General features: G+C 43.2%; 1 long non-coding RNA gene across 1 annotated transcript; it reads right to left on the bottom strand.

The window, feature by feature from the left end:
* Positions 1-12,195: 12,195 nt before the first annotated feature.
* Positions 12,196-57,739, bottom strand: LOC138741737 (uncharacterized). Its single transcript, XR_011343726.1, has 3 exons — positions 57,616-57,739; positions 54,070-54,115; positions 12,196-12,245 (listed from the first exon to the last, which is right to left on the bottom strand). It is a non-coding gene; the product is annotated as an uncharacterized lncRNA (long non-coding RNA).
* Positions 57,740-72,089: the final 14,350 nt, after the last annotated feature.

Below are 72,089 nucleotides of genomic sequence, written 5' to 3'. Positions count from 1 at the left end.
TCAAGTGTAAAATTGGGCCACCTGACAGAAGTATAAAGGCACAGAAGGAGGCGATGGCTCTGGCTGCATCAGAGGACCACTGTTATAATGGCTAAAAATTCCTGTTAAAAGCAGAGATTAACAGCACAGAGATTCCCATTGTTTTCCTTTCTGTCGGGGTTACAACTAATGGCTCCAGGTTAGAAGAAAAGCAACAATCTGGACAAGTGACCCCATCAAAATGTTCACAGTGGTCCAGATATCACAAGTTATGAAATGGGCTGCAAAATTATACAGTGTAGATTAAATGGGGAAATCATTAAAACAATTATAAAACAGCTGTCTGCTGGAGAGGGGCTTGCAAATGTGGCAGTGTCGAAAAATACAAAGAGGCACTTAAAAACTCCTGACAGTAACATTTAGCAGCATGACCCAAAGCTCAGCCTGCTGAATGACTGGGACACTGCCTCTCTTCTGCAGAGCCCTCCTGATTGGACAACCTTGGAGAAACCTCATTTGTGGACATTAAACATCTCAATTCTGAATGTGGCTGAAATGTAAAGGAACATCATGGACTTTGATAGAGTCCCTTCGGCCCAACTCATCCATGCTGACCAAACTGGCATTCTCCATTTGGACCATACTCCTTCCAGGCCCCTCCTATCCATATATCTGTCCAAATACCTTTCGCATGTATCGATTGTACCCACTTGTTTAGTTTGTTCCAGTAACTTGTTCCTGATGTGGACCACCCTTCAAGTAAAACATTTGTTCAATCTGTCCTCTCTCACCTTAAGCCGATGCTGACCAGTTCTAGAAGTATCTACCCTGGAAAAAAAAGACTGAGCATTCACTTTATCTTTGCCCTCATGATTGGAGTAGCCCAGGTCCTCTGTCCAATACCCTGAAGAAGGTCTCAAGTCCGAAACGTCGGTTATACAGTCTTACCTCCTACAGGCGCTGTAAGACCTGCTGAGTTCCTCTGGCGTTTCTGCTTCCCAAAGAGTACAGTGTCCATGTGTAGAAAGTCTGCAGACTTTCCGGTTTCCTTTCATCCAATACCTCAACACAAGAGGGAGAGATGATGACCAGGAGTGTAGGAGCCAGCTGTGCTCTCCACCCAGATGTATACTGCACATAGAGCCCAGGACAAAGAAAGCTGTCATGCTTGGCCCAGTGTTAGCGACATGACTGAAATGTCTGGTGCTGATAGCTCAGATCCCCTTCAGATCCCCAACTGTACCACACTGAAGGGACTCTCTTCTTCTCTTTCTCTATTACTGTAAGGTGCATCGGGTGACACTAATGGAAACTCCTTGTCTGCCTTACGGCAGGCAGAAGGCAATTTGTGTAATATCACATGTTCTGTCCTATTACCTGACAATAAAGGGACCTTGAAAATTACCTCTTGAATGTTGAAGTAACGTTCATCTTTGAACCAACCCTTCCCCCCACCACCCTCTTTGTGATTCTCTCTGATACCCCGTTCCTCCAATACCCTGTTCGCTAGGCTATCCCCACTCTCATAACTGACTCCCCCAACAATCACTCACCCTCTGAACCACTCAGCTTCCCTCACTGACCTACTGCTGCTCCTATTTTGCATTTTTCAAGCACTGGATGCTCCATGCCCTACCTGGAGACCCCATCTCCTCCCCTCCCCAGCCCCTCCCATTACTACCCAGCCAACCTGAGATCAAGCCTGCTGATTGCTGGCAGCTTTTCTTCTCGCCTGATCTGACAGGCAGGCCGGGAAGCTGTCTGACTCCATTGCACCAACCTCTCTGCCTGCTGGCTAGTCCTGACCCTATGTTTGATGGTGGAGCCTCTCACTCAGGTCACTCACTGGACCCCACGTCTACATTACCAGCTTCCCTATTGTTCTGGCAGGGCAGTGCAGGGGGAAAAGACTATTCAGTGCACATGGTACCCAGACTTGAAAAGTCTCAAATTCCCCCACATGGGGCCTTTTCTTGCAGAGGGTTCACCAATCTCTGAAATCCTCTACACCAGGTACTTAAGATAGGTAGTCCAGGACAATCATTAACTCAGGAGGGTAAAAAGCATAATGGCAAGGTCAAGGATTAATAAGATATGTAAAGACACAGATCATGAAGAAAAAAGAGGCAAATATCAGATACAAGCAGACATGTTTGAGAGGGAGACGAGAATGAATGGGAGACAGGTTTGAGAGGGCGACAGGTTCAAGAGAGAGAGACAGGTTGCAGAGGGAGACAGGTTTGAGAGGGAGAAAGGTTGGAAAGGAAGACAGGAGTGAGAGGGAGACAGGTTTGAGAGGGAGAAAGGTTGGAAAGGAAGACAGGAGTGAGAGGGAGACAGGTTTGAGAGGGAGAAAGGTTGGAAAGGAAGACAGGAGTGAGAGGGAGACAGGTTGGAGAGGAAGACAGAAGCAAGAGGGAATCAGATTGGAGTGGGAGATAGCTTTGAGAGGGGGACAGGTTCAAGAGGAAGACAGGAGTGAGAGGGAGACAGGTTCAAGCAAATCCATCGTGGAGTATAAGGATTATGGGAGCAATTTGGAGGGAGATAAAGAGGGCTAAACGAGCTCTTGAGATGGCTTTGGCTGACTATGTAAGGGAGAATCCAAATATATATGATATTAGGAATAAGAGGGTCACAAGGGAAAGAATAGGTCCAATTAAGGATCAGGAGTGGTTGTTTATGTATCGAGGCAGAGGAACTGGGGGAAGAACTTAAATGAATATTTTGTGAATGTGTTTACTGTGGAGCAGGATAAGTAGGAATGGGAGTTATATTATATTTATCCTTCATTTGTTCAAAGGATAATAATTTATTTCCTGAAAAGCAATTTTCTATTCTTTAGTAACTAAAGAGCCCAGAGAATGTCTACATCAGTAGTGAAGAGGTGTTAGCAGTCTCAATTGTATCAAGGTGGCTAAATCTCCAGGACCAGACTAGGTGCATCCCAGAGCATTGTGAGAAGGAAGGAAAGGGCCATGATTACAAACATTTTTAACTCATTCCTGAGGATAGAAGTTCCGGAGAACTGTAGTTTGACAAATGTAGAGCCATTGTTTAAAAAGGGCTGTAAGGATAATCTGGGTAACTACAGACCTGTTAGTCTCATGTCAGTGGTTGGAAAACTGCTGGAGAGGATTCTGAGTGATAGAATTTATCAACATCTGAAAGATCAGGGGAAAATTAAGAACAGCCAAGCATGGATTTGTGTGTGTAAAATTGTGTCACACAAAGTTGATAGAATATTTGTGAAGAAGTGAGAAAGGGGGTAGATGAGGTCAAGGCAGTTGATGTTACTGATATGAGTTCAGTAATGTGTTTGATGATATACCACATATGGAAGGTTAGGGCACACAGGATAGGAGGCCAACTAGCCAATTGGATTAAAAAAATCATGAGGTAATAGGAGTCAGAGAGTGGGTGCAGAGGGCAATTTTTCATGCTGGAGGACTGTGACCAGTGGAGTGGCTCAGGGTTCTCTACTGGAACACTTACTTTTTGTAATGTACATAAATGATTTAGACAAGGGTGTTTGTGACAAGGTGAAGTTTACTGATGATGCAAAAATGGTGGGCAATGAAGAAGGTTACCTGGGTTTGCAATGAGACTGAGACCAGATGGGGAACTGGCTTAAGGAATGGCAAGTTCAGTTCAGCTGAGAGAAGTGTGAGATGCTGCATTTGGGTAGCCAAACCAGAGCTTCCTGGTTATCTCTGTTAATAGCAGTGCCCTAAAATGTGCTATGGAACAGAGGGTCCTAGGGGTGTAAGTACTTAGCTCTTTAAAGATGGCAGAACAGGTGGACAGAATAGTGAAGAGATGCATGCCTTCATCAGCTGGGGCATTGAATCCATGTTATATGAGACATTGGTTGGAATACTGTGTGCAGTCTTGATTGCCTAGTTATAAAATTGGAAAGGGTACAGAAGAAGTTTAGAAGTTGTCACAACAATTAGGGAAGTTATCGTGAGAAACAGGAAAAACTAGGCCTGTTTTCCTTAGAATATATGAGGTTGAGGGGGGGATTTCATTGAGGTCCATAAAGTTATGAGAGTCATAGATAAGGTGAAAAGAGACTGTAAATTTCCTACGGTAGGATAATCTAGGACAAAAGGACATAATTCTTAGCTGAGGGGATGGGATTTGGAAGGGAGCAGAAGGGACACTTCTTCACTCAGAGGGTGGTGGGCATGTGGAATGAACTGCCAAGCTCAGTGGTCAAGGCAGGTATGTTAGCTTCCTTAAAGGAACATTTGGATAAATCCACAGATGGGAGGGGATTGGAGGGGTCTGGGCTGCATGGAGAAGTTCAGCACAGACAAGCTGAATTGTGGGGCTGTTTCTGTGTTGTGGGACTCAAAGTGGAGGTAGCTAACCATTTGAAAGGTCAGGGACTGGTGGAGAACTGGCATAAAGGCGGAGAAGAGGCCAACATAGATCAGTCATCCCCTGATCAACAATTTGTTTGACATAAGAGACTGCAGTTGTTGGAATCCTGAATAAACAACAAATTGTTGAAGGAATTCAGTGGGTCAAACAGCATTAATGGGGAAAGGAATTGCCAGCTTTTTAGGTCAACATCCTGCCTCAGGTTCAGATCAGCCACAATCATATTGAATGGTGGGGGAGGCAAGAAGGTCTCCCTCCTCCTGCACCTACATTCTCATGACCTGTTCCTTTTACCAGTTTAACCAGTTAGGCTTTATTCATTTCCCAGGTACCCATCCACATAAACAGACCTGGTGCCCTGATGTAGCACGAATTTTACCTGGCAATGACTCAACTATTGTCAGAGAACATTCCAGCACAGTACAGGCCATTCTACCCACTATACAAACGTACTCCACAACTACTCTACCCTCTATTTTTACTACATCCACATGCCTGCCATAGGCAGACAGAGAATGAAAATGAGAGATGGATTAACATTATGGTTAGAAACAGGGGAGGCAAAAACTACAATTTGGAGGATCAGAGACTGTGATAGATGGAGAGACACGATCGCCCACGCTGAATGGCAAGGCACCTGATCCATGCATGTCTGCCTAAAACCCTTTTAAGTGTCCCTATTGTACCAGCCACCACTACCTTCAGTGAGTAAAAAATCTGTATCTGACATCTCCCCTAAACTTTCCTCCACTAGGCTTACAACTGCCAAACTTTAAAAATTATTATAGAGCCGCACAATTAAGATACCTATCAGATTTTTATCAAACAAGGGAAAAGCCAGATTGGACTAGATTAGAACTAGATAAAATAGGGGAGAAGATACCTGAACATATATTATATAAATGGGATGAAAAATTGGTACAACGTAGGAATTCTCTAGTATTACATCATCTGCTCAATATTTGGAAGAAGATTCATGTAGAAAGGAATAAAACAAATTACCAACTACCAAAACTAATACTGACGCAAAATCAGCTAATCTATTTTACAATAGATAACCTTTCCTTTAGAGAATGGGAGAAAAAAGGGATCAAAAGAATAGAAAATTGCTTTTCGGGAAATAAATTATTATCCTTTGAACAAATGAAGGATAAATATAATATAACTCACGATACAGTATTGGCATACTAACAACTGAAATCCTACTTGAAGGACAAATTGGGAAGCAGTCTGAGGTTACCAGAGGGAAGTAATTTTGAATATGTGATTACAGACACAATGATAATCAAAAAATTTGTAACAAACATGTATATTAAACTACAAGAAAAGGAGAATGAGGAAACAAATGGTAAAACTAAACAAAAATGGGAACAAGATCTAAACATAAAGATAAAGAAGGAAACATGGGAGAAGTTATGCTCAGGAACTATGAGAAATACAATAAATACGAGGTTACGTATGATACAATATAACTGGATACACAGGCTATATATTACACCTCAAAAGTTAAATAAATGGGACCCAACAGTATCTGACAGATGTTTTCGCTGCAAAAAGGGAATGGGAACAACAATTCATGCAATATGGACATGTGAGAAAGTGAAAAAATTTTGGTAAGATCTAAACCAGATATTAAATAAAATCACAAAAAGTAATATACCAAAAACCCAGAGATCTTCCTCCTAAGTAACATAAAAAACAAAGAATTTGGACTTGATCTGGATGGTGCACAAAAAAGATTTGTTAGGATAGCCCTAGCTGTAGCAAAAAAATGTATTATGTCAGCCTGGAAATTAGAAGATAACTTGAGAATACAACAATGGTATATAGAAATGAATAAATGTATTCCATTAGAAAAAATAACATATAATTTAAGAAATAATATTACAATATTTGAACAAATATGGGAGCCATACATGAAACATAATAGAGAAAACCTACCGTGGACATCTACCACCTAAAATGACAGAAGGAGAAGAGAATGAAAAGAACTGACTCAGTGGAATTTCTTGTTTGTTTTTATTGAGAGACAACATTGTTTGACGGGTTTAATATATCCTATTTTCTGAACTTTAAATGAATGGGAGGGGAGGTAGGGAGGGAGGGAGGGGGGGAGAAAACTACACTGTATATGTTCAAGAGGGAAAATGTATGTATCTTGATCAATGTGGTTTATAGTGTGAAAAATAAAAAATTTTAAAAAAAACCTTTCCTCCACTCAACTTAAACAGGTCATCCTGGGAAAAGGTTGTTGGCTGTCCACCCTACTGATGCCCTACATTATCTTATACACCTCTATCAAGTTGCTTCAACTCCTTCTTCACATCAAAGAGAAACACCCAGCTCTGCTAACCTTGCCTCATAAGACACGCTCAACAATCCATGTTACATCCTAGCAATCCTCCTCTGCACCCTCTCCATAAATTGCACATCCGTCCTATAATGAGGCAACCAGAACCAGAGTTTTACAGAGCTGCAATGCCACCTTATGACACGAATTCAATCCTCTGACTAATTCTTTCACAACCTATCACCTTGTGCGGCAACCTTGAGGGATCTAGGGACTTGAACCCCAAGATTTCCCTGTACCTCCACACTGATAAGAATCTTGCCTTCGTGTACTCAGCCTTCAAGTTCAACCTTTCAAAGTGCATCATTTCACACTTCACAGATTGAGCTCCATTAGCCCAACTCAGTATCCTGTCTATATCCTGTTGTAACCTCTAACAACCTTCTACACTATCCTCAACACCTCCAACCTTTGTATAATTTGCAAACTTTCTGGTAAACTGGGTCGGAAGATTCTTCTGCTGCAGTGTGGAGCACTGCCTCAGTTGACAGCAGTTTGTCGGGTTGATACTATCATTTGGAGTGGTGGTAAGTTTGGGGGAGGAGGGTCAGCATTTGCCTCGCTGCACCAAATTCTCAGTGAGGTCCAGGTGACATCAGGGTTGAGTGGCTGATTGGTTAAAGGGCAGTCATTACTCCCTGGGGATGGGATAGGATGAAATGGAAGGTGAACGTGTCTGTCAAACCTTCAAGGGTGGGAAGTGGTGGGGGAGGGGATTCTGAGACCAGTACATTGATACCCCGAACTAATCCCATTGGGGATCTCTGCAAGAACATCTGGAGCAAAAACCTCTGGGCAAATCCTGCAGTGTGTTTCCAAGCAGATGCTGCCTGCCGGCGGTGCCAGGATTTGGAGGAGACATTAAATGTGTTGATGATGATTTTGAAGAACAGTGCCCAGGCTGGGGTTAACGTTTTTACACCACTACCTCATCCCTGTCACTCCAGGGATCTTGCTCTGCATTCCTTGCATTCTTCAATCAACTGTCCTCTTCAGCAGCAAAGTTCTTTGGCATGGTCTAAGGCAGTGGTTCTCAACCCTTATCTTTCCATTCACATCCCACTTTAAGTAATCCCTGTGGCATCGGTGCTCTGGGATAGTGAGGGATTGCTTAAGGTGGGATGTGAATGGGAAGGGAAGGTTGAGAGTCACTGCTCTCGACCCAATCGTTACTGAAACATTTTGCTGGAGAAAAATTGTCATTGGCCCATTTCCTTTGGAGTTCTGAAACCATGCACATAACGAGTCAATGAGGTACAATTAAAACAGTGGTTTTCAACCTTTTCTTTCCACCCACATACAATCCCTTGCTAATCACAGAGCACCTATGGCATAGGGAAACTTAAAATGGTATGTGAGTGGAAAGAAAAAGGTTGAGAACCACTGCTCTAAGGTATGAGGTGAGATAAGGAGAGTTTACTGTTGTGTACAGAAGGTCAATGTACAGAGGCACTGACATTCTTACTTGCTGTAAGATATACCAACGACAGTAAAATTAATTAAATTTTCACCATATCCCATGAAACAGAAAAAGAAATAATAAATATAAAAGGAAAGGCAAATAAATATTCAGAGGTGCTGTTCATGCAAGAAAAGAGTGATGTTTCAGCAATGCAGAGAGATAATTTGTGGTCCTGGAGTCAGGGTTAAGGTAATATGGGAGGCCTGAGAGATGATGGGGAAAAACTGTACTGGAACCTGGAGCTGCTGGCACAGAAGAAACATTTAGCTTAAACTAAAGTGACAGGGAATGAAGGCAATTAACTATAGAGTCAAATGCTGGTGAGATTGGATATGAAGTGCTTGAAATAAAAAGGTGGAATGATAATAAAAGCAGAAAAGTTCACATGAAATTCTGAAACCCAATCTGGGGTGGGAGAAGTGGGAGGGAGAAGGTGGTAGGAGAAGCGAGTGGGAAAAAGGGGTAGAAGAAAGGGGTGGGAGAAAGGGTGGATGAAGGGGGTGGGAGAGAGGGTGGATGAAGGGGATGGGAGAGAGGGTGGATGAAGGGGGTGGGAGAGAACTCTGTGCCCGTGAGAATGCTCCCATTTCTCTTGTTTTGCAAAATAATGAGATTAGTCATTTCGACTTCTCCTGCTGTCTCCACAGGGTGTGCAGAGAGGATTGTCCATCATCTACACACTAGCCGGTTAAAATTCCATCAGACCTCTCTCGACACTGCAGGGCTCCAATTTGCATGGATTATCCAGAATTCCTGTTCACTGGCTTTACCAGTCTCCTGCTCGCCAGTTGAAGAGTGGGAAAGGTATGCTGTCTGCAATCCCCTGCCCTCACCCTCTCTCCAGGCTCTGGTTCTCACTGCTGGACTCCGAATTCTCTGAAGGGAACCATTGCTGGATCTGTTCATTTTGACTCCACATCCTGCTGATGCCTGGTAATGTTAGGGGCCCAAGGGTTTAAGTGGCACTGCTTCAAATCAGCCTGAGAGGTCTCCAAATGCTCAGGAGCTCTGGGAGTAACACAGTTAGTTACTCTGAGTTCAAATACATATTCACAGCACATTCTGACCTTCAAAACCATGAATGTCACAGACTTTTCAAAATATCTGAGTGGCAGGCACTGTTTTGGGGTGAACTGGGCTGGGATTGGTGCCGAGGTAACACAACTCTCCCTCTTATCTATTCCTCTTTCAAAATGAGCACAGAAACAGAAAACAGGAGCAGGAGAAGGCCATTCAGCCCTTGGAGCCTGTTCCATCATTCAAATCAATCACAACTGATTGTTGTCTCCTTTATTTATGCTTGTATGTTAAAGACGAGATAGCATTTCTCCAGGACCACAGAGCATATTTACATAAATACAAGTTAAAATAGAAGTTAAAATTTAAAATATTAAGATGTATACTGTAAGAGTCCCTGCTACCAAGGTACATGTGTTCTGGGAATTCAGGAGTCTGATGGCCTGGTGGAAAAAAAACCGTTGAAAGATCTGGATGTAAGGGCCTGAGTGTTGCAACACCTCCTATCAAATGGCAGAAGAGTGAACAGTTTACTTAAGGGATATGTGGAGTTCTTCACAATGTTTATTGCCTGCATCAAGTGTAGTAGATGCCCTTCATGCTAGGAAGAGGTTACCTGATGATCTTTTCCGCTGAGTCTTGCGGTCCGAAGTGGAAAACGAAGTGGTGGTGATACAGTTGCACAGGATGTTCTCGATATACCCTCCATAGAATGTGTTGAAGGTGGTGGTGTGGGAGATGAACTTTCCTCTGCAGAAAGTTAAGGCACTGCTGGGCTTTCTTGGCTGTGGAGCGGGTGTTAAGGGATCAGGTAAGATTCTCCGCCAAGTGCACTCCAAGAAACTTGATACTCTTGATTAGCTCAATGGAGGAGCCGTCAGTGGTCCCCCTGGGTCCTCCTGAAGTTGACAACCATCTCTTTTGTTTTTTTTAACATTTAGTTACAGGTTGTTACCTCGGCACCAGTCCATTAGTGACTGCACCTCATCTCTGTATGCTAACTTGCCATTCTTATTAATCAGGCCCACCATGGTCATATCGTCAGTAAACCTGATGATGGGGTTCGAGCTGTGTTTAGCTGCGTAGTCGTGGGTCAGCAGAGTGAACAGCAGTGGACTAAGCACACAGCTCAGTGTGATGGTCTTGGAGGTGCAGTTACTGATCTGACCTGTTTGAGGTCTCCCCGACAGGAAGTCAAGAATCCATCTGCAGAGGGATGTGTTTAGACCCAGCAGGTGCAACCTCTTTATCAAGTACTGAGGTACGATTCTGTTGAAGGCTGAACTGAAGTCAATAAACAGCATTCGAACATTTGAGTAGTCCTTGTTTTCCAGGTGGGTGAGGGCTAGATGGAGGGTGGTGGCATTGGCATTGTCCATAGAGCGATTGGGTCTGTATGTGAACTGCAGGGGGTCTAGTGGCAGGGGCAGTAGGAGTTTGATGTGCCTCATGACGAGCCTCTCGAAGCACTTCATGATGATGGGCAGGACACAGACGACTTCTTCGGCATGGGGACAATGGTGGCAGCTTTGAGGCACATGGGACCATGGCACTTCTCAGGGAGATGATAAAGATCAGTGAGAACATAGCTGAGCTACACATCCCCTTGGCACTCTGATGGTGATGTTATCTGGTCCAGCAGCTCTTGGCGGGTTGACCTTGCCTAGCTCTCTCCTCACGTCACTCCAAGGCACAGCGCCTGAAATTTGGAGGAGAGATGTTTTTTTTTGCTGCATCACTATTCACCTTTCTTTAACTCTTTTAAATCCAGGCTGAAATTGTATTTTTACTCGCAAGTGTTTTGAGGTGATTGTTGATTGTTACCATGTTGTATGTATGATTCTAAACCTTGGGTGCCCATTTTATACTGCACTTTAAATAGCTGCTTAAGTTGAGATATAATTTATGATCTATACAGCTCTTTGGTCAACATTAGTTGTTTTAAATGTGCTATATAAATAAACTAAACTAAATTAAAGCTTGTGAGACAGGGAGTTCCACAATTTCACAACTCTCTGAGTGAAGAAGTTTCTCCTCATCTCAGTTCTAAATGGCTTCCCTCTTATCCTGAGACTGTGACCTCATGTTCTGAACTTCCCCAACATCCGAAGCATTCTTCTTGCATCTAACCTGCCTGGTCCTGACAGAATTTGAAACATATCAATGAGATCCCTTCTCATTCTTTTACATTTGAAACAAGGCTTGAACTGCCGTCCATAAGATCTAACACTGAGCTTTCACTCATCTGTTGAATGCCTCCTGTGTGTTGGGTCTGTATTGTTGCTTTCCAACAACTGGGGATATTGTGCACAGTTGCTGCAGACCTGTGGACAGTCAGGGTGAAGAGACTCCACAGATACTCAGTGAGTGCATTGCCCTTTCACCAGAGAGAGGAGTGGTCACTCTCTGAGAGTGGCCTCCATTTCCATTCTGAGATGGGCACTGGGTAGCATGCCGACTCCCTCTAGTGTCAAAGTCCATGTGTGTTCCGTATGTAACCGCAGACCTGGCTGGTTCACAGTACATCATCACTTTTCCCCATGTGTTTTGTTATCAATTTGTTCCTGAGACATGGGAGTTATTGATGGGTGGCATTTATCAATCATCTCAAATTACTTTGAAAATGGTTCCATGTACGACAATCCAACCGAGCAAATGGACACGTGGACACTCGGGCTCTGAGCAAGTCAAGTCAAGTCACCTTTATTTGTTGTTCATTCCATGCTTGTACAGTAAAGACGAGATAGCGTTTCTCAAGGGCCATGGAGCATATTTACATAAATATAGGTTAGAATAGAATTTCAATACATTTAAAATATTAAGACTTATACATTAACATTCATTGGAGAATTGGAGAACTGCCTGGAGAAAGAAGCAATTTCCCAACCTGACAGTCCTGATTTTGATGCTCCTATACCTCCTTCCTGATGATAATAGGTGAAAGATGCTGCGTGCTGGATGGAAAGGGTCCTCAAATGTTCTGGGAGTTCACAAGTCTGATAGCTCTTGCCCAATCTGGATGCAAGGACCCGAGTGCTGCAGTATCGCCTACCAGATGGCAGAAGGGAGAATAGTTTACATGAGGATTGTGGAGTCCTTCACAATGTTTATTGTCTTTTGCCTGCATCAACCACATGGGTACATGGGAACAACGCACTGGGCACTGAACATATGGCACTGGGTATGTGATATATAGGGACTGGGCATACCAGTCTGATCAAGCATGTTGGCATGTTCAGACTCTACCTCTCGGCTCCTATCAGCGAAGGGCCCAGGGTTCCTTCTTACAGGGCGATTGCCGTAGTGGTGAGCACAGCATTATTACAGTGCCAGTGACCTAGGTTAGAACCCAGTGTCCTGTGTCAGGAGTTTTAGGGTTTCCTCAGTTGCTCCAGTTTCCTTCCACAGTCGAAAGACGTACAGGGTTAGTTGGTCACATCAGTGTATTTGGGCAGTGAGCTGGAGGGGCCCTTTACCATGCTGTATCTCTGAGTTAAAAATGCAATTCAATTCCAATTAAATAGAGCATGTTAATTCCCCTGATGGATTTTATGGCAATTGACCGATCCATTGTCACTTTCACTCAGCTGTTCCCTTGCATTTTACCTAAAAAATGATCTTAAACTCATGAATTACCAACAGGGTGAGACAAATTTACATCCTCCAGCTTCTCAAACATCACATTTTCTGTGCATTTAACCCCTTCCTTCACACATTGGCACTGTGGGGCTTAGCTCACTATTCCCACTCTCTCCAAGACCAGCCATGTTCTGCTGGCTGGAGGCTGGGGAGTTACACAGCTGGTCAACCAATCAAGGCTCCTCTCATGACCTCCATATGGCCACAGTACTGAACAGCCAATGAAGAATAGCCTGCTGTAAAGAATAGCCAATGAAGAGCAGCTCACTGTACTGAATAGCCAATGAAAAGCAGCAACCGTCGTAACGTGGCAAACTCTGTGCAGCTGGCACATTATAACGTTTCAGTTGTGTTAATTCAGGGATGACTGGACTCTGGCAAAAAGTCTCTGCTCTTCCTCAACATCGTCCCAGCCATACGGTTCTAAAGTACACTGGTTGGGTCACAGCTGGAGCAGTGTGTGCATTTTTGTTCCCTGTGTTATTGCAAGGATGGGTTTGGAGAGGCAGTGCATGAGATCCCCAGGATGTCGCCTACAATGGAGTGTTTCAGTTATGAGGGGGGACTGGAGAGGCTGAGCAAAGGAGGCTGAGGGGGACATGAAAGAAGTGTACAAAATTAGGAGGGTCATAGACAGAGTTGGTGAGAATCCTTCCCCAGGTAGAGACCCCTAAACTCTCAATGTGGACTTCAGGAGGATGAAAATTGACCCTTCACTGTACATTAATAGCTCCATCATGGAGAGAGTGGAGAGCACAAAGTTCCTTGGCATGCATACAAAGGATGGCCTTTCCTGGACCCGCACACCTCTTCATTAGTCAGGTTTTGGAGAGCAAAGCTTCTGGACCTCATCTTGATAACATTTTACAGGAGCTCAGTCAAGAGTGTCTTGTCTGGCTGCATCATTGTGTGGGACGGTAGCTGAAAAGCATCAGACTTGAAGTCCATGCAGAGGATCCTCTCTTTCCTCTATTGACCACATTCACTGGGGGTGTTACTTAAATAGGTAAATAGGGCTCAAATAATTGTTGAGGGCACTTTCCATCCAGCACGCAGTGTCTTTCACCTATTATCATCAGGAAGGAGGTATAGGAGCATCAAAATCAGGACTGCCAGGCTGGAAAATTGCTTCTGCCTCCAGGCAGTTCTCCAATTCCTTGCATAGCTGAATCATACGGTCCCAACCTTTGAACTCTATACTCCATCAGCGTGCCAAATGCCTGAGTCGCAACTTTCAGCGAACTGTACACCTACACCCTCAGGTCTCTCTGTTCTAAAACACTCTCCTGGCCCCACCATTCACCATGCTATTCGTATCAAAGTGCAACACCTCACACTTGTTAAATTCCATTTGCCACTCCTTGGTCCAAATTCCCAACTGATCTAGATCCCATTGTAAACTTAGATATTCTTCCTCACTATCCATAACACGACCAATTTTGCTGTCATTTGCAAAATTATTGATCAAATTAACTGCATTGCTATCCAAGTCATTAATAGAGATGACAAACAGCAGCAGACCTAGAACCGACCACTGCAGTACACTACTGGTCCAAAGCCTCAATCAGAAAAATATTCTTTCCACTGCTACCCTCTGCCTCCTTCTACTAAACCAGTTTTGGATTGAGTGAGCCAGCAACCCTTGAATCCTATGTGGTTTAACCTTCCAGACTAACTTGCCATATGGGGACCTTGTCAAAAGTTTTGCTAAAGTCCATGTATACAATGTCCACTACCTTGTATTCATCAATTTTCTGTTTCAGTCTTCTTCAGGGAGAAGTGTCTCAAGCTAGCAATGGGCTGCTGGAAGGACTCAGAGGATTGGTTTCTGCTCCAGATTCCAGCGTCTGCAATCTCCCATGTGTGTCCTGTGGACTGATTTTGCTCCCTTGGGTTCACTGAATGTGATTGTAAAGTCAGTCAACAATTTCACCGACATGTAAGCAGGCACAGAGGGACAAGAGCCTCCCTTGGAAGAACAGGAGTGAAGTTCATCAGGACTGAATTTGGGAAACTGATACCTAGAACATAGAATGTAGAACATGGAACATAAAATGTAGATCAAAGAATGTAGAATATTAAACAGAATGTGGAATAGAATGTAGAACTTGGAATGAAGAACATATAATATAGAATGTTGATTGTAGAACATACAACATACAACATACAACACAGTACATAGATGACTATAATTTTTTTTCCACCCAAGCTATTTGGGGAAAGACACAAAGGCCTGTGATCTCATTGGAAAGCTGGAAGGGTTAAAGAGCAATGTTTTCTTGCTGTGGCCTGACAAATGGAGCATCTGGTCTCCAACTTCACTTGCCATGGAGATTGTTCTCAGGTGCTACTCTCTCCTCAGTCACTCTCCTGACAAACAGATGTCAGCCAGGCCAGACCCCAGGACTCTTGACACCACCATCAAATCCTAATCAAAACAATTCTTCTTAGTTCACTGATAAGATACAATCCTTAAACAAATAGGATTTTCATGAATATGCTAATTACTTTTTCCACAGATAATATGCAATGGTATTATTTCCAGAGAGACTTTGCTTCCTGTCCCTTGCATCTGAGAGAGTATGAAAGAGAGACTCTACTGGGCCTGACATTACACGGACACAAGTGAAAATCTTCTGTTGTTGGACTAATTTTCTGCCAAGTGAAAGCAAGATGCACTTTCCAATGTAGGCACATCTTGTTGAGGACAGTCACTGCACAGAAAGTTTTCACCAATATTGAAGGGGGATTTCTGTGTGTGTTATGGAACATTATGTCTCTACCCCGTTGAGTGTTTGCTGCATTTTTCCAACTTCTGCAATGTATTGATGAGATAAACAGTATTTATTCTCTGTACATTTTCAAAGACATTAAAAAAAATAAGCGCTTCATGTTTTGTCAACTTGTGATGACTGTTCTCTGCAGTTTATCTGCACCCATGGCATCAATTAAATAATTGGATAACATCTTACACAATGAAGGTCGAACACAAAGTCATCATTTGGACCAATTCCTCTGGTCTGTCTGAGTTTCCACTCACCCTCCAACTCACGCTGTAAGTATAACCTTGTTCCATTCTCCCCAAGGCTATACAAACTCCCGTTGACCTGAATCTCTGCTCCCCACCTCAGATACTCCTGTGGGAGCAAGCTCCACCTTCTCCCCCCCCCCCCACCCATCCCCCCCACTTCTTTGGGGAACAAGTTTCTGCTGAATTCATAGTGAATTGATTGGTGACAGACTGGCAGAACTCCAGCCCAATGCCATGTTATTCCAGGAACGCCCAAAACCATGATAATGCTGAAGATTCCCCCACAATGCACCAATAGGCAACAATCTCTGTTCTCTGTTCCTCCACTGCCAACCCTAATTCTGATCCTGAATCCTAGTTGGATTCATGAGTAACTATCTTAAAGCTCCGTCTCATCTTTCCAGCCTATTGCATGAGTATCTTTCCTTCGCTGAACCTTCAGTGCACATTGGAATAGTGAAGAGCTCAGTCTTCCCCTTAATGGGGGAGAATCCCAGTCAGGTCAGTCCTTCCACATGCATCCTGACAGCACTCTGTCAATCTAAATCACAACTCCAGTGTGGCCAGTCAGTGAATGGAATGAGACTCTGATTCCCTGTTTTGTGATTGCAGTAGGTTTGACCTTGCTGCATTTATCCTGTTAAATCATCAGTTCTTGTGAATTTGGAGCAGAGGGAAGCCACATGCCCACCATGCCTGCTGACCCATTCAACAAATCATGGCTGATCTGATTGTGACATTACAGCACATTCCCATCTGTCCGCAGTGAACCTTCACCCTCAAAGCTCTGCAATCTCTCACCATTGAGATACAATTGGGCAGCATGGTTAGTGTGGCAGTAAATTTGATGCTACTACAATGCTGGCAACCTAGGTTCGAATCCGGCATTGTCTGTGTGGGTTTCCACTATTTGCTCTGGTTTCATAGAGCATAGAACACAATACAGACCCTTCTGCCCTCGATGTTGTGCTGACTTTGGAGTATAGATGGATAAGAGGAGACTTTATAGAGGTCTACGAGATTATAAGAGGCATAGATAAGGTGGACAGCCAGCAACTGTTTTCTAGGACAGGATCAGCAAGCACAAGAGGACAAAGTTAAGGGAGGGAAGTTTAGGGGAGACATCAGGGGTAAGTTTTTTACATAGAGAGTTGTGGGTGCCTGGAATGCTTTGCTGGGGATGATGGTGGAAGATGAAACACTGGGGGAATTTAAGTCTGTTAGACAGACAAATGCATGAAAGAAAAATAGAGGGTTATGGGTAGTTTTTTTGAGGAAGAGAATTTATAGGTTGGCACAACATTGAGGGCTGAAGGGCTGTAATTTTCTATGATCTATGTCCTATCTGGACAAAGTGAATGGAGGAAGGTTTAAGGGAGATGTCAAGGAGTAGGTTTTTCCACACAAGAGAATGGTAAGTGCCTGGAATGCATGCCAGGGCTGGTGATGGAAGCTGGAGCAATAAGGGCATTTAAGAGACTCTTAGTCAGGCACATGGATGAAGGGAAAATAGAGGTTTATGAGGTAGGAAGGGTTTGGGTTTTTTTTAGGTATACATGGGTTGGCACAACTTTGTGGGCCGAAGTGCCTGCACTGAGCCATAATGTTCTGTGTTATAATGCCTGGAAGAATAGTGACGGGAATCCATGTGTTTCTCGGAGTGGTTGCTACAGACAACCCTGGGACAGCATCTTCCTTGTAGTTCTCCATCGTGATATCATCTCCCAGGCCAGTGATGTAGATATCATGTTGACTCACACTAGGAAGTGCACGGTTGAATTTCAGGAGATCGTTAATATGTTTCCGTCCAGGGGAAAGCAAGTTTCATTTCTGCAGCAGTTTGAAAACAAGGTTGTGTGATTGAATTTCCAGGAAAGTCCCCACATAACCGACAGCCCCTGTATTGTGCTGTGAATGTTGGAGTTGCCATCTCTCTCTGGGCATATCACGTTTTTAGGAAATCAGCAAAGTGGAAGTGTAAACATGCCTTTAAGGGATTATGTGATATTTTACTGAGAGTTACAAGAGGCAAATCCCTTTTTATTAACCTGTGGGGATTGCTGGTTTGAAGTGATCCTCTGTGGAATGGAGGTACGAATGCTGGTGTGTAACACTGCAGAGTGAGCAAGACCAGGATATTCACTACCTATGAACATGTGGGTCTGCTGCTGTGCACGAGGAGGGTCAATACTCAAGCACAAGCTCTCGCATTATGCCCCTGCTGCTCTCTCTGATGCGCTGATTGCTCAGTGGGAGAATGAGCAGAGTCACATCATGCACCCTGTGAATATTGATGAGACATTGGGCCTAACGGTCAGCTCCTGGGTTACTGCAAATTTAGTGAAATTCCATGGGCTTCCTGCCAGATCTGTGGAGAGCTGGGGTGAGCACCGCTCTGAGAGCATGTTGTTTAGTTTACAGGGTTGACACGCTCTTGCTAACTCAGGGAATCTACAGTACTTCACACCCTGGCGTAAATCATTGGAATGGTTGTCAGTGCTGCCTGCTGTTGTTCGCACACAGCCTCCCCCTTCACACATGGTTCCTTTCACTCTTCGTGATGTCTGCACCTCAACATTTGATCAATTCAGGAGACAAATGGTGTGAAAACAAAAACATCTTCACTGGGATCGTGGAGGGTCCTTGCTCCTTCCCGTCACTCCTGTGTGCGGAGGTTGTGAGCTTGGCCATCAGTGTCCGTCCAATGTCACCCTGCACCCAGGGGCTGGCCAACAGCTTGCAGAAAGTGTTGGGTTTAAGGAGTGAATGGAGGGGCGGGGTTTGATCAGAGGGGGATAGTCATGTGACCCAGAGAGCCAGGACATCAGCGGTGATGGTGGGAAATGTTCTCAAACAAAACACACTGAACAATGGTGAACAGCTTCAGCTTTGATTGGGGAGATAGACTTGTGGCAGCAAATTGGGCAAACACAAGCTGCTGGAGGGACGTCAGGCCAGGCAGCATCTGTGGAGAGAAATGGTCAGCTATTGTTTTGGGCTTGTCCCGGTAAAAAGTGCCAAACCAAAATGTTGACTGACCATCTCTCCCCATGGATGCTGCCTTCCTTGTGTTTCTCTTTGATCACCAAATCGGGCAATGGACTGGAGCTGTGGATCAGACAGGATGGGACTGAATGTGAAAACAGCTGGGTGTCTTCAACTTTTCCATCGATTGTAAATGGAGGGAAGATGGAGCCTATGTTCAAGTGGAGCTGTAGGCTACTCAGTGACATGGATGGAAGCCAGCACATTAAGAGCTCCATTCCCATAGCATCTAAAACCTCAGCCCCTTCCCAAAAGATCTTTAAACCAATGGCAAGGTTTTGGGGGGCAATCCTGCTGTGCAGCAGCGAACTGACCTTGCAGACAACAAATCCCATGGTTTAAAATAGCACAATGATGAGTTTTCCTGGTGTTTGTTGATTAATAATCTAGGCCAGGATGGAGTAGCTGGAGGCTACTCAGTGACATCAGGAGGATGTACAAAGCTTCACAGCATGAGGCCACTCCATCACTCCACACAGGAGTCAGGGAGAGTGTGTCAGAAGGTCATGGGATTCCCACAGGGAATTGCACATTCAGCCCATCCAGTCTGTCCACCATTCAAATCATGGTTGGCTGATAAATTTTTCCTTTCGACTCCATTCTCCTGACTTCTCACTGTAACCTTTGACATCCTTACTAATCAAGAATCCATCAACCAGCACTTTAAATCTACCCACTGACTGCCTCCACAGCAGTTTCTGGCAATGGATTCCAGAGATTCACCACACACTGGCTGAACAAACTTCTTCTCGGGAGTAATTATCTTCTGTGACCTGAACTGGGACAAATTTGTTGATGTGGTGGCCAAGAAAGCACACCAATACTTCTACTACTTGCAAGCTCAGCATCTCCCCCACCCCCCCACCCCCCACACCCACCATCCCTCAACAACTTCTACAGGAGCACCATCAAAAGCAAACTTGCTGGATCCATCACAGCTGGGGCAGGAACTGCCCTGCTCAAGATCAGAAAAAGCTACAGAAAGTGGGGGACACAGCTGCTGCCTAGGAAAGGAAGCCAATGTCCTGAAGAACCCATCACACCCTGGACATGCTCTCTTTACCCTCCTCCCATCAGGGAGAAGGTGCACCAACAGGCTTAAAGATAGTTTCTTCCCTGCAGCCATCAGGCTCTTGAATGAACCCCACAACAGTGGCCTCATGCTGCCCTTGCTTGGTACTAAATTTTCTTCCTTTTCATTGTGATTCAGCTCTCTGTCAATTGTGATCTGTACATGGGTGTATGTAATGGGCTAGAGATAGCCTCTCAGTCTGCTCACAGATGAACCCTGTGTTAACTAAACTTAAACTTAACTGAATAGGGACAGGAGTAGGTCAGAGGCCCTTAAGCCTGCCCTGTAATTCAATGTGATCTGCCTCCAGTCGCATCTCCTTTTCTGTGCCCTTGATTCCTCAATGATCCAGCTCCCAAAACTTCTGGGACAAGAGTTCCAGAGATTCAGCAGCCTACGTCAGAAAGAGAGAATGGTGTCCCAGGTGAAAGTCCAGGTGCCTGTGAACCAGTGATGGTGATCAATGCCGCATATCTTTCTGTTTGTTACTTGTTTGGCCATTCCTGCGACCCTATGCTACTCACACGTAATCTGGACATGACCCCAGTTGGCCCCTCTAGAAGATATCCCTCAAAGTCAAGCCGATGTTCTCCCCCATCCTGGCCTAGATTATTAATCAACAAACACCAGGAAAACTCACCATTGTGCTATTTTAAACTGTGGGATTTGTTGTCTACAAGGTCAGTTTGCTGCTGCACAGCAGGATTGCCCCCCAAAACCTTGCCATTGGCAAACATCTTTTTGGAAGGGGCTGAGGTTTTAGATGCTATGGGAATGGAGCTCTTAATGTGCTGGCCTCCATCCATGACCTGTGACCATCTTGGGTCAGCTCTATTGGATGCATCAGGAAATGCCCCATGACCCCATTCCATTGGATACTATATGAAGTGGCAATGCCCTATGACCCAGGATCTCAGCGCCTCCAGGAGTTTGTCCAGTGCCTGGAACAATGGAACCACTGCCACTGCACATTAGCTCCATTCGACAGGGGGCTGGGGTCCAGATATTGTTCTGTTACCTTTCAGGACACTGGGACTGCAGGGCAAGGGTTCAGATATAGGGAACAAATATCCCTCCAGATGGTGATTCAGGAGAAGGACCATGCTAGATCAGGCATTCAGGCCAGGGAAGAACCTGTCAGGGCACTGGAAGCCCCAGCTGCAGCTGGGGTTTGATCCAGTTGAACCTTGACCACAAGGAGCTGTTGATGTTTAATCTTCTAGAGAGGGGCTAGAAGGTGACTTAGAGAGCTTCTGAAGTCATAAAAGATTTGAGTTGACCCTGTTATACTGCAGGAAACCAAGCAAGAAATCAGTGCACAGCAAGATCCCACCAACTTTGGTGAAAATTTTCCCAGTGATCAGGATTGGTGCCAGGTCAAGTCACCATCCCTTCTTTGCAATGTTGGCTGGCACTGATTGAGTGTAGGTGAGTCATGGTGCATGGCTGCCTGCTGCACTGGCCACTGCCCACTCATCTCTGAACCTGTCAACTCTGGTGGGCTGCCTACTGGTCAGAATTTTGACTGGTACAAACTCCTTACCTGCTCTCTGAGAACCACCTCCACCCCTGTGGCATATTGATCTGGGTTATCTGTGTCATAATGCCTGAATGAACTTCTGTGCTAACCACTGAGTTTTGCAGAGTAGATGTGAACCAATTTTATGAGCATTTTGATGTAGCCTCTTTTAAACTGTATCCATGCAGTTGTTGTATGTGGGAATAGCTAACCTCCTCTGACATTCTTTCCTCCCAGGAGGTCCCTGATGCCCTCCCATCTGCTTGCAATTTACAATTGAGGCAGCTTTGAAGATGTCAGAGTATCAGATGCCATAATGGTTTGGACACATTGACAGTTCCCAGCAGCATCTTCAGGGCAGGGGACAACACTTGTTTGTATTCTAGGAACCAGGCCCACCAATGGATTGCTGCCTACTGGACTGCTGAGAATTCTCGGTAGAAAGCTGTTGGTGATCCCAGTGCTAGGCTAATTTGCAATGAGCTTCTTTATTCATGGAGGGTCCACTGTGGGGGAGCTGTCTGATGGTGGGCTTTCTGGGTTCTCAGCTTCTACTTCTTCAAGAGGAAGACCTTGTGTGGAGGGAAGGGGAATCAAAAGGGGTTGGTGGGATCAGAGATACCAGCATGGAGCAGAAGGGCTGAATGACTTGGTATGTGCTGCACTTTTGATGTGATTCTCTACAACTATCGGAACTATCATCTCTGGAATCTCAGCCCTTGTGTAAAGAGGAAGGTGGTTTCACACCACAGGACCAGATGTCTGTGGCACCTTTTAAGTGATCATTTCTGTGGCTGTGTTTGTTCTCTGGAGGTTGTGAAATGAAGGGGGAGGGAGACACTTAAATCTTCATTAACCTCACATCTGTTGTCTGTTTTAGTTTCAAGAGACTGGATGAACTTCTTAGAGAGCCTCCTGTAATCATGCATTCTATGCCTTTGGAACCCTTTGGTGTTTAGCAGCTTGTTATAAATAGTCCCTTACACAGAGGACCACCAGGGCAAACCTGGGAGCAGACTTCCTGCAACTCAGAATCAGTTGGAAAATGTGAAAATTTCAAACAAATAATATTTGTAACTAAAACACCACACAATGTCCTCTCCAATACAAACATATCCTTCCTCTAGGTGATGACCACAAGTACTCCAGCTGTTGGTAAAGTTGTATCATTAGCTCCCTCACCAGCTAGGAGCCTAGTCACATTGCTGGTCAACAGTGAGCCCCAGAATGTGACTGACGGTCATGCCGTTGAATGACAAAGTAGCTGTTTAGACTCACTTCTTATTGGCCCAGTTATAGTGTAGTGCTGTGAATTTAATTTGCAACATATCAGTCTGTACTTGACACCTACAATTATTGAGCAGTTGTAATTCACAGTGTTACTAGAGTAGGCCCCTCAGCCCTTAAGACCTTACTCTGTAACCTATCCAAAAATCCAACAAGGTTGGTCAAGTGGCACCTTGCTGTTGAAGATCACATATTTCTCATCTTCAAAAATTCTTTGAATTCCTCCCACTCATGTAACATTGATGGGTCCATAATTCTTTGAACATATTCTATCCCTTTTTTCCATCTAGTCTAGGAGCAGAGGCACAGTCTCAGGACAAGGGATTGGCCATTTAAGACTGAAATGAGGAGACATTTTTTCATCAAAGCAATATGGTTATTCAACTGTTGAGTAGATTCAAGATGAGGTCAGTAGATTTCTGAATGGAAAGCAAGGTGAATGAGGTTGAAGATCAGCGAAGTTAGTGAGAATGGAATATTCACAAGATGGATAACATTCCATGGGAGACTTCAATCTCACACACCAATGAGAATGTTTAACAAGATCTCTGTTTAAATATTTCTTATTAAATTATGTAAAGGATTTGTTTGTCTTCACTCATTTCTGGTTCTCTTTAATTGATGTTTTTCTAATTTCCTATTCTAACTTTTACCAGAGTTTGACTTGTTCCATTGGGAGAAGATTGCCTGCTGTGGGAGTCTGATTGATCCAGATGGCTAAACATTATTTAAATATTCCCTGTTGTTTCAGCCTTTGCAACTAATGAAATGCACCAAACACAATTAGAATTAAGGCTCTGCTCACATCCCCTCTCTCCCTTTGCAGTGGTTCTCAAAACTTTTTCTTTCCACTCACATACCACTTTAAGTAATCCCTATGCCATAGGTGCTCTGTGATTAGTAAGGGATTGCTTAAAGTGGTATGGAAAGGAAAAGTCTGAAAACTCTTCGTACCTAATGGATTCGTTATGTGCACAGTTTCATAACTCTAAAGGAAATGGGCCATTCACAATTTTTCTCAAGCAAAATATTTCAGTAACAATTGGGTCTAGAGCAGTGATTCTCAACCTTCCCTTCCCACTCACATCCCACCTTCAGCAATCCCTTACTAATCACAAAGCACTGATGGCATAAGGATTACTTAAAGTGGTATATGAGTGGAAAGTTAAAGGTTGAGAACTACTGCTTTAAAGGATTTCCAGTACCATAGACAGGTTAAAAAGTTTAAAATTTTAAAGCAGCTTTCAAGACCCTAACTTGTGGTTGCAACAGTTCTGGAATGAAGAAAGGCTGAGAAATCAGTAGTCAGGGTAGATGTCATCCATGAATTCCCTGCAAACCCCCATTTTTCATTTTAAACCTGTCTCAAGAAACTGAGCAGCAAAAGGATCAAGAAGGTTCAGTCTTTCAGGCTTCTGCTCTGTCTGTGAGGCCTAAGGAACAAAGCAGAGGGGTCATACTCAGTCTCAACCAGGGTTATGGACCAGTGTCTGTAACCCTGGTTCAGACTGGAGGTGACTCCTTTGCCTTGTTCTTGGGGCTCACAGATAGGGCAGGAACTGTATTGTTCAGCCTTCCAGTGTTGGTGCTGTGCAATTTTTCAGCAAAAGGAGGTGTAAGCTGCTCCTGTCCGATCGCCTATAGGTCACCCTTGGGCAAGGTATAGTACTTGTTTAGCCTCCCATTCAGGGTCACGTGAAGCCATGGATTGCAGATGGTGGATGGTTTTTACAAGCAGATTCTATAAACTGGAATATATGGTTGTATAACTAATAATGCTGGGCAGATGAATCTGCTGATCAATGGCCAGGGTTACCCGTCCAGTATGGACACTGCAACTGAAGAAGGCAACGGGAAACCATTTCAGTATTTTTTCCTTGTATAATCATGAACTCAACAGGACATCAGCTCAAAGGTGGAGCATTCACTGAAGGAGAAAATCAATAACCACAATTTGGAGGATCAGAGATTGTGTTGGATGGAGAGACATGATTGCCTACACTGAATAACAAGGCACCTGAATTGTTCAGTCCATTGCAGAATGCAGGGAATATTACAAGTGAGATTGTGTGGAAGGAGACTGTTCAGCCCCTTCAATTAATCTCTCTGCCTCAGATTTTTTATCCACAGCTTGACAAGTTCTCTCCTTCATGTACTTATTTAATTGTTCCCCTAAAATCTCCTGTTAAATCTGCTTCCTTTGCCCTATCAGGCAGTTAGTTCCCAGTCCCAGAATGTTCTCTTCACCCTGCTGGATCTGGTCTCTGAGTTTTTGCCACTGGAAGTTGTTTCACCATCATCTTCCTGATTTTACACACTACAGTGAGATGATCTCTGAATCTGTTCTGCCCTGTCATATCCAGTCTCATCACTTCCATTCACCAAACTACAGGAAGGGTAACAATAACATTGAAAGAGTGCTGAGAAGATTCATAAGGATGTTGCCGGCACTTGAGGAGCAGAGTTACAGGGAAAGGTTAAACAGGTTAGGACGTTATTCCCTGGAGAATTAGGGAGATTTGATAGAGGTATACAAAATTATGAGCTGTATAGGTAGTGTAAATGCAAACATGCTTTTCCACAATGGTTTGGTGAGGCAAGAACTAGAGGAGTAAAGAACAAAAGTCTGCAGGCACTGTGATGAAACTAAAAAATGCTGGAGAAATACTGCAGGTCAAACAGTCCACTTTCTGTGGCAAAACTTTTGGTTCACGCCCTGACGAAGAGCTCAAACTCAAAATGTTGGTTATGAATATTTACCTTCTCTAAATAAAGTACCCTGCTTGACCTGCTGAGTTTATCCAGCATTGTGTTTTTACAAGAAGTAAAGGAAATGGGTGAAAGGTGAAATATTTATAAGGAACATAAGGCAGAACTTCTTCACACAGAGAGTGGTGGAAGTGTAGAACAAGCTGAAGTGGTGAATGCTGGCTCAATTTTGACATTTGAGAAAAATTTGGAGAGCTGCATTGATGGGAGATGGCTATGGTCCAGATGCAGGTCAATGAGATCAGGTGGAATAATAGTTTGACATGGATCAGATGGACTGAAGGGCCTGTTTCTGTGCTGTAGTGCAGCCATTCTCAATTTTTTTTGGCTATGGCCCTCTTAGGATTCTGCTCAAAGTTTCTGGGCCCCCTTCCCTGTCTAGTTTAGTTGGTTTCTTCTGTATGCCTCTCCTACTGACTACATTTAAAAAAAAATTATGATTTCAGTCCATAAATATACTGTGGTACCCGGGGAAGCTGTATGACCCTGTTGGGAATGACTGCTGAATTCTATGGTTCTACGGACCTGAGCCCTTCTTTCAATGGGATGATTGCACCCAATCTCACCTGCACTGATCATAGGGTCATACAACGAACAGGCCCTTTAGCCCAGTTCAACCATACTGACCATTCTGGGCTAGTCCCATTTGCCTGCATTTGGACCTAAACGCTTCCTATCTATATATCTGCCCAAATGTCTTTTGAACATTGTAATTTTTCCTGGTTCCATAGCATCTTTTGGCAGCTTGTTCTGTAGAACCTTCAAACCTTTTCCACCACTCTATATGATCATGGCTGATCATGTGACTTCAATACCCTTTCTCTGTTCTCTGTGCATACCCCTTGGCCCATAAAGGCCTCATCCAACTGCCTTTTGCATTTATTTAACAAATTAGTCTCAGCATCTTTCTGAGGCACAAGTTCACTGCCCTCAGAGTGAAGAAGCCTCTTATCCTTAAATCAAGACATGGATTCCAGGTACGGATCACTCTCTGGGTGAAAATGTTGCCCTTCATGTCCCTCCTAAATCTCTCCCCTCTCTCCTTAAACCTATGGCCTCTCATCCTAGAATCATCTACCCTGGGAAGCAGGCTGTGAGCATTCACTTTATCCATGTATGATTTACAGTTCTCAGCCTCCTCTGCTCCAGGGGAAAGCCCCAACCTCTCTGAGTACTGGCATCATTTACTCAGTGATGATCCTATTGAATGGTGCTGCAGACTCTAAGGCTGAATGACCTTGTTTTCTCTGATTCTATCTAACCTCTGCCTATAACTCAAGCCCTCCTGTTCCAGCAACATTCTGGCAAATCCCCTTTCCAACCCCTCCAATTTATTGATATTTATCCTCAATGGGGGTTGGGGGGTGGGGTGACCAGAACTCACGCAATACTCCAGATGTGGTCTCACCAATTCCTTGTACAGCTGTATCATGAAGTCCCAACGTTTGAACGCAATATTCCACCCAATGAAGCCCAGCATGTCAAACACTGGCTTAACCACTCTGGCCACCTGAGTTTCAACTTTCAAGGAACCATGCACCTGTTCCCCAAGGTTTCTCTGCTCTACAACACTCTCCTGGGCCCTATCATTCACCATGTAATCTCTGCCGTAGATTAATTTACTAAAATGTCACATGTCACGCTTGTCAGGAATTTGCCACTCCTTTGCTTACCTTCCCAACTGATCTAATCCTGTGATAAACCTAAATGGCCTTTCTTTCTGAACCACCAATATTATTTATAAATGTACTAATCATTCCCATTCAAATTGTTAATAGAGATAACAGACAACAGTGGACCCAGCACCGGCCCGTGTCCCCTACAACACACCACTGGTCACAGACCTATAGTTGGAAAAGCAACCTCCTCTCCTACCTTTTGAGCCAGCTTTGAATCCAGTTGTTCAGCTCCCCTTGGATCCTAAGTAAACCAATCTTCCAGACTAACCTGTCATGTGGGTCCTTGTCAAAAGCCTTGCAAAGTCCACCTCGACCACATCCCTGCAGGGCCCACATCAACTCACTTTGTCACCCCTTTAAAATTTCCATCGTGAAGTAAGGTATGAAGGTATGAGTTGTGAAAACAGGGAACAAAGGTCTGCGATAGGATGACTTGTGACAGGAAGTGCTCAGTCTAATTTCTCAATGAATCGAAATTCAACAGGAAATAGGAGACAGATGGATAAGGAGAGATTTGGGGAAAGTGAAGGTTATTTTTTTCCTCCAGTTCTCCATCCCCTTCCCTTCCCTCTCCATTCACAGAACTAGCTCCTCCATCTATCACCTCACCTTTTTATTCTTATAACCTCCCACCTAAACTCACCTCTTACCTGTTAGCTTGTTGCTCCATCCCCTGCCTCTTCTTCCCTTCTCTCCTCCCCCCCACCCCTGCAGCTTTTTATTTAGGTGCCTGTCTGTTTTTTGCTCTTACCTTGACTAAGGTCTCGGGCCTGAAATGTTGGTTACCCTTTACTTCCTATGGATCAGGGGTTCCCAACCTGGGGTACATGTACCCCCAGTGGTACATTTGCACTTATCAGGGGGTAGATTGGGTCTGAGAGAATAACCACTACGGTACAATACATGGTGTTGTAATCTGCAGTCAGATTGCACAATGTCGTGTTTTATTTTATCCTTAATTTTTAGGGGTACACGGGAACCTATAAAAATGCCCAAGGGGTACAGAGGAACAAAAAAGGTTGGGAACCCCTGCTATAGATGCTGCTTGACCTGTCGACTTTCTCCAGCATTTTTGTCTATTTCTCTGTAAATCACAGTGTCTGCAGACTTTCCCGTTTCATTCAAATATCAAAGAATGTACAAAACACCTTAAAAAATGATTTTCATACAAAACACAATGTTAAATCCCTCCCTCCAAGCTCCGTTATCTATTTGGTCCTGCTCAATAATGATTTTTATTCACATTTCCATTGTACCAGACAACTGATCAAAAATGTGTTATTCAAATTCATATTCAAATCCTCACAAGTGGTCAGTGAGTAAATGGATAAGAGTTGCCTGAAATTATTCAGGAAATGACCAATTAAGATCAATATGGAACAGAAGAATTGAATTCAGTGCATATTGGTTGCACTAGAGAGGACAAGAGAAACTGACGAAACTGATCTGTGGGATGTGAGTTCTCAAATTCAAAGCCATACTAACTATTTATCCCCAGTCGTCCCTGTTCTGAGCCTTACCGTCCTTCCTGCAGCATGGGACAGATTTCATCTTCCTCCTGTCAGGAAAATTCACAATCTCGCACCATCAGATTCTTTAAATTTTTTATTTTTCACACCATAAATCACATTAGCCATGATATACACTTTTTCTTTTTCACACATATATAGTGACTTTTTCTCCCCCCCCCCCCCTCCCTCCTCCCAAGCCACCCCCCCACCCCCCCCCTCATCCATTTTAGGTATACAATCTAGGTTGCATTAAGGCAGTCAGACAATGTTGTCATTCAACAAAAATACACCAGAAATTCTACTGAGTCCATTCTTTTCTTTCCTTCTCCTTCCATCAACTTAGGTAATGTTTGTCCCCGGTAGGTTTTCGCTATTGTATTTAATGTAAGGCTCCCATACTTGTTCGAATATTTCAATATTATTTACTATATGTTATTTTTTCTAATGGAATACATTTATTCATTTCTATATACCATAGTTGTTAGTAGTTTCTTCCTTTTAATTTGGTTATGTATTCCATTAATATTTAAAGTCATATAGTTCAGCGTAGCCATTTTATATTTTGTTTATCTTCTCTTTCCATTTTTCCATCATTACCTTTCCTCCTTTTCCATTTCTGTTTTCTTATTTTCAACTCTTTATAAGACAACATTCCTACAACATCCAACATTTTCCTTATTCTCCTATTTCTATCTTTTTTATCCCCAATCTCCCCTTCCCCTCCTGAGTTGTCCTTTATCCCTTGTCGGACAACCACATCTCCCCTCTCCATTTGCGAATCCACTCGCAAGCGTCAACTGATTTTGCAGTGACCGCTATTTCCCCCCACCCAGCCCCCCCCCAGAAAAGATTTCACTTTTCATATGTCACAAAGGTCACTCTTTTAATTCCCTCCTTATTCTCTCTATTCCATTACCTTCCCTTATTAATTCTTGTCTATACTATCTATATTTTCCTCTAAGTACAGATACATTCACGTATGCACATTGTCTCTATTCACTCTTATACCTCTTTTCCCGCATACATATCAATCGTGATCATTTTTACTCTCATTACCCGTCTTCATCCCTCAGTCTATTTTTGTCTTTACCCACATACATATCAATCGTGATCATTTTTACTCTCATTACCCGTCTTCATCCCTCAGTCTATTTTTGTAATTGTTCTGCAAATTTTCGTGCTTCTTCTGGATCCGAGAATAGTCTGTTTTGTTGTCCTGGAATAAATATTTTCAATACCGCTGGATGCTTTAGTATAAATTTATACCCTTTCTTCCATAAAATCGCCTTTGCTGTATTGAACTCTTTTCTCTTCTTTAGGAGTTCAAAACTTATATCTGGATAAATGAAGATTTTTTGCCCTTTATACTCCAGTGGTTTGTTGCCCTCTCTTACTTTTTCCATTGTCTTCTCCAGTACCTTTTCTCTTGTAGTATATCTTAGGAATTTTACTAAAATAGATCTTGGTTTTTGTTGTGGTTGTGGTTTAGAGGCCAATGCTCTATGTGCCCTTTCTATTTCCATTTCTTGCTGTAGTTCTGGACATCCTAGGGTCTTAGGGATCCACTCTTTTACAAACTCCCTCATATTCTTGCCTTCTTCATCTTCCTTAAGGCCCACTATCTTTATGTTATTTCTTCTGTTATAATTTTCCATTATATCTATTTTTTGAGCTAGTAGTTCTTGTGTCTCTTTAGTTTTTTTATTAGATTCCTCCAATTTCTTTTTTAAGTCTTCTACCTCCATTTCTGCTGCTACTGCCCGCTCTTCCATCTTGTCCATTTTCTTTCCCATTTCTGTTAAGGTCATCTCTATTTTATTCATTTTCTCTTCTGTGTTGTTTATTCTTTTCCTTAAATCATTAAATTCCTGTGTTTGCCATTCTTTAAATGACTCCATGTATCCTCTAACAAGAGAAAGTATATCCTTTACCTTGCCTTTCCCTTCTTCTAATTCACTGTACTCTTCCTCTTCTTCTTCCTCTGGGTTGGCCATCTGTTGTTTCTTTGTTGCCCTTTTCTTCTCTTCTTTCTTGTTTCCATTGTCTTCTGTGGTCTCTTCTTGTTGCAGGTGTTCTGCAGCTGTCGTTGCCGGCTGTGGAGATCGACTCCCCAGCTGGTCCCCCCTCCCGTCGGTGTGTTTTTTTTTCATGCGCATCGCGCATGCGCGACTCCTCGCGCATGCGCGGTTGCGCACTTTTACTCGGCTCTGCGAGCCATTTTTGTAGTCCTATTTCTACCGACCTGAGGAAGCGGGCTTCTCTCTCCACATCGGGCCTCTTCGGACAGGTAAGGCCTTCTCTTTCTTCCTCCGTTGTCTTCTCTTCCTCTCTTCTTACCGTTGATTTTGATTTTTCTTTTTTTGTCGCCATCTTCTTTCCACCTTTATACTCACTTTTCTTTAACTTTTATTTCTGTGCCTTTGTATTTTCTCTTGTTTTTCCCGACTTTTCTGGAGAGGGCTGGAGTTCACCGTCCAGCCACTACTCCATCACGTGACTCCTCTCGCACCATCAGATTCAAGGAATGTTTCTTTCCTGCTGTTATCAGGGCGACGTGGCTGGCGTTGCAGTTAGCAGAACGCCTTTACAGTACCAGAGATTGGGACTTGGATTTGAATCCCACGCTGTCTGTAAGGAGTTTGAACGTTCTCCTCATGTCTACGTGGGTTTTTCCCCAGTTTCCTCCCACTGTTCGAAATGTACCGGGGGCTGTAGGTTGATTGGGTGTGATTGAGCGACAGAGACTTGTGGGCCGAAATGGCCTGTTACCGTCCTCTATGTCTAAATTAAAAATTTTAAATTCCTTAATGAACTCCAACATAGGAAAATGATGCTCCCTTTGCTCCATACCAACAGATCTCTGTAAATGCACCTCTGGATTGTGTTTTACCTGTACTATGTATGAGATGTCCAACTGGTATGCTTGCAAAGCAACCTCTATCACTTCACCTTGGTGCATAATCTGGAAAAATTTCTAGATAAGTATCTTTCCACGTTTTGAAATAGGTGAAAGTCTGTGTGCCAATATCATCCCCACTAACGTGACTGGTACTCACAAGATGATTCAGTGACAGCTGATGATCTCTCCGACATTTCCTGAATAATTTCATTGAGAGTTGGTGGTTTAACATCAGGATAGATGTAGATTGGTGGGAAAGTAGCCCCATATAAACCACATTAGAGGCAAGAGTGCTTATGTCGCTCTGAAACTTAGAACATCTCTCCCACTATAGTCTTGACAAAGGGTCCTTACTCGAAACGCTGACTGCCTGTCTCTCTCCACAGATGTTACCTGACCTGTTGAGTCCCTCCAGCTTCTCTCTCTCACTTTCAGGTGGCCAGAATACCCGACTGTGAAGCTGCCCAATGCGGCTGTCGGGCGGCCACCTGCCCAGGAGGAGCACTTACCTAACCCTCCTCCTGTAGGTATATTCTCCTGCTCGGAGAATCCCCTGTTGCACCTGAAAGCAGCAGTGGGACTATGGCCACAGTCCACAGGAGCCGGCGTTTGCTCAGACACTGCTCTCCTTCAGCTGGCACATTCAGGTGACAGAAAGGGGTCTTCTCCATGACCACCTGAACATCTGGCCCAGCCGTGTCTGCCAGTGCATTGGAGCACGTGAAAGGTCTCTTTGTTCAGTCAGGATTCCAGCATGTACAGTTCTGTTTTCTTTCTGCTTCTTTGAACAGTGAAACAACTTACTGTGGTCCACATCAGACCATATTCAGTTTTATAAAACACAGGCTTTGGATCACCTCTTTCCAGTGACAACTCCCATTCACACAATCTCCCCTTACTCTCAATTAGTAACATTGCTTAAGCACCCACCCCCCCCCCCCCACCGTCCCCCCTTCTCTCCCCCCCCCCCCACATGAGAGTTTATTGTGGATTGGCTGGGCTGCAATACACATCTTTGCAAGTGAAGGTTTTGTTGTGCAGTTTGTCTGAATGGCTGAGTTCACTCTGATGTGGATTACAGTGTTAATCAGAGCATTTTAATAAAGCTGCATTTCCTGCCCGCCTGATTAGACTTAAATTCCTCAGTTCATCGGGACAATAGCATTTTATTGATTTTGTAGCTTTTAAATTGACCATTGAGCGTTTAATAATCATAAAGCTGCAGGTTACAAGACAACTTCCTTGAGCCTTGTATTTTTGCTTCCCCAGTGATTTTATTCCGGAATTTAAGGAGTTTGAATTCCATTCAAAGTTTAACTACATCCTTTCAAAACAAGTGAGATTATTGTCTTAAAATAATTGAAACAGTTGTGGGGAATGCAATAATTTTGTTGGTGCGCTGACTCCTGGGTGAGTGGTACATTCAATGCTACACAGAGCTGTCTCTTCAGTCCCCTGTTGACGCACAGCTCCAGCCCCAGCAAGCGATGTGAACACTGCACAGATTCACATTTTCATTTACAAGGTTCTCCTTTGGTCATTGAGAAAGGGATTCTGCAGATGGAAGTGTTATTTGTAGCTTGATCTTTGCTTCATATACAGCTGGAATGACATGGAACATGGTTCGACAAGGGAGGCCATTCAGCCCAATGTGGTCATGGTAGCCCATGAGTCAGATTCCTCCAAGATCGTATTATATGGCGAGCTCTCCACTGGCCACCGTGACAGAGGTGCACCAAAGAAAAGGTACAAGGACTGCCTAAAGAAATCTCTTGGTGCCTGCCACATTGACCACCGCCAGTGGGCTGATAACGCCTCAAACCGTGCATCTTGGCGCCTCACAGTTTGGCGGGCAGCAGCCTCCTTTGAAGAAGACCGCAGAGCCCACCTCACTGACAAAAGGCAAAGGAGGAAAAACCCAACACCCAACCCCAACCAACCAATTTTCCCTTGCAACCGCTGCAATCGTGTCTGCCTGTCCCGCATCGGACTGGTCAGCCACAAACGAGCCTGCAGCTGACGTGGACTTTTTTACCCCCTCCATAAATCTTCGTCCGCGAAGCCAAGCCAAAGAAGAAGAACATAGAACAATACAGCATAGCACAGGCCCTTTGGCCCACAATGTGCCAACCCACAAATACTTTTCAAAAGAAATCTTAAAAGAAGCGAAACCCTCCCTATCTCTTAACCCTCTATTCTGGCATTTATTGTTCCCACCTCCACCAACACTCTGGCATTTCATTCCAGGTACCCACAACTCTCAAGAGCAAAAAATATTTACCTTTGATGTCTCTCCTAAATTTTCCTCTCCTCACTTTGTGCACATGTTCTGTGGTGTTTGCTCCTTCCAACCAGGGAAAAAGGTGCTACTTTATCTATGCCTCTCATAATCTTAGAACTCTATTAAATCCCCTTTCATCCTTCTTTGCTCCAATGACAAAAGCTCTAGCTCTGATAATTTTGCCTCTTAAAACATATTTTCCAATCCAGGACACATCCTGGTAAATATCCTCTGCATCCCCTCCATGGCTTCCACATCTTTCCAGCAATGAGGTGACCAGAAATGAACACAATATTTTAGGTGTGGTCTCACCAAAGATTTATAGAGGTGCAACATTACCTCATGACTCCTGAACTCAATCCCCCGACTAATGTAGCCCAGCATATCATAGGCCTTCATAACCATCCAATCAACTTGTGTGGAAACTTTTAGCGCTCTCTGCATTTGGATTACAAGATTCCTCTGTTCTTTCACATTGTTATCCTATCATTAACATGCTCTCTGCCCTCAAGTTTCACATCCACTTTTCCGCCCATCTCTACATCCTGTCTATATCCTACAACATAGGATATCCCCTAGTTCCCCATATCCTTTGATACCCTCACTAATGAGATACCTATCCGTTTCCTGTTTAAATACTCCTAGTGATCTGGCCTCCACTGCTTTGTGCGACAGTGGGTCCCACAGATCCATGACCCTCTGACTCCTCTCTGTTTTAATTGGATAATTTCTAATTTTAAGACTATGAGCCCTTATCCTCGACTCGACCATCAAGGGAAATATCTTATCCACGTTCACTCTGTCAAAACCTTTCAATATTTGAAATGTTTCTATGAGATCCCCTCTCACTCTCCTATACTCCAACGTGTACAACCCAAGAGCTGCCAAATGCTCCCCATACTCCAGCCCCTGCATTCCAGGAATCATCCTGGTAAATCTCCTCTGCAGCCTTTCCAACAACATCACATCTTTTCTAAGATAGGAGGCCCAAAACTGTACACACTCTAAATGGGGTCTCACCAGTGCTCCATAGAGCCTCATTAACACCTCTCTACTCTTAAACACAATACCTCTTGAAATGAATGAGAGCATAGTATTTGCCTTCTTCACTACCAATTCCACCTGGGCATTAACTTTTAGATTACACTGCACAAGGATGCCCAGGTCTCTTTGCACCTCCAAGGATTGAATTTTTTCCCCATTCAGATAATACCCTGTCTGTTTATCTCCATTTTCAAAATGTAGAACCGAACATTTTTCAACATTGAACTTCATTTGCCATATATTTGCCCAATCTCCCAATCCATCTCTATCCCTCTGCAATTTTACAGTTTCTTCAACAGTTCCTGCTCCACCACCTATCTTGTTGTCATCTACAAATTTGGCCTCAAACCTATTTAATCCACAATCCAAATTGTTAATAGAAATTGTAAATAGCAGCGGCCCCATTCTCTAATCCTCTGGCACCTCCCCTATAGCCAAAGAGGATGCAAAGATAATTGCCAATGTCCCAGCTATCTTTTCCCTCCCTTCCCTTAGCAATCTGGGGTATATTTCATTTGCTCCTGGGACTTATCAATCCTTATGTTTTTTTTTTTGTTTTTTTTTTTAAATTTTTTATTTTTCACACCATAAATCACAATAGCCATGATATACACTTTTTCTTTTTCACACATTTACAGTGACTTTTTCTCCCTCCCCCCTCCCTCCTCCCAAGCCACCCCCCCACCCCCCCCTCTCATCCATTTTAGGTATACAATCTAGGTTGCATTAATTCAGTTAGACAATGTTGTCATTCAACAAAAATACACCAGAAATTCTACTGAGTCCATTCTTTTCTTTTCTTCTCCTTCCATCAACTTAGGTAATGTTTGTTCCCGGTAGGTTTTCGCTATTGTATTTAATGTAAGGCTCCCATACTTGTTCGAATATTTCAATATTATTTCTTAAACTATATGTTATTTTTTCTAATGGAATACATTTATTCATTTCTATATACCATTGTTGTATTTTCAAATTATCTTCCAATTTCCAGGTTGACATAATACATTTTTTTGCTACGGCTAGGGCTATCTTGACAAATCTTTTTTGTGCATCTTCCAAGTCAATTCCAAATTCTTTATTTTTTATGTTACTTAGGAGAAAGATCTCTGGATTCTTTGGTATATTGTTTTCTGTTATTTTATTTAATATCTGATTGAGATCATCCCAAAATTTTTCTACTCTCTCACATGTCCAGATTGCATGAATTGTTGATCCCCTTTCTTTTTTACATCGAAAACATCTATCAGATACTGTTGGGTCCCATTTATTTAACTTTTGCGGTGTAATGTATAGTCTGTGTAACCAATTATATTGTATCATACGCAGCCTCGTATTTATTGTATTTCTCATCGTTCCAGAGCATAACTTCTCCCATGTTTCCTTTTTTATCATTATATTTAAATCTTGTTCCCATTTTTGTTTAGTTTTACCATTTGTTTCCTCATTTTCCTTTTCTTGCAGTTTAATATACATATTTTTTATAAATCTTTTGATTAACATTGTATCTGTAATCACATATTCAAGGTTACTTCCCTCTGGTAAACTCAAGTTGCTTCCTAATTTATCTTTCAAGTAGGATCTCAGTTGGTAATATGCCAGCGCTGTATCTCCAGTTATATTGTACTTATCTCTCATTTGTTCAAAGGATAAGAATCTACTTCCTGAAAAACAATTTTCTATTCTTTTAATCCCTTTTTTTTCCCATTTTCTAAAGGCAAGGTTGTCTATTGTAAAAGGGAGTAGCTTATTTTGCGTCAATATTAGTTTTGGTATTTGGTAATTTATTTTATTTCTTTCTACATGAATCTTCTTCCATATATTGAGGAGATGGTGTAATACTGGAGAAGTTCTATGTTGTACCAATTTTTCGTCCCATTTATATAATATGTGTTCAGGTATCTTTTCCCCTATTTTATCTAATTCTAGTCTCGTCCAGTCTGGTTTTTCCCTTGTTTGATAAAAATCTGATAGGTACCTTAATTGTGCGGCTCTATAATAATTTTTGAGGTTTGGCAATTGTAAGCCTCCTTGTTTATACCATTCTGTTAATTTATCTAGTGCTATCCTCGGTTTCCCCCCTCTCCATAAAAATCTCCTTATTATTTTCTTTAACTCTTTGAAGAATTTTTCTGTCAGTTGTATTGGCAATGCCTGAAATAAGTATAGTATCCTTGGAAAAATGTTCATTTTAATACAGTTTATCCTTCCTATCAGTGTTAGTGGTAGCTCTTTCCAATGCTCTAAATCGTCCTGTAATTTTTTCATTAGTGGATTGTAATTGAGTTTATATAATTGGCCTAGATTTTTGTTTATTTGCACACCTAGGTATCTTATTGCCTGCGTTTGCCATCTGAATGGGGATTCCTCCTTAAATTTTGAGAAATCCGCATTATTCATAGGCATTGCTTCACTTTTATTTACGTTTATCTTGTATCCCGACACTTCTCCATATTCCTTCAATTTCTTATATAGTTCTTTTATTGATAGTTCTGGTTCTGTTAAGTACACTATCACATCATCCGCAAACAGACTGATTTTATATTCCCTGTCTTTTATTTTTATTCCTTTTATATTATTATCTCTTCTTATCGATTCTGCTAGTGGTTCTATAGCTAGCGCAAACAATAATGGTGATAGTGGACATCCCTGCCGCGTTGACCTGCTTAAGTTAAATTGCTTTGATACATGTCCATTTACTGTCACTTTCGCTAACGGTCCCTTATATAATGCTTTAATCCAATTAATATACTTCTCCGGTAAACTGAATTTTTGCAATACTTTGAACAAGTAATTCCATTCTACTCTGTCGAAGGCCTTCTCTGCGTCTAAAGCAACTGCTACTGCCGGTGCTTTATTTCCTTCTACTGCATGAATTAAGTTAATAAATTTACAAATATTGTCTGTTGTGCGTCTTTTTTTGATAAATCCAGTTTGGTCTAAATTTACCATTTTCGGTACCTGTTCTGCTAATCTGTTCGCTAATAGTTTAGCTATTATCTTATAATCTGTGTTTAGCAGAGATATTGGTCTGTATGACGCTGGTGAGAGTGGATCTTTCCCTTGTTTTAGTATCACTGTAATTATTGCTGTTTTACATGAATCTGGTAAGTTTTGTGTCTCATCAATCTGGTTGATTACATCCAGGAGGGGCGGTATTATTAGGTCTTTAAATGTTTTGTAGAATTCTATTGGGAGTCCATCCTCTCCTGGTGTCTTATTATTTGGTAAATTTTTTATTATCTCTTGTATTTCTACTGTTCCAAATGGTTCTGTTAATTTATTTTGTTCCTCTATTTGTAGTTTTGGTAGTTCAATTTTAGTCAAAAATTCATCTATTTTCCCTTCTTTCCCTTCGTTTTCGGTTCGGTATAATTGTTCATAGAATTCTCTGAAGTTTTCCTTAATTTCTTTTGGATTATATGTAATTTGTTTGTCTTTTTTCCTTGTTGCCAATACCATTTTCTTAGTTTGCTCTGTCTTAAGCTGCCATGCTAGGATTTTGTGTGTTTTTTCCCCTAGTTCATAATATTTCTGTTTTGTCTTCATTATATTCTTCTCCACCTTATATGTTTGTAATGTTTCATATTTTATTTTTTTATCCGCCAATTCTCTTCTTTTGGTTGTATCTTCCTTTATTGCTAATTTTTTTTCTATGTTTATTATTTCCCTTTCCAACTGCTCTGTTTCCTGATTATAGTCCTTCTTCATCTTGGTTGCATAACTTATTATTTGCCCTCTAATGAATGCTTTCATTGCGTCCCATAGTATAAACTTATCTTCCACTGATTCCGTATTTACTTCAAAATACATTTTTAATTGTTTTTCAATAAATTCTCTAAAATCCTGTCTTTTAAGTAGCATGGGGTTTAATCTCCATCTATACATTCTTGGAGGGATGTCCTCTAGCTCTATTGCCAATAACAGGGGTGAGTGGTCCGATAATAGTCTAGCTTTATATTCCGTTTTCCTAACTCTCCCTTGAATGTGGGCTGATAACAGGAATAGGTCTATCCTTGAGTATGTTTTATGTCTAGTCGAGTAGTATGAGTATTCCTTTTCTTTTGGGTTTTGTTTCCTCCATATGTCCACAAGTTTCATTTCTTGCATTGATTTAATTATAAATTTGGTTACTTTGTTCTTCCTGTTAATTTTTTTCCCCGTTTTATCCATATTTGGATCCAAATTCAGATTGAAATCCCCTCCTATTAGTATGTTCCCTTGCGTATTAGCTGCCTTCAAAAAGATATCTTGCATAAACTTTTGATCTTCTTCGTTAGGTGAATATATATTAAGTAGATTCCAAAGCTCTGAATATATCTGACATTTTATCATTACATATCTCCCTGCTGGATCTATTATTTCCTCTTCTATTTTAAATGGCACATTTTTGCTAATTAATATAGCCACTCCTCTTGCTTTTGAATTATACGATGCTGCTGTTACATGTCCTACCCAATCTCTCTTTAATTTCTTGTGCTCCAATTCAGTTAAGTGTGTTTCTTGGACAAATGCTATATCTATTTTTTCCTTTTTCAGTAAATTTAGTAGTTTCTTCCTTTTAATTTGGTTATGTATTCCATTAATATTTAGAGTCATATAGTTCAGCGTAGCCATTTTATATTTTGTTTATCTTCTCTTTCCGTTTTTCCATCATTACCTTTCCTCCTTTTCCATTTCTGTTTTCTTATTTTCAACTCTTTACCAGACAACATTCCTACAACATCCAACATTTTCCTTATTCTCCTATTTCTATCTTCTTTATCCCCAATCTCCCCTTCCCCTCCTGAGTTGCCCTTTATCCCTTGTCGGACAACCACATCTCCCCTCTCCATTTGGATTTGCGAATCCACTCGCAAGCGTCAACTGATTTTGCAGTGACCGCTCTTTTCCCCCACCCAGCCCCCCCCAGAAAAGATTTCGCTTTTTATATGTCACAAAGGTCACTCTTTTAATTCCCTCTTTATTCCCTCTATTCCATTACCTTCCCTTATTAATTCTTGTCTATACTCTCTATGTTTTCCACTAATTACAGATACTTTCACATATGCCCATTGTCTCTATTCACTCTTATACCTCTTTACCCGCATACATATCAATCGTGGTCATTTTTACCCTCCTTACCCGTCTTCATCCCTCAGTCTATTTTTGTCTTTACCCACATACATATCAATCGTGATGATTTTTGCTCTCATTACCCGTCTTCATCCCTCAGTCTATTTTTGTAATTGTTCTGCAAATTTTCGTGCTTCTTCTGGATCCGAGAATAGTCTGTTTTGTTGTCCTGGAATAAATATTTTCAATACCGCAGGATGCTTCAGTGTAAATTTATATCCTTTCTTCCATAAAATCGCTTTTGCTGCATTGAACTCTTTTCTCTTCTTTAGGAGTTCAAAGCTTATATCTGGATAAATGAAGATTTTTTGCCCTTTATACTCCAGTGGTTTGTTGCCCTCTCTTACTTTTTCCATTGTCTTCTCCAGTACCTTTTCTCTTGTAGTATATCTTTTTTTTTTTTTTTTTTTTTTTTAAATTTTTTTATTTTTCACACCATAAATCACATTAGCCATGATATACACTATTTCTTTTCACACATATACAGTGACTTTTTCTCCCCCCCCCCTTTCCTCCCAAACCACCCCCCCACCCCCCCCTCTCATCCATTTTAGGTATACAATCTAGGTTGCATTAATCCAGTCAGACAATGTTGTCATTCAACAAAATTACACCAGAAATTCTACTGAGTCCATTCTTTTCTTTCCTTCTCCTTCTATCAACTTAGGTAATGTTTGTCCCCGGTAGGTTTTCGCTATTGTATTTAATGTAAGGCTCCTATACTTGTTCGAATATTTCAATATTATTTCTTAACCAATATGTTATTTTTTTTTCTAATGGAATACATTTATTCATTTAAATTTGGTAGTTTCTTCCTTTTAATTTGGTTATGTATTCCATTAATATTTAAAGACATATAGTTCAGCGTAGCCCTTTTATATTTTGTTTATCTTCTCTTTCCGTTTTTCCATCATTACCTTTCCTCCTTTTCCATTTCTGTTTTCTTATTTTCAACTCTTCATAAGACAACATTCCTACAACATCTAACATTTTCCTTATTCTCCTATTTCTATCTTATTTATCCCCAATCTCCCCTTCACCTCCTGAGTTGTCCTTTATCCCTTGTCGGACAACCACATCTCCCCTCTCCATTTGGATTTGCGAATCCACTCGCAAGCGTCAACTGATTGTGCAGTGACCGCTATTTCCCCCCACCCCGCCTCCCCCAGAAAAGATTTCACTTTTCATATGTCACAAAGGTCCCTCTTTTAATTCCCTCCTTATTCTCTCTATTCCATTACCTTCCCTTATTAATTCTTGTCTATACTATCTATATTTTCCTCTAAGTACAGATACATTCATGTATGCTCATTGTCTCTATTCACTCTTATACCTCTTTACCCGCATACATATCAATCGTGGTCATTTTTACCCTCCTTACCCGTCTTCATCCCTCAGTCTATTTTTGTCTTTACCCACATACATATCAATCGTGATGATTTTTGCTCTCATTACCCGTCTTCATCCCTCAGTCTATTTTTGTAATTGTTCTGCAAATTTTCGTGCTTCTTCTGGATCCGAGAATAGTCTGTTTTGTTGTCCTGGAATAAATATTTTCAATACCGCAGGATGCTTCAGTGTAAATTTATATCCTTTCTTCCATAAAATCGCTTTTGCTGCATTGAACTCTTTTCTCTTCTTTAGGAGTTCAAAGCTTATATCTGGATAAATGAAGATTTTTTGCCCTTTATACTCCAGTGGTTTGTTGCCCTCTCTTACTTTTTCCATTGTCTTCTCCAGTACCTTTTCTCTTGTAGTATATCTTAGGAATTTTACTACAATAGATCTTGGTTTTTGTTGTGGTTGTGGTTTAGGGGCCAATGCTCTATGTGCCCTTTCTATTTCCATTTCTTGCTGTAGTTCTGGACATCCTAGGGCCTTAGGGATCCATTCTTTTATAAACTCCCTCATATTCTTGCCTTCTACATCCTCCTTAAGGCCCACTATCTTTATGTTATTTCTTCTGTTATAATTTTCCATTATATCTATTTTTTGGGCTAGTAATTCTTGTGTCTCTTTAGTTTTTTTATTAGATTCCTCCAATTTCTTTTTTAAGTCTTCTACCTCCATTTCTGCTGCTATTGCCCGTTCTTCCATCTTGTCCATTTTTTTCCCCATTTCTGTTAAGGTCATATCCATTTTATTTATTTTCTTTTCTGTGTTGTTTATTCTTCTTCTTAAATCATTGAATTCCTGTGTTTGCCATTCTTTAAATGACTCCATGTATCCTCTAACAAGAGCAAGTATATCCTTTACCTTGCCTTTCCCTTTATCTATTTCACTGTACTCTTCCTCTTCTTCTTCCTCTAGGTTGACCATCTGTTGTTTCTTTGCTGCCCTTTCCTCCTCTTCTTTCTTGTTTCCATTGTCTTCTGTGGTCTCTTCTTGCTGCAGGTGTTCTGCAGCTGTCGTTGCCGGCTGTGGAGATCGACTCCCCAGCTGGTCCCCCCTCCCGTCGGTGTGTTTTTTTTCATGCGCGGTTGCGCACTTTTACTCGGCTCTGTGAGCCATTGTTGTAGTTCTTTTTCACCGACCTGAGGTAGTGGGGCCCTCTCTCCACAGCGGGCCTCTTCGGACAGGTAAGGCCTTCACCTTTTTCCTCCGTTGTCTTCTCTTCCTCTCTTCTTTCCGTTGATTTTGATTTTTCTCCTTTTGTCTCCATCTTCTTTCCACCTTTATACTCACTTTTCTTTAACTTGTATTTCTGTGCCTTTGTATTTTCTCTTGTTTTTCCCGACTTTTCTGGAGAGGGCTGGAGTTCACCAATCCTTATGTTTTTAAGAAGATTCAACATTTCCTCTTTCTTAATCTCAACACACAGCTTGTTCTATTCTGACCTCACATTGTTCCAAGGTCCTTTTCTCTGGTGAACACTGAAGCAAAGTATTTATTAAGACCTCCCCATCATTTTCTGCCTCCAGACACATGTTGCCTCCTTTAGCCTTTAAGCCGACTTAGCCATAAATGAGTCAGGATTCAACTGTTCAACCAGGTGCTTCTCAAACATGAGGAGAGTTCCATCCTCCATCACCCCTTCAGCCAGTTAGTCAGGATCCTACTCCTACTCCTTCCTCAATTCCCTCCTTCCCACGGATAATTGCCAATCCCAGATCTTTGATCATGGCTGTGGTTTCCACCTGTTCACTGTCTCCAGGACCTTCATGGATTCACGCATCCAGTCTTCCCAAAGTCTTGTTGATTCTAACCTTGGCAGTCTGTCTTCATGACAAGATCTCTTCAACCCTGCAGTATCCTTGTAAATCTCCCCACACCCGATCCAGACTGTCTCGAGCTTCTGTGGAGCAGAGACTGTGCGATCCCCAGGGCTCCAGCATGGCTTCACCAGTGTTTGCACAGTTCCAGACCACATCCTTGTATCCCATGTCTTTGCCAAAAAGGCCAGGATCCCCTCTATCCCACAAGTTAAAGACCCCCACTCTCACACGCATCAGGTATTGCTTGGTTCATTGCCTGTGCCACTGTAATGTTATTATTTGGTGGCCTGTAGACAATTCCCAACAGTGATATTTTTCTTTTTACTGTTCTTAATTTCTACCCAGGTGGATTCAACCTTCTGCGCCTTAGATTTTAAATCGCCTCTCACCCTCTCCCTGATCTAATTTTTAATTAAGAGCTCAACCCCGCCTCCCTTACTAGTTTGCCTATCCTGATTTACCTGATACCTCTACCTATTTAATTCCCAGTCATCACCACCATGCAACCATGTTTCTGTAGTGACCACTAAATCACAGCCCTTTATACTGATTTGTTCATAGGTTTGGACACTACGGGCGTTCAGATAAAGTGCCCTCATACTCGCTGACCTTTTAGAATCAAGTAATCTTTGGGTCTTTTGCATTTGACTTTTCTGCATTCCATTCTTACTTTTCTCTTTTCTAATGTTTGCATTGCTTCCCTCTGTCTTTCTACCTGGATTCTCATCCCCCTGCCATGTTAGTTTCAACCGGTGGTTTTCAACCTTTTTCTTTCCACTCACATAACACTTTAAGTATTCTCTTTGCCATCGGTGCTCTGTAAGGGATTGTTTAAGGTGGGATGTGAGTGGAAAGAAAAAGGTTGAAAACCACTGTTTTAATCATGCCTAATTGACTGGTTATGTGCATGGTTTCATAACACCAAAGGAAATGGGCCAAAGACAATTTTTCTCAAGCAAAATGTTTCAGTAACAATTGGGTCTAGAGCAATGATTCTCAACCTTCCCTTTCCACTCATATACCATCTTAAGCAATCCCTTACTAATCACAGAGCAGTGATGGCCTAGGGATTATTTAAGGTGGTATGTGAGTGAAAAGAAAAAGGTTGAAAACCACTGGTTAAAATCCTCCCCATCAGCATGAGCAAAGAATCCCCTGCGACATTGATCCAAGTTGTAGACTGTCCAGGTTGCACAGGTCTCACCTCCCCCAGAACCCATTTCATTGCCCCAGGAATCTGAACCTCTCCCTCCTGCACCCCTGCTTGAGCCATGCATTCATCCTAACTACCCTGCTATTCCTACTCTGATTAGCGCCTGGCACAGGTGGTAGTCCGATATCACTACCTTTTGAGGTCCTACTTTTTAATTTATCCCCTTGTTCCATAAATTTGGCTTGAAGGACCTCATCCTGCATTTTTCCATATTGTTGGTACCTACACGCTCCACAACAGTTGGGTGTTCACCCTTCCCTTTCCGAATGCCCTGTAACTGCTCCGAGACATCCTGACCCTTGTGCCTGGGAGGCCACACACTAACCTGGAGACCTATTAGTGGCCCCTTACCATGGAATTCCCCACCACTATCACTCTTCCATCCTATTTCTTGCCCTCCTGCCGTGACACCCATGTCGCCATGATCTTGGTTATTGCTGTCTTCCCCGATGAGCCAACAGTATGTTGGAGGGGGATGACTGCAGGGGTCTCCTGCACTATCTTCCTGCCACTGCTCTACCTGGTGATCACTCATTCCCCAACTTTCATGGGGTGTGACCAACTCACTAAGCATTTTGTCCACAACGTTCCCAGCATCGCAGATGCTCCAGTGCCATCCTGTGGTCTATCAGGAGCTGCAGCTGGACACACGTCCTGCACAGATCTTCCAATCTACAGCTCTTTTCCTCATTATCAACCATACTGATAACTTTTGAGTCAATCGAGGGCTCAATGACAGCCATGAAAATGAAAGAACAGCATTCAAGTCAACAAGACCCAGTTCACCCAGCCCTTTAATGACTGAACATCCCACCACCACTTCCTTTCCTTCCTGCCCCTCAGTCAACTTGGATCCAACTTGAATCCCAAGAATGAGTAGTTTATTTTAACCCATCTGTGGTGTACAGATGGAGAGGTGACTGTACATTAACCCAGAGCAGATCAGGTAAAGACCTTGGCACAAGGTGGTTAATTGGTTAATGTAACACTGACATCATCTGGATATCTGGGACACGCCAATGGTGGGAGGGTCCACGTTCTCTGGTTCCAGTAAATGAGGAGAGTGCAGGCCAGTGATCCTCACTCTGGTAGTAGGGGAATTATTGGGAAAATTCTGAGGGTCAGACTTGCTGTTTATTTGGAACGGCAGGAACTGATTAGGAGGCATGCAGGGGAAATCCAGTCTCATAATCTGATCGAGTTTTTCGAGGAGGCAATTGAGAAAATTGATGGAGTCAGATGTGCCTATCTGAACTTTAGGAAGTCCTAAATGTGCCCCTGAATGATTTCCATGGTGTGTGGGTAAACTGGACCCATAATGGGATTGGTGATAGGGTGGAGTGCTTGTCTGACTGGGGTCTGTAAATGGTGGTGCACAGCAGGGGTGGGCCCTGGCATCCGAGCTGGACTGGATTAGTCAGTTGCTGGCGATGCAGTAATCAATAGGATCAAGGCTGTGGAAGGATACAGAGGGACATGAATTATTTGGCAAGATGAGCCGAGCAGTAGCTGATGGAAATTAATCCAGACCATTTTGGGCAGCTCAGTTGGCATTGTGGTTAGTGCAATGCTTTTACAGCATCAGTGATGGGGACCAGGGCTTGAATCTGCTGTTGTCTGTAAGGAGTTTGTAGGCTTTCCCGGGGTCTACATGGGTTTTTGCCTGGGGGCTCCAGATTCCTCCCACAATTCAAAACGTACTGGGGGTGTAGATTACTTTGGTGTAAATTGGGCAGCACAGACTCGTGGGCCAAAAAGGCCTGTTACCATGTTGTATGGCTAAAAAAGTGTGAGATAATAAACTTCTGGATCTCAAGTATGAAGAGATCACAGAGAGGAAATGACAGGATATCAGGCGTGTGGTGCAGGGGGGGATGTTCAAACAGTCTTCTCCCTCCCACAGTGCTGAGGCCTGGACAGGAACTGCAGCAATGCAGTCACAATAAATATGTAGCTCAAGTGTGAACAGACTTGAGGCAGAATAAGTTTTGAAGATTCCAGGACCAGAAACAATCTGCAGGACAACAGCGGTGCAGCAGGAAAGTCGGCAACATTTTCAGTAACGGTAATAAAAATAGTGAGTTTACTGTCGTACACATTGGAGAATGTGCACGGAAATTCTGCTGCAGCAGAACAGGTTCTGTATATTAAACAACTGTGACAGAACTCTTGATTGAATTCAAAAAAGACAATAAATACAAAAACGAATGGTGTCTCTGAGTAGAGTAACAAGGGGAGATTCAAAAGAATGACAGCTGTTGGAAAATAAGTTGTTCTTGAATCTAGAGATGCTGGTCTTCCGGCGTCTGTACCTTCTGCCCAAAGGTAGCAGTGAGAAGAGATTGTGACCAGGGTGGTGAGGGTCCTTGATGATGTTGGCTGCCTCCTTGAGGCATTATCTCATATTGATGTCTGCAATGGATGGGAGGTCAAAGCTTGTGATGGATCTGGCAGGGTTTACTTCCTTCAGCAGCGTTCTGCATTCCTGGGCATTACCAAACAAGGCTGTGATGCAGCCAGTCAGTGTCCTTTCCATAATGCATCTGATAGAATCTCGAAGACAAGATACTGTTAGTGCAAATGGCATATTTGCTTTTGCATTGAAAGATTCCCCCAGCAGTGATTTGGGAATTGATTAGGTTGTGAAGGATGATGTTTAACTTCCAAAGCATGAGGTCTCCGATTTCTCAGGCTAGTGTTGTGTGAGACTTGCCCCGTGTCTCCCTAAACATCCAGAGGGATGCCTCCATTGATCTGTATGCAGAGCCTTGGACAGCACAGCTCCTGTTTGGTGTGGCTCAGGGACAGGGTGTGGACCTCAGCCCAGGGTATCTGGATCAGGGTATAAAGCACAGCCTTGGAGCTTCACATGGATAGCTCTCTGGTTACAGAGCTGCAGGGAAACACACCTCCTCCGGTCTCTGCGGCTAATTGGAAGTTGGAAAGTGTGGAATGTGATCCCTGAGCATCAATAAAAATCTTGGAATTCCATGCAATAAGAATGGAATTCAAGTTATTCATTCCCCATAAATCTCTGCTTCTGCTCACAGATGGTCTCCCTACATTGTTCATGGTCCAATTTCAGGATCCAACCCCAGATAACCCAGGCTGGTCACAGACTCCCCCACCTACCCTCCCCCTGCTTTCTCCAGCATCAACCTTCTCCAGCACCTCCTGGGCTTGAGATGAGTGGCAAGAGAGAGAGTGTGAGAGAGAGGATGAATGAGTGAGAGTAAGTGAGTGAGAGAGAATATGTGAGAAAAAGAGGAGGAAAGAGGGCAAAATGAAAGGGGAAAAGAGAGAGAGGGACAAAGGGTCAGAGAGATAGAGGGAAAGAGGGAAAGCAAAAGGAAAAGAGAGAAAGAAAGATAAAAGGAGAAGAGGGGAGATGGGGAGAAAAGGGAAAGAGAAAGAGAGAGAAGTGAGGAGGGAGAGGGACGGGGAAAAGGCTGGGAGAGTGGCTAGGAGAGGTAGGTGGGGAGAGACGGGGAGAGAGGGGGAGAGAGGTGGGGAGAGAAGCGGGGGAATGGTTGGGGGAGAGGCAGGGAAGTGGCTGGGAGAGTGGCAGGGAGGGAGGGGAAGAATGGGGAGAGAGGGGGAAAAGATGGGGAGAAACAGAGAGATGGAGAGAGGGGGATAATGGGAAGAGGGGAAGGGAAAAGGGGAGAAACAGAGAGACAGGGAGAGAGGGGTAGAGCTAGGGAGAGATGGTGAGAAGGGGAGGGGGTGGGAGGGGAGAGATGAGAGAAAGAGAAAGGAGAGGTGGAAGAAGAAGGAAAGAGAATGGAGGGAGAGAGAGGTAGGAAAAGGGAGATAGAGGAGGAACACACACACACACACACACACACACACACACACACACACACACACACACACACACACACACACACACACACACACACACACACACACACACACACACACACAAACGGAAAAAATACTGAAATGGGGAATAAGAAAAAGTTAAAAAGAAATCCTGCAGATGCTGGGGTCTAGTGTAGTACCCAAATATGTTGGAGAAATTCAGCAGGTCATGTAGTATCAGTATAGGAAAAAAAAACACAATCAATGTTTCGTTCCTGAGCCCTTAGTTGGGAAGATTTTCCACTCCTTCCTCTCCTCATCTCCTTCCCCCTCCCCTCACCATTTTATTTAGGCTAATTGTTTTCTCACGAAGGTCCCACACCTGAAATATCAGTTACCCTTTACTCCCTGTGGATGCTGCATGACCTGCTGAGTTTCCCCAGCACTTCTATGCAATCGGAGAGAGGTAATTTGGCCCATGTTGGTGAGATGGAGGAAGCCTAGACTCCTCCCTACCTGTGTCTGATACTGGGGCCACCCGGGGTACAGCGAGTTCAGGGTGCAGACATCCCAGGACTGAATCGTGGATTCTACTGGCTTAAAGATGGGAGTCAGTTTGGCGAAAATTTTGTTTATGTACAGAACCCAGACAAGCGAGGACTTGCGTCAATGGCGTCACTCACATCGTCAAGCAATCTCAAAGTTCACAGTTACTCAGTCACTGCTCTGGTCAAGAGAAATGTTGCACCATCCTAGCACACAATTAGGTCAGACTGGGTCAGGTTGGGTTAGACAGGGTCAGGCTGGGTTAGATGGGGCCAGGCTGGGTTAGATCAGATCATCCTAGCGTGCTTTGCATGCTGCCCCTGGTTGACCTGCTAGATCAGTGGTTTTCAAACTTTTTCTTTCTACTCACATCCCACCTTAAGTAATCCTTATGTCATAAGTGGTCTGTAATTAGTAATGGATTACTTAAGGTGGGGTGTGAGTGTGAAGGGAAGGTTGAGAATCACTGCTCTAGACCCAATTGTTACTGAAATATTTTGCTTGAGAAAAATTGACTTTGGGCCATTTCCTTTGGAGTTCTGAAATCATGCAAATAACGAGACAATTAGGTACGATTAAAACAGAGGTTTTCAAACTTTTTCTTTCCACTCACATCCCACCTTAAGCACCTATGGCATAGGGATTACTTAAAGTGGGATGTGAGTGGAAAGAAAAAGTTTGAAAACCACTGCTCTAGATGTATCACTCCAGCTCTTTTCACACAAGTTATTGAACAAATGTGGAGCCATCAGCTCCACACAGGTGAGCCAGACTGGACCCATTGCCCAGGATGTCGTGTTGTTCTGTATTATACAAGCAGGCTTTGGCTCACCAACCTTTGAGTGACAAACACTCATTGCAAGGGGATTGATTGTGGAGTGTTTGACATCAACTCACAAACCCATTTTCACCATGTTGGAGGGAGAGATCTAGTCAAGGTTTACACGAAGCAGCAATTGAAACTCCAGGCAGAGTCGTGTCAGAAACAATTGCTGTTGATTGGTCAAAGGGTTAAGCATGGTTTGAAGGTCAGAATCCATGCCACGGGCCCCTGATCCAGGATAAAGCTAAGCCGTGGCAAGTTGTGAAAGAACAGGAAGATGTGATGGATCTTCTTCAAGTGTGCGAGCAGTCAAGGCCAATCCTGGTGGCAGGGAAGGTTCCAAGAAGCATAGTCCTAAGTGTCTGTGCTCTGCTGTACGGAGCTTTATCCAATCAAGGACAGGAACATCTTTCGCCAGCTTCCTCTGCCTCATTCATCAGCTCTGTGGGAACAGTCAGAGACAATCCTTGCCTTCCACACTGCGAGCTCCACCAGCACCACCATCATTCAAATACGAGTAGTCACTCTGCCCACCCCCCTCGCCTTCTCCCCCTGCCTTCCTGGGCCTACTCCACATTCAAGAAATCATGGCTGATCTGATGGTTCCCTTCTCTCATCCGCACCGACTGCCAGTGACCTTTCACCCCTTGCTATCGATAATCTGCCTCTAATAAAGGTTCCACTTCCACTGTCAGAGAGCTCACCGACACCACCCTTTCTTGAGAGAAGGAATGTCAACTCCGCTCTGTCTCAAATGGATCAACGTTTGTTTTAAACAGGAAGCCCTGATCTAAGTTCTGCTCAGTTTAGGAAGATGTGCTTTCATTTGATGAGAATCACAAAGGAATACATTTTGTAAATGAATGCATTTTATTGACTTAATTTAAGATTTGGTTGTTGGTGAAACAATATATTTTTTCAGGTGCTGATGTCGTAATTTTGAGCATTTCTACTTTATGATGGAGACTCTTGAGCTCTGGATCAGTCAGATTTTTTTGATAAAACTAATGGAGAAATTTTTATTTTTGAATATTTTATTTTTGATTTTCCAAAGTTTCATGCAAATCCAATGAACTGAATAATACATTCTTTTTCCACGTAATATGATTTACAGAGTCCTTATTTCCCCTTCCTTACACCCTCCCCTCCCTATCCCTTAAGTTATACAAATACCAAAATACAAAAATACAGAGATACAAAAACCACCCAAATACCTACAAAGAAAATGATCCTCCTCGAGGCTGGAGGACCTCGGATATTAAATAAATACAGGTAGGGGCAAAAATACACGATGTCTGTCCCCATTTCATACTCTTTACCTGCTGGGATGGATTTACCTGCTGGGATGGATTTTTTATTTTCTTTCCTTATTTGGGGGTGGGGGTGGTGGTGAGGAGAGGGGTGTAAATTATATCTGAGCACTTAGGTGCCTCAGATACAGTTGCCACACTTCAATGAACGTGCCATATCGCAATGGGGAGCATTTTTCTGATTTATGAATTTTCTGCAGTGAAACAATTTCTCAGAGTGCAAGCTATGTGTAAGTTGAGAAATATTGGTGTTCTGCCTTTTACTCTTGCTTGTCCAGACAAAACGTCTCCTAACTCTGTAGTGTGCCTGCTGACGGGAAGATGATGCATCACTGGGGCAGTCTTCGTGGTGCTGTCATGAAGTGGGTGGGATGCAGGCTGCTGTGTGTAGACAAATATCGATGATTCTCCCGGCTGTTGTGGTCCAACCAGCAGGGTGTTGTTTACTGATATGCATCCAGTTTCTCTGAGAGAGTCCAAGGAAACCTTGGCGTTAGTGGTAATTGCTGCATCTTTGACCCCAGATGTTTGAACCCCATGGTCATAGAGCGAAGCAGTCTATGGATCTGCTGACATCTAAGCTGACAATTGGTTGCTCAATCCCCCATGCCTGCACTCACCCCAGGTTAGGACAAGCCCTCCCTTTCAGTGTTTGTCATCAGTGACCTCCCAGCTACTCAGTGATGTCTACTCACAAAGGATCCCCATCCACCCTGGTCACAACCTCTTTTCACTGCTTCCTTGGGCAGATTGTACAGAAGTCTGAAGACCAGCTCCTCCAGGTTCAAGAACAGTTTCTTTTCAACAGGTCTCAGATTCTTGAACCTTCCCTTGTTATACTAATCATGGACAGTGCTGACTCCACAAAAGGACTGTCTGCAGCATGATAACCGTAAGCATTTACTATCTATCTATCTTAGATACTTATGATCTCTTTGAAATTATAATTGAATGGATACTATTGCATTGTTTCAGAAGGGCGAGTGGTACTAGATTCTGAGAGGCATAGATAGGGTGGACAGCCAGCATCTTTATCCCAGGTGCAGACGTACATTGGTCAATGTGTATGACAATATACTCATACTCGGTGTGAAGGATGATTGGCAGGATCTCTTAACTCCCCCATCCAATCTGAACATGCTATTCAGCAGAGCAGCTCGGGTATCACCAACAGCAACTTGTATTTATGATCAAGTTCAAGTCTATTGTCGCAATATACCTACTGTACCAGGGTTTAGGTTAGAGTCGGGATGTTAACCCTAATCCTGGGTCAGTGGGAAGGGTTCAGGTCAGAGTCAGGGTGTTAACTCTAACCCCGGTACAGTGGGAGGGCTTAGGGTCAGAGCCAGGGTGTTAACCCTAAGCCTGGTACAGGGGAAGGGTTCAGGTTGGGGTGTCATCCCTAACCTTGGTACAGTGGGAGGGGTTTGGGTCAGAGTCAAGATGTTAACCCTAACTCTGGTACAGGGGAAGGGTTCGGGTCAGGGTGTTAATCTTATCCCTGGTACAGTGGGAGGGGTTCAGGTCAGAGACAGGGTGTTAACTCTAAGCCTGGTACAGTGGGAAAGGTTCAGATCATGGTCAGGGTGTTCAACCAACCCTGGTGCAGTGGAAGGGGTTTTGCTTCGTAAGCAGTTCAGGAATTCACCTCCAACATGCGGCCAGCAGTACAAAGTAGGAGGACAAGAGCAGATGATAGTGTCCTGCTACCAGTGAAATGATCACTTAACTCCATGGTGGTACTGTTATGATATTCATTCAGGAACCTGATGACTGAGGAAAAGAAACAGTCTTTAAGCATGTCGGTGCATGCTTTCACACATTTGAGCTTTCTCTTCAATGAGACAAGGAAGAAGAGAATGTGTCCGGGGTGTGATGAGGCCTTCAGTGTATGGGCTGCTTTTCCTAGGCTGCGGGAGATGTAGATGGAGTCTGTGGAGGGGAGGGAAGTTTGCGTGATGCTCTAAGTTGTATTTACCACTTTCTGCAACTTCATCTGATCTTGATCAGAGCAGTTCCCATCCCATGCTGTGATGCTTGCACTTAACCAAGCAACCTGCATGTCTATAGGATGAGGGAGGAAAATGGAGACCCAGGGAAACCCGAGCAGTTTCAGGGAGAACTTCACACAGACAGCATGGGGAGTCAGGTCTGTAAGATAGGAGCAGTGCCAGCTGCACCACTGTCCAAAGGTCTGGAAGAAAAATGAGAGCCTCTGCCTGTTCGATGCACTATATGACTGAGGTACTGATGCTCGTTGGCACCACATCCATGCTGGTGGCTTCTGGGGATCATTTCTGACTCTGTCTGAATGCAGAGACTCTTGTGAAGGTTAACAGACCTAGGGTGAATGAAGAAGGGCGAGTGGTACTAGATTCTGAGAGGCATAGATAGGGTGGACAGCCAACATCTTTATCCCAGGGCAGGAGTAGCAAACGCCAGAGGACATCTGTACAAAATAAAGGGAGGAAAGATTAGGGGAGATGACAGGGATTTTTTTTTTACACAGAGAGTGGGTGGGTGCCTGGAATGCATTGTCAGGGTGGTGGTGAAGGCTGAAACACTATGGGCATTTAAAAGAGTCTTTGACAGGCTTGTGGATACAAGAAAAATACAGGTAGGGAAGGCTGAGATTGTTGTATAGGTTTATATAGGTTGGCACAACATTGTGGTCTGAAGGGCCTGCACTGTGCTGTAATGTTTTATGATTTAAGAATCTAATGACTGAAAGTTCAGAGGGGAGAAGCAATTTCCTGATTTCCAGAGATGGGCCGTAGCTCCCATTTACCCAGCACCGATGAGGAAGAGTGTCAGATCCTCTCTCCATTTCAGCCCTTGCTGTCAGACTTGTGGCTGATGGAGCTAACTGCTGCCCTCTGAAGGCTGTGGTGCCACACTGTAGCTTCCCAGCAATTGGTCGAGTCCAACAGCTTGGAACAGGCCCTTTGGCCCAACTCATCAATGCTGGCCACAATGCTTCCCTTAGCTAGTCCAACAAGCCTGAATTTAGACTTACAAACTTTGCCATCCATCATCTGTCTAAATATCTTTTAAATACAGTAATTTTACCCACCTCTACCATTTCCTCTGGCAGTTCATTCCACACACGCTACAAATACCTAGAGGAGACAAGTGAGGGTTAGATTAAATAGTAGCTGCCTTCCCTCCATGTATTGGCAGTGCACAGAGATTAAAGGATTTAACTCTTTATACAGTTTAACCAGGTGAAACAAAATAGTGACCCAGGTGCACACAAGAATGGAGTCCCACCCCACCACATACATAAACACCTTACAACAGTTGCTTTAGCGCTGACCCAATGGGAAATTCCACAGCCTCATGCCGAGCATGGGTCTTCCGCAAGAGAAAAAGAGCAAAGAGAGTTACTGAGCTCAGCTTTTCTACTTCTGGCTTGGAGCCTCTCCCAGGTATTGGCTCACATGACTGAAGCAGGGGAAGATGTCCAATGGAAAGGTGGTTTAGTCCACGGCTGAGTCTGATTTTGATTGACAAAAGGGAAGTGATCTTCGACCTATTACCTCTGACAAGGGAGGCATTTCCTGTTTGACTTCCGTGTTACACCATGCTAACCAGATTGACCTCCAAGTTAGTCATATGGATGACAGACAACAGTGGTCCCAGGCTTAGTCACAGGGCTCCTATTATGTGCAACAACTCTCCACAACCACCCCCTGACTTCTATCACCAAGCCAATTCTCTGTGGATGAGGCTGGAAACAGATATGTCAGTGTGGAGTGGTTGAGGCAGTAAAAATTGTTGGTTACAGGAAGCCTGAGTGTAGACCCACACACAGAGCATAGGGGTGGGGTGAAGTGGCCACCAACTCCATGTTTTGTCTCATCGATGCAGAGAAGGCCACACCAAGTACATTGATCAGGTTGGTTTATGATTTCAGGGTGATGTCAAACTTAAACTTAAGGAACAGCACATCATTTTTCTCCAAGACGGCTTTGAACCCAATGGCATGAAGAGTGAGTTTTCTAATTTTAGGTTACCCCAACCCCATTTGATTCAACTGTTTCCATCTCCATTTGCCCACTTCAAGATTCAATTTATTGTCATTGTAATAAAACACATCCAATAACCCACAGCCTCCGTGGTTTCCTCACCATGAGTCGTCGGCAGCTCGCTGCATTCCTGGGTCTTTCAGCCACAGAGCCCCCTCACTGGTCTGCCACCATGGTCACTGTCCCACGGGTCGTCTCCTCTGCTTCTCCTTCTTGGACAGGGATTGGTCTCCCTGTTTTCTGGTGCCCGCACCAGTCCTCTGCTCTCCTAGAGTCTGCAACCCCGTTGTGGCTGCTGCCAGACCCTGCAGTCGTGGGATTTTGAATAAAACCACCATCGGTTCCTTTAACAGGCCATTCAAAATCTGTGCAGAGCTGATGGCAGTTGACTGATGGTAGGACCCCATTGGGAGCGCTGTATCTCCGCTCCTCGCTCCCCACAGGTCCAGCCATTACAATGGCTCAGGCAGCACTGCCATTTTGATTTTACAGACTCACTTCTGGATTTATTCACTCCCACCCCCACCCCCAACTTCTCCCACCCTTTCCTTTCCTAGTGATCTCTTTCTCTACCTTTCTCTCCACCGATCACATCTTCCATCCAATACCCTTTCAACTTTAGCCCCTCCCCAGTTTCTTTCCTCCTTTATCTAGAACAGATAATAAATTGCAGCAACAATCATCAAGGGTCCGCACCACTCAGCACCCACCCTGTTCTCGTTGCTGCCATCAGGAGAGAAGTATAGGGGCCACAAGACTCGTACCCCCAGGTTCAGGAACAGCTGCTCCCCCTCCACCTTCAGACTCCTCAACAACAAACTCAGTCAGGGACTCATACCAGTTCACTTTATTGTCTTTTTCTCCTCTGTATTGATACTGTTTACAATTTTTATTTTTTTACATGTGTACATTGTGCACCGTTATTTTTCCACTACCACTAAGTGGTAATTCTGCCTCGCCATCAGGAAAAGGAATCTCGGGGATGTATGTGATGGTCAATAAATCTGAAATTTGAATAACCCCCCTTCCCTATAGTCTTGCTAAAGGGTCGCTGATTGACCGTTTTCTGACCAGCCAAGTTCCTCCAGCAATTCTTTGCTCAAGATTCCAGCATCTGTAGCTGATGTGTTTCTCGAGGATATTTCCACAACTATTTTAAAACCAATTCAGATAAATAGATCCAAAAAATGTTGCTGCTTCTGAGAAGAAACTCGGAATGAATTGTCAAAATACACTTCTGTCAACATGGAGATATTTTTGAATCTTTAACAAAACCTCGCTGGTGCACAAATAGAAAGGAATTTACTTTTGCAAACTTGCAGGAATTGTGGTTCAAAGGTTGCGGAGATTCCTCGAGGAAGTAAGTCCTGTTCCTTGTAACCTGAGAGGGAAGTGGAACCTCTGTGCTGAATGCTGTTTTATGTTAATTCCTGTGAGACGCCGTTGGGGATTTTCCACACCACTGGCGTGAGTTGTGCCTGAAAACACCGGTTCAAGCTCCTGGCTCGGAGGTGTAAGAGTCGCCCCAGGCTGGGCCTGTGGAGGAGCCACTGAGATTGCTTTCAGCACCTCCATAATGAAGCAACAGATCATTCCTCCCTCTGGGTCGAAGTGGCAGCCGAAAGCAGATTGCTCCACTGAGAAGGGACATACAGCATCAGGACACTATTTAGGATTAGGAGCAGGAATTGATCAAATAAAGTGAGAGAATCAGATGGAGAGGAGACAGGCCCTTTGGCCCAACTTACCCATACTGGCCAAAATGTCCACCCAAACTAACTCCACCTGCATTTGGACCCTAACCAGTGAAATCCATCCTATCCAGGTATCTGTTCAATTTTTTTCTTAAACATTACAGTTATACCTGCCTGCACCACCTCCTGAGTTAGCCAATCCATGCATCCACTAACCTCTCTGCAAAAAATGTTAGCCCTCAGTTTCTTCCTAAATCTCTTCCCCCCATCACCTTAAATTTTTGTCTGATTTCCTCCCTACTCTGGGCAAAATTCTCTGTGCTCACCTGATCCATTCCTCTCTCTTGATTTTTTATTCCTCTATGAGATCATCCCTCATTTATCTGCACTCCAAGGAATAAAGCCTCACCCTGCTCAACTTATCCCTATAGCTCAGTCAGTCAGTCAGCATTTAGGATTAGGAGTATGAATTGATCACATAAAGTGAGAGAGTCAGATAGAGCGGAGACAAGCCCTTCAGCCCAACTTGCCCATACTGACCAAAATGTCCTACCTCAAGCCCCCCCGAATCCGGCAACCATCCTCATAAATATTCTCTGTACCCTCTTCAGTTTGAAAGCATCTTTCCTGTAGCATGGTGAACATAACTGAACACAAACCTCCAAATGGGGCCTCACCAATGTCATGTACAACTTCATGACCTCCCAACTTCTATATTCAGTACTCTGACTGATGAAGGCCAATGTGTTGAAAGCCTTTTTGACCACCCTCTGACATTCAGGTTGGTAAAGTCAACTTTGATGATTTCATTCCCATATGGAAAATAATTGTGAAGATTGGGATTGATTTGAGAGGATTCAAATAGTCAGCATGAGTACTAAGGGCTGAATGGCCTACCCCTGTGGTGTCACCATCTGTGAGTCTGTGACCATGAAGTCCCAAGTTAAGAGGATTGGAATCCTGAAGATTAATGCCTTGCTGTTGGATTGTCCATTATGATAGGTGTTTGAAAGACTTCAATAAATCAACATTTCTGCACCAGAGAAAAGGTAAAGATTCCATTATTGTCACATCATACTACATTTAGAATGCAACATACATGAAATTCTTTTAACTTTTGTCCACTGTAAGGCAGACAGAGAGTGGTCACTTTGTCCAGTGCTTCTCACAGAAATCTACAGCTTGTAGGGTGGTCTCCCCTACAAGCACTGACCAGGCCTGAGCCTACTTAGCTTCCAAGATCAGACAATCCTCATCCATATAAAAAGTCAGGTTACGATAGTAAGGACGAGAAAAACCAAACAAGGCAGATAAAGGGCATGGTTCTATTTTGTTCTTAAAATTCATTGATAAAGTTTTGAAAATGTTTTCCCAAAATCTTCCTAAATTGGGGCTCTCCCAAAACATATGAATCAGTGAAGCTTCAAAAATTTTACACTTCTCACATAATGGATCAACATTTGCATTAAAACAAGATAATTTGAGTTTGGACAAATGTGTTCTATGTACCACCTGATATTATAATAAGCACTGTCTTGCCCAAAATGAGGAATCATTAATCAAGCTGAGAGTAGAGAACCATCTTCATCTGAAAACGTTATGCTCAAATCTTGTTCCCAATCGTTCTTAATCCCAGTCATTGAGGCTGATCTTAAATCTACTAAGTCACTATAAATATGATACTAATCAATCGTGAATGAACTGTAAATTAAAGAATAAATCAAGAATATTAGAATTTGAGATTTGATGAAAATCAGAATATTTGTACTGAACAAAATGTCTAACTTGTAAATATCTAAAAAAATGTCTATTAGAAAGATTACATATAGTTGAACAATTGTTTAAAAGAAGCAAAGTTATCTCCAACAAAAAGATCTTTACAACTTTTGATACCTAATCTATACCATTTCTTAAACCCTGCATCTAACACAAATGCTGAAAAAGATAGTTATCTATAATGGGACTAGCAAGAGAAAAACTATTATAACCAAAATTTTTTTTATCAATTGACCCCATATTCTCAACCTATTATCGGATTATAATTGCTCTTTAATTTCCTTGTTTTTTTTGTGAACTGGACACACCTTTATCTGCATCCCTGAAGAAAGTTTGAGCTTTTATCACGTTGATAGCCAGATGAGCAATTTTATTGAAATGGAAAGGTGACTCGTCACTTACCCATACACAGTGGTTACATGATGAAATGTCCTATTTAAGCTTGGAGAAAATTAGATACAATATTAAAGAGAGAAAGCTTGAATTTGTAAACATGTGGGGCCCAATCAGAGAACGTTATGATTGGAAGATTTAAGAAGTTTGGATGCTCCGGAGATTCTCTGTCTAGCGTCTGAAGGTTGTTATTTGATCCATTTCTTTACATTCTTTTCTACAAGGTAACCTTGACTAGAGGGAGCAGGTACATTAGATTTAGTTGTAGGTTTTTTTTTGTTTATCTTTTTAGATTAATTTGTAAATATGGGTTTAATTATGGTTGTCATAGATCATACCATTAAATTAGACAGAATTTCCCCTTTGTTTAGACCAAAGGATTGTCTCATGTAGTTTACTTGATACATATCAAGAATTATTTTTAAGAAATATTGTTAAATAAGCAAATATGAATAGGTTTTTTAAAATTTACATTTATATTAATTTGTGTTATGTATGTGACATGACCTGTTATTTGTTTTATTTGAGGACTTTGCATGTAAGATATATATGTTAAACTCAATTAAAATAATTTAAAAAGAAAGAAGATATTAAGGACAAGAGAAGGTCATTGAAATGAGAGAGGTGCCTCTTCCTACTGTCATGAGATTTTGGAACAGATTACTGGCACTTGAGGAATTGCTAAATTTGCAATAGGTTAAAGGTGTTGTGATCAACAGCTGTGACTCAAGGTTACTGGAGCAGAACCAAAAGGCACCTCATGATCGATGTCCTGAATGTCTTCACCTCCCTGAAATCCTAATCTAAAGTTCAGTTCATCATTTATCACTGTTCGAGTCTCAATGAGGGTTAGGGTAATAAAGATTCCGAAATCAAGCTGGGATCATGGAAACATCTGAATCCAATGGTGTGAAGCAAGGAAATAAGACTGGCCCAGCCTCTTAGGGAGCAGGGAAGAGGGGGTCAGGTGGGTAGGTTTAGCCAGAGATGAGGAGGTGAGGGCAGTGTGAATGCAAGCAGGGACTGGTGCACTGAACAGCTTATTTCTCTTGTCTCCCTTTATTCACAAGAATGATTCTTGGAATGAGGGAATGAGGAACATTCGATAGCTCTTGGACTGTACTTCTTGAAGTTCAGAATAACGAGGAAGGACCTCACAGACGTGTTTTGAATTTTGTAAGGCCTGGACAGAGTAGATATGGCAAAATTGTTTCTCATGGTAGGAAAGTCAAGGATAAGAAGGCACAACTTCAGGATGAAGGATACCCATTTAAAACAGAGATGTGGAGGCTGTGGAGGCTGAGGGGTTGGGAGTATTTAATGCAGAGATTGATAGGATTCTGAATAGTCAGAATATCAAAGGTTATGGGAAAAAGGCAGGGGAGCGGGGCTGAGTGGGAGAATGGATGGAATAGTGCAGTAGACTCTGTGGCCTTATGGAAATGTAATGCTTTGTGATGCAGCTGTTGTACAGATCAGCCACAGCCTCATTGAGTGGGGGGAATCTGCTTAAAGGGCCAAATGGCCTCATTTTCTTCCTATTTACAAATGCATCAATGACCATGCGACCATTATCCAATCATCATTCATTCTGTTTTATAGTCATCATGTATTGATCTCTAACTTTCCTTCCCTTAAAACGTTGAACATTAAGCAACTCTTTTGAACAGACATCAAAGTGTTAAGTTTTGGAAGATGGCAATGCATATTTTCAAAGTTCAAAGAAATTAAGCCAATGACATCCTTCAGAAGCTAAACCCAAGCAGATCTGCTAATAGGATTTTGAGCTTTAATGGTATTGCCCAGGGCAGGTCTAATGTTGTAAATATTGTGCCACATGGCTTATTAATTTTCATTTTATTCCAGTTGCCAATTTGCACAATTATTGGAATTGGCAAAGTTTGAAAGAAATCATAAAAAAGCTCTTTATATGTAGCAAGGATTATTTTATATTGGGGTTTTACACTGGGTTGCATTTTTAAGCAGCAGGCTTACATTAGACAAAATATTTTTTTTTAAAAATGAGGCCATTTGAATCCAGCATTGGTCTTACCTCTGTCGGATTGGTTCAATGGTCAAAATCTGCTGGAGAAAGACAAAATGGAAATAAGATTGGAACAGAGTTTTACTCGAGAAAAAGGCAGGAGTAGGTGGGGCCCACATCTAGGGTTCGATTTAAAATCCTAATTGCTCGTTTCCACCCATGGTAGCCTGACCCACTGATTCTCTCCAGGAACCACCACTGACCAGAATACTTGTTTGGCCAGAATATGTTGTTTCCCACAGTGCAGAAAGTGCAAAGATGAGCCACAAAAGCTTTAAATAGGCTAGATGTACTTGTACCATAGCTACCTTGAAGAAGGACTCTGGCTCAAAATGTCTTTACCTCCTATGGACACTGTGAGACCTGCTGAGTTTCCCCTGCACTTCTGTGTTTTCACCATCCCTACAAGTGCTGAATACATTTTTTCCAAAAAAACAGTTTTTACTTTTGTGAAAACTTGGTTTAAAGTATAAACTGCCCAATCTGCTGTTGTGACTTTGGAGGTGATTGTGGGCAGATTTAGTTGACGAACAGCTTGCACAATGAAGTGACATTGTGTCTGCGAGTTTATTGGAGATATCCACCTGTTTCAGGTTAGCACCTGCACCAATATACAGGACTGAAGAATAACATGGGAAGGATTCTCACCCTAAAACCAGCAGCGCAAATCCTCACACTGTAATCTCCTGACAGATTACTGACCACCATTATGCCAACCTTCTATAGGAGTTTTTTTTCAAGAGTTTCCAGTCCAACTGCATCACTATGCGATAGGGGTGCTGCAGAGAAATGGATTGAAGGTCAATCCACAGGACCATAAATGTGGCAGGGAGGATTTCTGGAGTCTCCCTTCCCCCCGTTGATGTGATCTACCAGGATTGTTGTCTGAAGGGGCGCACAAAATCATTGAGGACCCCCTTCCACCTTGCACACAGCTTCTTTCAGCTGCTCCCATTGGGGAAGTGGTACAGGAGTATCAGAGCCATGAATACCAAGCTGAGGATCAGCTTCTTCCCATGGGCAGTGAGAATGCCGAATGACCAAAGGAACTGCTCACACTAACGATCTGAGACTTTCATATTTATGAAGCAATATTTATTTATTTATTTGTGTAGATGGAATACTTGTCCTGCATACAGGTATGTAGTTTTTCTGTACTTGTGTTATTTCTGGTTGTGAGTCTGCATGTTTTTTAACCAAGGACTGGAGAACGTTGTTTTGTCATGTTGTATTTGTACAATTAGGTGACAATAAACTTGACTTGATTTTCATTTTAAACTCAAACAGCAACTAGAAGCTCGTTCAGCCCTGGAACACCTCATTGTGAAGCATTGGCCAGAAATGAATAACACATGAAGACAAAATGAGAAAGAAAGGCAAGTAACCAGAAACATTGCTCATGAATTAAAGAATGAGGAGGCATCATTTTCCTCAGAGTGGGCACATTTTCATAGCATTAAGTATTTAGAGTTTCACACCATTTTTTTGCTGCATTCAGTTCTTATAAAACCCCTTCTAAAGGTCTGTGGAAACAAAAGCAGTTCTGAGAGAGAGCACAAATGGGTTATTTAATTAGGCAAAGCATCTTAATGTTCTCTGTGTTTTCACTGCTTACACAGTCCTTAAGGATGTGTTTTTACCTGTGGGCTAATTCCTACCAGGAGTAATGAAACCCAGAAAGGTCAAAATGTGTTCATTAGGGTCTGATTAGCTTTTCACAGGTGGAGGGGTTATGTGCTTCACTGGTGTACGGTAACAATTCGACACAGTGTGGACACCATCTGTTCCTCAAGAGGAACGTTTCACAGGCTGATGTAGGCTCAGGAAGGAAGCTTTATGTTCTGCATCACACCTCCGCTGCAGCAGGGGCAGATGTGGTAGGAAGTGAGCTTCAACAATTGTTGGTGGGACCAGATTTTAAATGTTAAGCACAGGGGATGCAGAAGAAGAGAAAAACGCAATCTACTGGAGCAACTCAGCGGGTTGAGCAGTGTCGGTGGCTTCCAGTGCCTCTCACTGATTCTGTTTGGGAACCAAGATGCAATAGAGCGCCGAGAACGCCGAAGCTATCTGATCGTACTGGAGGTTTGGATCATGACCTCAGGTCGCCGATGGATCGATCAGGAATCTGTGCAGCTGCAGAGGTTGCGGGAGCTCTGGAGGTGAATCCACGGACACTCAGTGACTCTGGAGGGACTCTCTTTTTTCTTCTCTTTCCCTGATGTTAAGGGGCATCAGGCAATTCCTGTTGATGGCGAGTGAATCTTTCTCTACTTTATGGCAGAGAAAAGGCAGTTTTGTGTAATATTATATTGCTGTGAATAAAGCACAACAGAAGTTGTCTGTGAGCCGAACCAACTGAACTGTTTAATGGAATCTCCACAGGAGTTTAAATAATTACAGTTGGCGTGCTATCACCATAACTTGATCTCTGAAGTCACATGCCTCCCAGAGTTCTTTGTGCTTCCCCCACCCCCCACCCCGGCCACCGGGAACTCCTGATCCTGCGGGGGCCCACAACTACGGATACCTGTTTGATAATGGAGTGGCACAGTTCGCCACAACATCTGATTTATTACAAGACAATAAAGGAATTTTGAGTCTGGACCTGCTGAATTCCTCCAGCTGATGGAGAATTCGCAAAGTCTTGGTCCACGGACAATGAACATCAGAAAATATGCCTGCAGATTGTGCTTGCACTCACTCACTTGTAATCTCACCTCAGCTGACCACACTCTCACAACTGAGTTAAAGGTACCAGGTTAAAATCCCAGTCCAGGAACTGTGGGAACTCTGCATTGGCTAAGGCTTTAGGAAGTGATGTTAAACTGAGGCCCTCTCTTCAATAGACCTAAACAGAACAGTGTTTATGTCTCAACCAGTAGCAACAAACCATAGAAACGTCATTTCCCAATGGTATTGTGAGACCTTGATCTGGTAGAATTTCCTGCATTTCAAAGGTTCCAACAAAAGTATTTTATTTGTTGTGAGAAATTTGTGGACAATCTAGTCGGGGATATGAAAGATGTGGTTTTGAGGCATGTTGGATGCTGGGACTTGGTTATTGCTCAAATCCAGAGGCCTTTACATTCAACAGATATCAATATATAACATGAGAGTTCCAGTTCAAAAGAGACCAGAGAGAGCCGGATATAGACAAGCCCCAGTCTTTGAAGGTAGCAGACGGAATGTTCATGGACATTTTAAACCTCTCTTTGTGGCAGTCAGAGGTTCCCACCTGCTTCAAAAGGGCATCAATTATCCCAGTACCCAAGAAGAGTAGTGTGAGCTACTAGACTATCGCCCAGTAGCACTAACTTCTACTGTGATGAAATGCTTTGGGAGGCTGGTCATAGCCAGAATTAACATGTACCTAAGCAAAGATCTGGACCCACTGCAATTTGCCTATCATCACAATTGCTCCACAGCAGATCCAAAATCACTGGCTCTGGATCACCTTGAAAACAGCAATTCATCAACTACAGCTTGGCCTTCAACACCATTATTCCCTCAGTTCTGGTCAAGGAGCTACAAACTCTAGGCCTCTGTGCCCATATCTGCAACTGAATCCTTGACTTTCTCATCAGAAGACCACAGTCAGTACGAATTGGAAACAATGTCTCCTCTTTACTGATCATCAACACAGGTGCCCCCAAAGAATGCATGCTTAGCCCACTGCTCTACTCATTATACACCCATAACTGTGTGGCCGGGCACAATTCCAATGCTATCTACAAGTTTTTTGGTGATGCCACAGTTGTCGGCAGAATCGCAAATGGCAATGAGGAAGCAAACAGGAGAGAGATAGAACAGCATTGAGTGGTGTCACACCAACAAGCTTGCGCTCAATTTTAGCAAAACCAAGGAGATGATTGTGGACTTCAGGAGGAAGTCAGGGGAACACGACCCAGTCCTCATCGAGGGGTCAGCAGTGGAGAGTGTCAAGAAATTCAAATTCCTGGGTGTCAACATCTTTGAGGACCTGTCCTACAGCCTCCATGTGGATGCATTCACAAAGAAGGCTTACCAGCGGCTATACTGGTGTTTGAGGAGATTCCGTGTGTCACGGAAAACTCTCAAAAACTTCTACAGGTGTACCATGGAGAGGATTCTGGCTGGTTGCATCACTGTCTGGTATGGAGGCGCTGACTCTCAGGTCAAAGAAAAAGCTCTAGAGGGTTGTTAACTCGGTTGTAACATCACAGGCACCAGACTTCACTCCATTGAGGACATCTACATGAGGTGGTGTCTTGAAAAAAATAGCCTCTATCCTCAAAGATCCCCATCACCCAGGCCATGCCCTCTTCATTCTGCTACCATCAGGGAAAAGGTAAAGGAGCCTAAAGTTGAGTACTCATTGGCACAAGGACAGCTTCTTCCCCGCTGTCATCAGATTCCTGAATAATCAATGAACCAAAGACACGGCCTCACTTTATGTGCACTAGTAGTTTTATTAAATTTTTTTAATAATAAAGTTGTGAAATGGTTACGAATGTTTACTCTATGATGCTGGCGCAAAACACCAAATTTCATGACTTGCTCATCACAATAAATTCTGATTCTGTTAATGGCAAAGAAGATTGGATGTCGAGGGCTTGATCGATGGGAATTGCATCCTGGAGAAGGTGCTTTCTGATGCAATTGGCCATCGATCAAGTCCTCTACGTACTGGAAGGTTTTTCTGATCATTTGATTTCCAATTTTCATTTCACGTATGCAGCACATGCACCTTTCTATTTTGGGAGCAATTTTCAGGAGGATTGAACCTTCAAATGTTACAAACCAATGAGGGGGATAGGAAGATGTTCCAGGAGTACAGAGTATAAGAGAAATGGGCAGTCATGTGGTCGATGCACTTTAATGTGGAGAGGTTTAAGGGATGGGGGCAGGAGGGACCACCTCAGCTCTATTTGGAAGGAAGATAGGGGAACAGAAAGAGGACTGGACATGGTCTACATCTGGGTACAGATTTGTGAAGCTGGTCAGACAGGTTGAGAAGGCTGTTAGAAAAATCCAACTGTGCGTTGACTTTACTGACACAGCACATCACTCCAAGACAATCTACAAATTTGTTGACGGCACCACCGTTGTTGGCCAACTAATGGGAGAGAGAATACAGGATGGAGATAGAGAATCTGGTTGGATTGTTCAAAAATAAAAATCTTGCCCTCAACATCATTAAGACCATGAAACCCATTATGGATTTTTGGAAGGGGAGGATGAGGGACTCACAGCTGATGGGACCTGTGAAGGGGGAAAATGAGGGGCCTCACACCTGTCAGGACCCCATGGAGGAAGAGGGGCTTCACACCTGTTGGGACCTGTGAAGGGGGGGAAATAAGGGGACTTACACCTGTTGGGACCCCATGGGGGACACCTGTCCACATCAATGGAACTTCACGTATCAGAATTCCTCTCCTTGATCCAGCATATCAAAGCAACCATGAAGATGGCACAACAACGAGGAGATGTGGCACGTTGTTGGATACTCAATCAAACAACTGCAGGGAAAGTAGACTGGCTGGTTGTATCACAGCCGGGTTTGGGCATTTGAGTGCCTGGAAACACACAAGGCTGCAGAAAATAACAAATGTAGCCAAGTTCGTAACAGGTTCCGACCTCCCATCCACTGCCGACATCTGCGTGAGGCGCTGCCTCAAGAAGGAAGCCAACGTCATAAAGGAGCCTCACCATATTGGTCCTAACCTCTTCTCATTGCTACCTTGAGGAAGAAGGTACAGAAGCCCGAAGACCAGCACCTTTTTCCCAGGGCAAGAGTAGCAAACACTAGAGGACATCTGTACAAAGTGAAGGAGGAACGTTTAGGGGAGGCATTAGGGGTAAGTTTTTTTTTACACAGAGAGCTGTGGGTGCCTTGCCAGGGATGGTGATGGAGGCTGGGAAAATAGCAGCACTTAAGAGACTCTCAGACAGATGGGTAAAAGAAAAATACTGTAATGGGTTACGAGCTAGGTAGGGAGATAGGTCAGCTCAAAATCAGGGCAGAAGAGCCTGAGCTGTGCTGTAATGTTCTTTATTCTCTGATTCTAAACCTGAAAACCAGCACTTCTGGGTTCAAGAATAGTTTTTTATCCAACAGCTATCAGCCCCTTGAACAACCCCATACTAACCTAACCCTGATCATAAACTACTCTGGGACCACAAGAAGATCTGCCTTTGCCATTGAAATGTATTAAGTGCAACTGTGAATATTTATGTATCTCTCCTTTTATATTTATTATCTCTGTTCTGTCAGGACACATTGTGGCAGTTTAATCCACACTGTTGTGTGGGTGATCCTCATGTACATGTGTGGGTCCAGCTGTGGGAATGTTGGTGCAACTGTACCTCGTACTCTGTGTATGATAAGAAACCTTTATCACCCAACATGGGCAAACACAAGGCACTTCCCTAAAACTTTTGCAAACAGCTGGCCAGCTCTGTGGTTACAAGCCACAACTTGCCTACTTGCAGAGTTGGAGTCTCCGTTCACAGGACAGTTCCTCCCGCTTCTGAATAACAGCCTCTGGGGAGTGGGGAACTACATTCGAGACTGTGACCACAGTATGCTGCACACAGTCCCACACAGGCCAGGGGCTGTACAAAGACCCACACACAGGGCAGGAGCTGTAACAGTCCCAAGCATACAGGGCAGAGGTTGTTACAATGCCACGCACAGGGCAGTGGTCGTAACAGCTCTACATGCCCTCAGAGCTGTACTGGAGAGGGTGGTGAAGGCAGCATTTGGCACTCATTCCTTCATTAGTCAGGGCACTGAGCACAGGAGCAGGGTTGTCATGTTACAATGGTACAAGATGTTGGTGAAACCACGTGGGATCATTCTTGCAGTTCTGGTCACTCAGATATCGAGGATGTCATCCAGTTGCGGAGAGTGCAGTAAAGATTCTTGAGGATGTGGCTGGGACTGGAGGGCTGGAGTTTTGGCTGGGGTTTCTTTCTGGCAGAGGAGACTGGGGGGGGGGGGGGGAGGGTGTGGGAAACCTTCTGAACATTTATAAAATCTTGAGGGGCATAGATAGGGATGACAGCAGTAATCTTTTCCTCAGTCTAAAACTGGAAGGCAGAGATTCAATTTCAATGCATCTATTTTTATTCAGAGAAAAAGCATGGTTACAGATCCAAATACACCCATTTGACCAATTAACCTATAAACCCATTCATTATTGGATTGTGGGAGGAAACTAGAGCTCCCGGAGGGAGGAAACACTCATAGGTCATGGGGAGAATGTACAAACTCCTTACAGACAGGACGGATTCAAACCCTGGTCACTGGTGAAAGATTTAATTAGATTTCAAATATTTAAGAGAGCTGTGGTTGTGTGGTACGAACTGCCAGAGGAAGTGGTGGAGGTGGGGACAGTTACAATGTTAAAAAGTTATTTGAACATGTAAGTTTGTTTACATTAATTTGTCACATTTTACCTGGCTTAATGAGTGAGAAGGTCTTCTACGACCAAGTTATCTCTAATATTCATACAGCCATGTAAAGGACAGAATTCACAATGAAAAGGAAGATCAATTATCACCAGGCAAGGGCAGCATGAAAACACTGTTGTGGGGTTTATTCAGGAGCCTGATGGCTGGAGGGAAGAAACTGACTTTAGGCACACTGGTATGTGTTTTAACTCTCTTGACTTTTTCCCCCGACAGGAGGAAGGAGAAGAGAGTGTGTCTGGGGTGTGATGGGTCCTTCAGTATGTTGGCTCTGCCTTTCCCAGGCATTGGGAGATGTAGTCGGAGTCTATGGGGGAGGGGGGATATTTGCGTGATATTTAGAGATGCATTTACCACCTTCTGCAGCTTCTGATCTTGAGCAGAGCAGCTCCCATCCCACGTCTGGTCTTGATGACATGCCTGTAGAAGTTGTTGTGGGAGGTGGGGGTGGGGGTGTGGCAGTGGGGGGGTTGGGGGGGGAGAACATGCTGAACTTAATTTTCTCAAAAAGTAGGGGGTTGATACACTTTCCTCTCTGCTGCTTCAATGAACTTGTTCTAGGTCAGGCCAATGGTAAAATTTACTCCTGAGAATGTGAAGCTTTCTACTCTTCAGTGCCATTGATGACAACAGGTGTGTGGCCTCTCTCCTCTGCCCTGATCTCATTGGTCATCTCCTTTGTCTTCAGAGAGAAGTTGTTATTATTGGACTTCCAGACTCTTTCCTGTATTGCGAGTCACTGTGATTTGATTCCCAGCCCATGACTGTGATGTGATCAGTGAATATGAAGATGAAGTTGGAGCAGTATTTAACCCAATGCTTCTCCACCTTTTTCTTTCCAACCACATCCCACTTTAACTATTCCCTACGCCACAAGTGCTCTGCGATCAGTAAGGGATTGCTTAAGATGGGATGTGGGTGGAAAGAAAAAGTTCGAAAACCACTGTTTTAATCATCCCTTGTGGACTCGTTATGTGCACCATTTCGTAACTCCAAAGGAAATGGGCCAATGACAACTTTTCTCCAGCAAAATATTTCAGTAACAATTGGGTCTAGAGCAGGGATTCTCAACCTTCTCTTCCCAATACCACCTTAAGCAATCCCTTACTGATCACAGAGCACCGCTGGCATAGGGATTACTTAAAGTGGTGTGTGAGTGGAAAGAAAAAGGTTGCGAACCACTGATAACTGCTTGGTTGTGTGGGGAGGTTGTTTCGCAGAGGATTAATTCTTGAGTCACTCCGATGTGTTCATGGAGGAGATATTACCCAGCTGACATTCCCTGCTGTGTTGGGCTGAGAAAAAGAAAGAGCTACGTTTTTATAATTATATAAAGAATAAAATGGTGGCTAAAGTGAATGCACGTCTGTTGAAAGATGAGAACTGGGAATTAATATTGGGAATCCAGAAATGGCTAAGACTTTGAATGAAGATTTTGTGTCAGTCTTCACAATGGAAGACACGTCTAACGTGCCAAAGTGTAAGCTTTAGGATGCAATGGGAGGTGGGAGCTTGATTCTATTGCTTTCATTAAAGGGATCGCACTGAGCAAATGACCACCTCATAGAAAGACAATGGACAGATATTTAAAGTATAAGCTATGAGCTGCTGGAGGGACTCAGTGGTTTGGGCAGCATCCATGGTCAGACAATGTTTCTGTCAGAACCCCTTATTGATAAGTAGCTCCTCCAACAGATCATTGCTTGCTCAAGATTCAAGCATCAGCAGTCTTTGTGTTTATTTTCTTGACTGAAGTGCAGCTAAAATTTTACAAAACATTTATTTAAAGATTCCCCTGAAGTTCCCTCTCTATTGGTCCCAGCAGGGAGAAGCCCCTCTGGTGGAGCAGATGAGTGGGTGTCTCTTGCAAATTTCTGCAGGTGAACTGTGGAGAGCAATCTGACTGGTGGCATCACTGTCTGGCATGGAGGTGGTGATGTACAGGACAGAAAAAGGCCACAGAGAGCTGTGAACTCAACCCTCGCCATCATGGGCATCAGACATCTACAAGAGGCGGTGTCTAAAGAAAGCAGCCTCTATCCACAAGGACACCAACCACCCAGGCCAAGCCCTCTTCTTACTGCTGCCATATGGTAGGAGGTAGAGGTGCCTGAAGATAAGCACCCAGCGGTAAAGAAACAGTTTCTTCCCCTTGGCCATCAGATTTCTGAATGGACAATGAACCACAGGCACTAACTTCATTTTCTCTGTCTCTGCCACATCTGTTCCCAAGATGAGGTCTTTCAGTCCAGATCTTCTGCAATGGCTGCCTTCTTCCACAAACGATGCCTTCCCCACTACCACCATCAACTCAATCCTCGCCTGTATTTCCTCCATTTCCTGTCATCTACCCTGGCCCCCGTGCTCCCAGATGCAATAAACACCCCTTGTCCTCACCTCCCACCCCACCAGCCTCCACATCCAACACATTATCATCCAGAATTTCCAGTACTTAAAGCAGGATCCTACTACCAGACACATTTTCCCTTCTCCTCTCCTCTCTGCCTTCTGTAGGGACCATTCCCTCCATGACTTCCCCAAGCACTCATCCCTCCCTGCCAATTGCACCCCAGGCACCTTCCCCTGTGGCCGCAGGAGGTGCAACATTTGCGACCACACCTCCCCTCTCACCACAGTCGGTGGCCCCAAAAAGGCCTTTCAAGTGGAGCAACACTTCACTTGGTATCTGCAGGATTGATTTACTGCATCTGGTACTCTCTTTTTCGTTCTTGTCTACATTGGAGAGACTGGGCGCAGACTAGGAGATCGCTTCACTGAGCACCTTTTCAATGTCCGCGCCAGTGACAGATACCTCTCAGTGGCCAACCATTTCAGTTCTGCATCCTACTCCCATACTCACATGTCTGTCCACTATCCCACCTGTAAATTAACAGAACAACACCTGATTTTCCATCTGGGCATCTCCAGCCAACTTTTCTGGTTTCTGCTAACCTGCTTTCCCCTTCCCCCTCGCTCTTCCCTTCCCCCTTGTCTCTTTTCCCTCAGGTCTCTACCCCCTTCCCTCTCTATTCACAGATCTATCCCTCCTCCCCTTGCTTGCTGCTATGCCTTCCCTCTCCTCTCCACCTATTACCTCCTGCCTTTACTACCAAGCTCCTTCCCCCCCACGCCTACCCCCTTACCTTTTTATTTGGAAGCTTGGCAACATTTTTCCATACTTTGATGAGGACTCAAGCCCAAAACATTGGTTTTGTCCCTTTATGGATGCTCGGTTTGACCTGCTGAGTTTCTCCAGCATTGTGTTTTTACTTCAACCGTGGTGTCTGCAGACTCCTGTGTTTTACTTTCTCTTCTTTTTGCACTAATTTATTTATTTAAAAAAATGTAATTTATAGCAATATTTACACCTGTAACATTGCCGCAAAATATCATGACATGTCATATCAATAAATCCTGATTCTGATTCTACATCCAGGATGTGAATCTGGGGTAATTTGGGGACGAGTCACTCTCCCAATCCACCTGGTCACTAGTTACCAGATCGGTTATCTGGTCACATCTGCCATCTACTGATTTTTTTTTTTCCAAAATTTTATTCGCAATAAATTATGTACAATACTAGACCAAAAGCTGTTCTACACTTTATATTCATAATTTCAATCTTATTGAGTAAGGTATTTACAAACTTTTACGTAGTGTCAGTTATGTCATATCGAGTAAGTTATTTACAGTACAGGAGAAG

The sequence above is a fragment of the Narcine bancroftii genome, chromosome 8 (genome assembly GCF_036971445.1).
Source record: "Narcine bancroftii isolate sNarBan1 chromosome 8, sNarBan1.hap1, whole genome shotgun sequence".
NCBI classification, from domain to species: domain Eukaryota; kingdom Metazoa; phylum Chordata; class Chondrichthyes; order Torpediniformes; family Narcinidae; genus Narcine; species Narcine bancroftii.
Note: the sequence above shows the minus strand (reverse complement) of the source record. Positions and strands in the feature narration are given on the sequence as shown.